Below are 71,673 nucleotides of genomic sequence, written 5' to 3' on the forward strand. Positions count from 1 at the left end.
TGTGAAGCTGAAATTTTGAGCATTAGCCCTCCAACAAAGTTCAGTGATAACCTCAAAGAGTTTTAATTACCAAGGACGAATTGATGAAAGGCTAACACCTCAAATGTCAGTTACAAAAGCTCACTACACTACTTAATCGACTTCAACTTCAAGTTGACAAACAGCTACATGAATACCTTTCATCTTGGCAAGATCCCAGTTTCTTACATGTACATGTAGTTATTGTGTCAATTATAGAGATATAGAAGACCTCAGCACATGTTCCATACCTTTTTCTACACAATCTTTTTTTTTTTGTGAAAGAAAATTCTACAATATGTGGTATCAGTATCAGTGAGAGAAGTGCATTATGTAAGGGTACATGTGTATTAAGGCTTTAATGTCAGAGTATTTACACCGACGACACTAGCATGAAAAGTTTCTCTGCTGAAGAAGGTTACATCCAAATGGTATTCACCTCAGATTTGCTGAGAATATTGCATACAGGCTTACATTTACATGTGTCTTTTGGACAGTTTGAAGCATAATATGCATAAGTCAATAACAAATGCTGCATGCAGTTGTAAGCTTACACCATGTTTAATGACTACAAGGCTAGTAGTGAAATGATCTACATGTACGTGCATGGCAGATAATCGTACAGGATAATGCCTATATATCGCTAAAAGTCTGTTCCACAATATATAGCTTCTGCTTGTTGGAGAAACATTTGCAATCAGAGCCAATTCCATAAATCTTAAGTAAACTTTACGACTGAATTTTACCCTGGAAACTTAAATACGTTGTTGAAGGTCGGGCACTCAGAATGCTGCTGTAAGTCGTTCCTCATTTTGTCACAAGTCGTTTTGATACACATTTAAAGTCGATTTCGTTTCAAAAGTAAACTCCCGGAAAAAATCCAATTAAAGTATTTTCGCCTTCGTAATATGTTTTGTGATTTCTTGTTCAAACGTGTAGCCCCTGAAGAAGGTTAGTCTTGTCTAACCGAAATATTGGGCATTAAATTTACCCTTTTCAGCCGTCCGGTCAGCCTTTCAATTGGTTTAATCGACTGAGGAAGCTACTGGGCCGTTACAGTAAGAGCACACCTGTAGGAGTTTCCTTGCTCTGCGGGCTCCAAGGTTAAACTCATCCCACAGAGAAAACATCTTTGTTTGAGGGTCTCGGGACTTTCTCCACTGAATACATCACAACTTCTCTGAAACGAGCTTTATTTCTCTTACTAATACAAACCAAACTGGTCAGGTTTTGAAAAAATTCTGACCAACAACTCGAATATGTCTTTCCGTTTTTTGGAAAGCATTTTTTCCCCTTTTTCCCCTCCAATAGACTTCTTCAAAGTCCATTTCCGTGGTGTTTTGCCGGTTTGTCACTTCTCGCGACTTCGTCGCGCCCGTTTAACGCAACTTTGTCGCTAATTTTATAGAGGTAGACTTGTGGCAAGCCTACTTGTCGAAAGGCACTTAAATCATTACATGTTAGTCTGGGAGCAAATGTAATCCCGTGGGAATTTCGTGCTGAAAGTAAGCCACCAGTCTAAAAGTGTTCATTAGGGCCTAGTAAACACGAAAAGTTTGGGTGGCAACTCTGCAACTTGCTAGGACGGGTTTTAAGGAGGGTTGAAAATCGGACGTATATGAGCCAACATGAAAACGAGGCTGGTACATTAAATTCTTTATAGCCTCATCAGTTACCATCAGTTAACCACCAAACTTGGCAGATATTCGTAAGTTGATTATTTAGTGATAACTGCTGATTATGAAGTGGTCACGTGATTTTCTAGCATGAAAACGAGGCTGGAATAGAATATTACATATTACTATATTTAATGTTTGCAAAAGCTTGTCAAACTTACCCAAAATGGGTAGAAATACGCAATTTGATCATTCAGTGACAGCTGCTAATTATGAGGTGGTTACGTGACCTAGCATGAAAGCGAGGCTGGACCAGAAAAACGCATGTAACCTTTTTTAAATGTTCACAACAGCTTGTCAAACTTTCTCAAAATTAATCCCTTGATGACGGTTGCACTGATGATATTCTCAATTGTCACGTGGTCAAATTTCCTGCACAGAAACGAGGCTCTATGCAACCATTCATTTTATGATAAATTTACACTGGTAGCAACCTACATAATTAAAAAAGACAAAAAAAAAAGCAACAACTTAAAAAACAGCAGCAGCAAAAATGAAAATGACCATATTTTTCACCTTTCTTTGGCGAAGTATTTGTGGAAGGACGCTTACCATATCTAATTTAACGCATCGTCATCATCCTCTTCTTCCTCAATATCGCTGTCATCATCGTCACATTCGCCTTGTTGATTCTCACATCCATCATCATTATCATCATCATCATCGGAACAGCTGCAGAGGTCAGTGCATAGCAGCCCTGCTTTGCGGCACTGACAGCGATTCATCGAGCATCGTTCCTTTGCACATCTGCACTTCACAAGCTGTATTATAGCCTCGGGAACGGGCGAAAGAGTTGTCATAACAGGGATCCACTCGTTATTTTCCATTGTCCAACCATACCCTCGTGGTGACGGTAAAACAGGATTAGGTACACAGTCATTGTTCCAAACCATCAACTGGTAGTGTGCTCGTAGTATGGCTTGGTGCAGAGCTGCCTTAGTTGGTGGTGATCTGTCAGATTCAGCTTATCTCTTATTAAACAACGACCACCTGAGCTCTTTGACAGTTTTAATTGTGACCTTTGGCTGGTACAGCTGGCAGACGAATTGCTCAATCCCATCAAGGGTTTCTTCGTCGGGTTTTTCATCTTACCCTGATTGGCTAAGGATCTAAGGATCGACTCATTGGCCTCTTCAAATTATTTCCAGCAAGTCGGTTTCCCTTTGCCTGAGAAACTACCCGTGTTATCAGCCCCTGTTAAGGCGTGGAATGCTGGTAGTGCGGCTGTCTTGACTGTCTTGGCTGATCCAAGTGCTTCTACAATTGATTGCAACTTGATTGTTCGGCGAGTTGTTGCTGATCTAGATGCAAAACTTGTATTTTGGACACGTCTCTGGATAGCGTCCGATAGCTAGCACTAAAACATCATTGTCTGGAGAATAGATTGAAAGTTCCGTGGCACCGTCAGCTGTAGCGTCTAGCGCATGGAGGACAATCTTTGTGTCCGCTTCTTCGTGGTCGCTCTGCAAATGGCTCACGTCCTTGTGTGCTGCTTTGCACTCTGTCGTCCACACCACAATGATCTACTTCCCTTTAGCCTCACCTCTCTCCATCACCTTCTGGGCCAGAAAAGCTGTTAGTTCTGGTTTGGTCCTGGTATGGGACATGAGTTTCTTCAAGGTAACTTAAGCGATATGAGTTGAATCCGTGATACGGTAGTAAATGGCATGGCAGAGGTGCAGTCGTTAGACAAGTCAGATTGAATCAAGACTTGCAAAGACGTCGCCTGTCTTTTCATCAAATACAATAACAGGCAGCAGATCCGTTTGATTTTTGACAACTACGATGTTCTGTCTTCGCTTAAGTCTGCTACTCAGAGCAAGCGACAAGGCACTCAAGAACCTATTTACTACCATATCACGGATGCAAGAAGCGGACACAAAGATTATCCTCCATGCGCTAGACGCTAAAGCTGACGGTGCGGAAATTTGACCACGTGACAAATGAGAATATCATCAGTGCAACCGTATCATCAAGGGATTAATTTTGAGAAAGTTTGACAAGCTATTGTGAACATTTAAAAAAGGTTACATGCGTTTTTCTGGTCCAGCCTCGCTTTCATGCTAGGTCACGTAACCGCCTCATAATTAGCAGCTGTCACTAAATGATCAAATTGAGTATTTCTGCCCATTTTGGGTAAGTTTGACAAGCTTTTGCAAACATTAAATATAGTAATATGTAGTATTCTATTCCAGCCTCGTTTTCATGCTAGAAAATCGCGTGACCACTTCATAATCAGCAGTTATTACTAAATAATCAACTTAGATAGTTCTGGCAATTGGCTAACTGTTGATTTTGGAACATCTCAGAGTGTCAATAAGATAAGACTGGAGAAGAAAAGCAGTGATGCGGGTTACGTTTTAACCTATACAGTCAAATACAGGAACGATGGAGGAGAATCATGGACAGATTATAACAACAGCCAGGTAATGGATTTAGTATTTGTTCGGTAACATAAGCTTCTTTTGACGTTCAATGTTGCATTACGATGTCATAACTGAGGAGATTCTGCTTGGCTGAATATATTTTTGAACGCTATTTATTTGTTCCACAAATAAATCATTGGTTTAATTACGGTGACCCTCAGCACAAAATCAGACAACAATGAATCCTAAAAATCAAATTAATTTACAATATAAGATTTCGCTTTGATGAACCACGCGATGTTTTTGAAGTTGACAAGGGCGCAGCCGTAGCATACGGGCGCACATTTTTTGAGTTCTCTTTCGACCTAACATGGAAAAAAATTGCGTAATAATGGCAAACATAAGATTAGGTATCCAATTCTTAGTCAAGCTCGTGATTTTTTGGTTTTACTTTGTAATTTGAACTGATACCGACCTATCATAGCTCGTTCATTTTCGTAAACACTTCGTAATAGCGAACAAAATTTCATAGGTTTATGTATTCATTTTAACAGGTGCTTGACGGGCAAAATCTTGCAGTGGTCAACATTTCTTCGGTGAGGTTCATTCGATTTTATCCCAAAACCTGGCACAACGAGATGTGTATGCGTGTTTAAGTCTACAAGGAAGTCGGCAGTGTTCTAACAGGTACGTTCCGTTTTTTAGGTTGTACACGTCTACATTAGGGGGGTGGAGGTCCTGCAAAGGGATATACCCATCACTACAAGACTAAAGGGGAAAAGAGGTTTTCTTTAAGGGTCAAATTATGAAGACTTTCATTTCCATTCCATGGCTACCTATGTTCCAAACAGGAGAAGCGTCCTCATTTCAATTTGCATCACCTGAGGCTAATGCATTGTTTCGTAATGAATTTGTGGCGGTAACCAAATCACCCCGGCATAGGTTTGAATCATGTAAATGCCTTTGCCCTCAGGCACTTTTTCAGTGGCTTTATCAACAAGTCTGTATTTCTTTAGACCTTGGAATCGACAATTCCTCAGTTATTCCAAATAGCAGCTTCACAGCGTCGTCTTGGAAATGTATGAGCACTCCTTCCTTAGCGTACCACAAAGCAAATCGAAAATGCTATGCAGCTTGGTGTGGAACGGGAGCGTCCACCTGGCTTCAAATTGATATGAAGAAAAACAAACTGCTGACACGTATCTTCACTAGAGGGCCAGCTCAAGGTAATCCGGTCACTTCCTTTTACTTGGCATATAGCTTCGATGGAACAACGTGGCAAGACTACGCCCAGGGGGAGAGACACAGGTAAGCTTCCTTTGTATTTCCTTTGCTTATAATTATTTACCTTCTCATTTGCTGCCTCACGATCGAGAACGCACCCACGCCGAACTATTGTAAACGTAACCAGTGGCGAATATAGAGGGGGGGGGGGGAGCCCCCCTTATTTTGTGTAAAAAAAAAAAGATCGCAGAAGGAAGAAAAGACAAAAAAATCGCCCCCACTCTCCCTCCACGCCTCCCCCCTCCCCTTAGCTCAAGGTCTGGATCCGCCACTGGTAACCGCAAGCTATTCAGAATAACGCAATGTCGACTCTCGAAGGGAAAGAAAAAAAAAATAGAGCAGGAAAATGCAATAATCCAGATGAAACAATGAGACTCATGAGGGGAGAAAACTCTCAGAAGAAGCCGCTTTATCAGTCAGCAACCATCCCCTTGTACTACATGTACTCATACGCCTTAAATTTTGCAAAAGTTTTGTAGGAACCACAAAATTGTTTGATAGATGATAAAGATGTGGCTGCCATATCGGTGGGAAAATTTTATGTCCGCAACTTGTAATTTTATCATGTGCAAAAAAATTCAGTAATAGTATGGGCGCTTCCCATTCGACCAACAATTCTGCAGGTTTGCATTTCCGGAAAATGTCACGGGCGAATGAAACAGCACTTACGACAACTTCGCGAGCTATACCGAAATTTCCGAAAATTTATTACAGCGCGGGAATTAACTTTCCATTTGATTTTCATACCGGAAAGTCCAAATTTTCGGTTGAATGGTTCTCATTTCGGAAATTTTGACAATTTCAGATTGTTTGGAATTGCCAAGGAGCTTTCTAAACAAGCCATTTGCCACTCTTTCGAAAGTCCCGGAATTTTTGGTTGAATGGAAAGCGAACATATTGAGTGTTTCCTATTTCATTCATTGCAGAAACTGTACGGAGACTGGACCAGTCAACAATGGACAAGACATGCCTTCCTTCCACCTCTGGAAACTCGGTTTCTTCGAATTTTACCACATGATTGTGTCTCCCCTTGTTGTATGAACGTAAGACTCTACAATCTTAGAGGAGGTAGGTCAGAAAGTTATTACATTGCTGCGCTGTTTCAAGTTGACAGTGTTTGATGAATTTATGACAACTTTTTCATATCCTTTTGACCGGTTTTAAATTGCAAAAATACATTCCTTAATTGTTACATTTTCGATAAGCTTCTAGGGAACTAGTGAAAAAACTAACAAGAAAACCAGCTTCTAAAATTTCGCACTAATGCGTCACACCATAAATGATCAAGCAGGTTCGAAACGATTTCCTACGGTTCACATTACCTGTGAAATGATTAAAGATTCAAATACTTTGGCTCTAATTTTGTGTGCAAGTTATTGATATTTCTGTTAACTTTTATAGAAGATGTTTTTGTTAGGCCTTTTGTTTCAAGGTAGCCTGCGAACGCAGACGTATTTCCGGCTGTCACTTGGTTCCGCCGAAAAATAACGTCTGCGAATCCGAGCCAGAAAACGATTTCTGTGACGTAGGAATTCTAAACCAATCACAGTTTAGCTCAAATAACCCCAGTCCTACCGCGCGAGGTGTTCGCTGTGAGGAGCACTCGAGTTTCATTCTATCATGAAATCTGATTGGCCAAGGAGGAACAAAAGTCATTACGTGACAGAAATCGTTTCCTGGCTCGGGTTCGCAGACGTTATTTTCGGCGGAACCAAGTGACAGCCGGAAATACGTCTGCGTTCGCAGGCTAAATCAAGGTTGTTTAGGTCAGCTTTTTGACCTTTTTTGTCGCCCTGGCAATTAAAGGCTTCTATGAAAAAATACTTTTAAGGTCATTTTTTCTCAAATACTCTACAAAACCTATTTGGTTAAGAATCATTTTCTTATTCATTTTTAAAGCTTACAATATTAGTAATAAAGAAGAAAGCCCTCAGAATTGATTTAAAGATGTGAAATGCGTTTATACGTTGTCCCAACCCTTCCTCCGACATGAACTTACACTCTAAAGTTTTCATAAAACCTTCTTTCTTTTGAGGGCAAACCGACTACATAATAGCATCAGGCGGTGAGCAATCAAACAGTGAGGGCTTTGCCATGGATCACACGTATAACATCCCACAGAACACATCTTCATATCACCTAACATTTGCAACAGAATCAAGGCGTTGGTCCATGCTACTTCCTGCTGTTCCTCTTCGTTGGTTGCACGTGACCATCACATGGAGCGCGATCTGGGGACTAAAGTATTACGAGGATGGGAGACTCGTCAAAGAGGAAGTGAACTTTAAGCTGACCGGAAGTAGTCATACGTTTGATGAAATAACGATTGGCAGACCTCCTTCTATCGATTCCGTAGATTACGCTCCACCCACTTTTCAAATGTCCGACCTCGTGTTTTGGTATGCTTTTTTGTCAGAAGCAGATGTGATGGAAGGGTTCAGCCTATCAGGTACTGAAATATAGCTTACAATAAACAGTGAGTTTTGTTTCCCAATGATCCCCAAACAAAACTCACTGTTTCCCGTGGGACCAGTCATATATTTTGTTGCTATACTTCCAACTCAAAACTAGAACAAACTGCGAAAAACTTCTGTCGTTGACGTCGGCTGGCAAAACAAATTCGCCGCGGTTTCAAGATGCATGACCCGATCACGTATGAGTCGAAAGTTCAAGTTGTTGATTCCCTAGGGAGTGTGTGAGTTTTAACCCATGACATGTGACACGTTCTCCTCCAATCGGAAAACGTATTTGAGTCGGGAGGTATAACAACGAGTTTTTAATTCTGCTGAGAAATTTAAATGATTTTATTTCTGCTGGTATCATCTCAATCTAGATACAACAAATTTTTTTTTTAATATAATTTATATTACTGCGCTTTTCAGTAACACGCGAATTCTGAAGTTCAAAACCTAACTTACGACTGTGTTTTCGTTGGCGTCGCGACAGCATTCAATGAACAAACAAAAACAACAACAAACAAAATGAATCGAGACCCGCTAATAATACGTCCAATACCACACCACAAAATACAGAATGAGTAAAAATGGATACAAGTTTTATTTTGGAATCTGACTTCTTTTGTTTTGCTTTCAGTTGTCAAATATTTCCTCAGCAATAACCACTTTACTATTAAACATCCGCTTTTATTTGTAGCTTCATTTATTTGCCTGGTGACTGAGCAAAACAGAGTCAAAGCAAAACTTGTATCCCGTCTATATGTTGCGGACATTTTTGTTTCGAACACTGTTTTCAAACAATTTGGTTACAAAAAGATCAAAAATATGAGTTTCGTTCTGATTTTCTTAGTTTCATATCAGTATCCATGATGACCATTCAAATTTCAGGTTATGCGTATTTTTCCCATTATAGACGCAAACAGAATCTGGTCATATGACCAGTCGATGATGGATTTTGCTTGGCAGTCAAAGACACACTGCGCTAATACTAATGACACAGGACCTTGTTCTGGAGGTAACTTAAATGAAATGATTAGAATGTCGATTCTCATTACACTCTGCCATATATTTCTTTTACTAATGGTTTTGAGTTTCTGGTGTTAGACCATTTATTTTTTTCGATTGCCGGGATGATACTGAAATTTATTTTGGGTTTGCTATTTTAACATCCACTTAACAGGAAATTATAAGAAAAGTTAAAGGTCAGTGAATATCACTTTAGCCGACGTTTCGATCGAATGTTCGGCCTGTCTAGGGCAAATTAGTGGAGTTACAGGGCACGTGGGTATTTTAGTGCGTTTGGTATAGGTGTTGTGATAAATGCATTGAAACGGTAGTTAAGTAGAAATTCCTTGAAATACTTATCAGTAATAACATAATCCACCGGATACGTAAACGAGCACATACTAAAGTACAGCTATCTCGGTACAAAACATACCACAGCTGTGACTAAAGTTTAACAAAATGTGTAGTCTCTCTGTAGCTCTCCGTGGCTCTCCGTAGTAATGGGTTCGAATCGTGACACTATAAACACTACTCTTTCCGAAATAATTTTCAGAGACGGAGAGATTTATGTACATCGAATCCTCATTCCCACGCGTGAAAGGCGACAAGGCTCGTCTCGAAAGTCGTCTAACAGTTACCACTAGAAACTGCCTCACATTCTGGTACCACATGCATGGAGAAACTACAGGAAGGCTTAATGTGTATTTACGTAGCCACAGCAACGATGCAGAAACACTCATCTGGAGACTCGCTGGCTCCCATGGCAACGTCTGGAAGAAAGGAGAGATACCTATAAGGGAAATATATGCGTATCAGGTAAAATATGTAGTATGTTGCGTGTTTAAGGTTTCAATATATTAGTTCGGCGTTTTTTAATATCTTAGATGGTTTGATATATGGTACGTCTTCGTTTCGTCCAAGCAAACCTCAGGGCAGTGCCAAACATGGCTACTCTGTCAAAAAAAGTTCAGAATCTCGTACAAAATGACGGATTGTACTGGGTTCTGCCCAAGTTAAAACGAGGTTCATTTTACATTATCCGTTATATTTTTGATATTTAGGTTATAATTGAAGGAGTGGTTGGTGGTTACCATGGAGACATTGCAATCAGGGATGTTGTTCTAGACGTGAATGATAGTTGCTCCTTTACGCCAAAGAAGGCTCTAGTTCTTCCAGCTGGTACGTGTTTGCAATTTTGATTTGTTTCGGCTCGCCGAAAATGAATTTTGACTTATTTGAACTGAGATTACTCAATAGAGTACCTGCATGCCATAGAGTTCCAGTAAAAAGGCCGTTTCGGTTGGCTTAATGGCTCGGGAGGGAGGTTGTAATTATTGGAAGACATTTTGTGTTTAAAAAGTGCATAATCGCGATAGTGCTAGTATTTATATGGTCATGCAAATAAAACATTTCGTTGTTATTGAACTGATTCATGGCGTGAGAGAATGATTCACCGTTTAAAACCAATTTTCCATTTGCTGTTAGACTGCAACAGACACACAGCTAATTGCAACGCAGCTAGCACGCAGCGTTTCAAAAGATTTCCAGTTTTGTAATTGAAACATATAGAACAGATGTCTTTGTTTGAAGCAATGTTTACGTTTGTGTTTACATTCAATTCAAGCTTCAGGATGTCGAGATTCTCTCGGAATGGCCAGCGGTGCAATACCAGACGAACGAATTAGTGCCTCTTCGCAAGCGTCTCTGAATAACCAACACGCGGCCAGTCTGGGCAGACTACACCTTGTACCAAGTGGAAGCAAGAGAGGAAGTTGGGCAGCTGGGACAAACGATACCAATCAATGGCTGCAAGTTGATTTAGGCAGTATATACACCAGAGTAACGGGCGTAGCCACCCAAGGAAGGAATGATTACCCACAGAGGGTAACTAGATACAAGTTGCAGTATGGTAATGATGGAACAAGCTTTCAATACTACAGGCAGAGAGGACAACATAGAGATAAGGTAGAATGCTTTTAAGCTGACTAGCAAAAGTTATCAGCAATTAACCGCCCGCCCGATATCAACAGTGTCGTGTACTTTAACGGATCAATACAAGCCATTACAAGACATCGGCGAGCTTGTGACTTCTTCAAATCACAATGTTAATATTCAATTACCAAAATTTATTATATCTTGCTTTGTTCTACTTTCAAATCAAAGCAATGTAATTTGATTGCTTTTGCAACGCTTTATGCATTTATGGTCATGCAAATAAAGCTAGTTGTTGTTGTTAATACCACCACTCTAACAAATGACGAACTGATCTGTTACATTAAATTTTCGTAAAAAAATTTGAGATGGCTCCAAACCCGCTGAATTTTAACATACTTATATCACAATTCGATGATAAAAATTAAATTATAAGCCTCATGTTGAAATCGTTGGGCTGTCACGTTTGATCGTGTATGTAGTCGCCATTTTCGATTATTTTGTGTACTGCCCATAGCTATCTCTCCTCTCACCAGATTTCTGTCATCAAATAGTCCAACAACAACAACAACATTTATTTACACCAAAAAAGGAGAGAAGAATACAATGATTTGAAGCTTATAAGATGGTAATCTTTTAGCTGTCTATAGCAACTATAAGGCTGAGAAAAATTAGATATAAGGCTAGAAAGGCTCTTAAAAGTGTCAAATATTCTCTGGTAATCTAAACATTTCTCGCTTAGTCCTTCTTCTGTAGGTGGAATGATTGAGCCACGCCATACAAAAAACTGTACGCGTACGCACGCACGGAAAGCGCGCGCATGAAGTACAAAGTAAACAAATAGGCAAACCATTGTTTTAGCGCGCGTGTGTGTAATACGTGCTAGAGCCACAGCCACAAGAAGTTAATGTTGAGTCCGTTCGGTCGAAGCGTGCCCAGCTTGAAGAGTAATTTCATTCATTATGTCTATCGGCGGGAGACATAATGGGCCCAACAGCGCATGTCCAAATTATGTTTCCTTTAAAGGATAAAAAAAATGCAGGGTATTTGAAGACAATTTTTCTGGGACGTAGATGAATAACGTGAATAAATCATCAAAGAAAGTCAAACACTTTGTGATATAACACGCTACGCTGAAAAATAATCGAGCTTATTTGCTGCGCACGGAGATTACCAAAAGTCGCCTAAATAACCGTATTTGTCAGCATTGTAGCTTGTAGCTAGCAAGTACGGTGTCCCCCCCCCCCCCCCCCCCTTTTTACTACGTTTTTAATATCTCCTTGTCCTGCAACAACAGCATACCAAGTTTCATCGGAAATCTATGGTGGGCTCTTTTACTAGGGAATCACCTTAAGTTTAATTGAGAGTGTCAACCACAACCGTTACAGGATACAAACCGGTTTTGAAATCGGTGCTTAATACTAAAGATACTGTAAATTATTGTAGATCAGCTCTCAGCTGACTTACACAAAAGCTTTTCTCTTCCCAAAAGAAGTGTCCTTCTCTATTTAGGCTGGGTGAAGTTATTCTATGTACAAGACGTGTCCCACCCAACTCCAGTCTCATTTAGTGTTTTGATATTATTGAGGTTTAAATGTGGTGAATTCGTAATAACTATTTCAATTTACTCTTATAGGAGTTTACTGGAAACAAAGACCAGAATACTGTGATGTCACACGACCTAAGTCCACCAATCATAACACGTTACGTCCGTTTCCGACCAGTAGCATGGGATGGTTGGATTTCAATGAGAGTAGAGCTCTATGGCTGTCAAGGTACTACAAGAAGTTTCATTTCGACGATTTTCACTTTTAGCGGTGGAATTACCTTCCAGTGAATGGGAAAATAAACACATGAAATGTCAAACATTTCTTTAACAAGTTTTTTTAAAACTGAAAATTGTAGTAAATTTAAACCAAAACCAACTGCGAACGTGGTGTTTCTGTAGGAAATAAAATACAGTTAGACTACTTTTAAGCGACCACCTATTAAGTGGCCACGCAAGTTCTCTATTTCCCTAGCCCTTTTAAGCGGCCACCCAAAATTTAACAAACGTAGTTTGGCTTTCTTTTGGAAAATACGATGACACAAATAGGATTGGTAGACCGTTAAAAACATACATTCAAACACACGTTTCTTTTGATTGTCTTAACGCCATTCTATGTTCACTAAGCAATTGACCCGATCTAAAAACTATTCAAAATACACGAACCCCTATTAAGCGACCACCTCCCATTCCGCTCATAGGTGTTCGACTGTATTATATTAAGTTTTGCGCAACATTTCCTATGAAATTAAATGTAGCGAGGAAATGACTTCTTTCATTACAAACAAGTATGTCTCTTGGGCATTGTAATGAAAGGTAACAAACAAACGAGATTTTAACTTTGATAACAATACTAAGATTAATACACGTGATGATGATGATGACGATGTTGATAATGAGAATTTGCAGTGGCGTTTCCACGAAGTGGCTTTTCGTCCACAGTTTCTAGATCGAATTGGAATTTAGAAGTGTTGAAAACTGTTCAGTCTAAACAGTTTTTTCAAAAGCCCGTACCAAAATCCGTGTCAATCTTTTTCTATTTTTGTCCATTCGTGCCTTGTTTTGTATTTGCTGTGTTATTGAAATGTTCCCTCACTGTTTTGAGTGGTTATTTTTATATTTCACTCCAATTGGTGGCCATTCAGTCATATGTCTAAATTAAATTTGGCCAAAATCCGTGACAAAGTTCCGTCAAGTATAGGTAAATTATGTTTTATATAAAACCACTTTCTGTAATGCACTGTTTGTAATCTATTATGCACCGTAACTTGTCTTTGCAATAAAGATAATTATTTTTTTTCGAAGGAATTGCTAGGAAGGTATATATGTCTTTATGTTGTCATATGTTTGTGTTATTTCTCTGCCATGTTTAGAATGTCAAGAAGCTCTTGGCATGCAGAGCAGTGTTATCTCAGACGGGCAAATCAGTGCGTCTTCAGAATGGGACGCCCATCATGCCGCCATACAGGGAAGACTGAACTTTAAAAAAACCGGAATTAAAAGCGGAGCTTGGTCATCTCGAACAGTCGATGCTAAACAATGGCTCCAGGTTGATCTTGGTAGTTACTACACCAGAGTATCACGTGTAGCAACGCAAGGAAGGAATTCACACGGCCAGTGGGTGACTGAGTACCAACTGCAGTATGGCAACAATGGAGTAAATTTCCAGTACTACAGGGAACGAGGACAAACCGTAAACAAGGTAAAAAAAATGAATCCGTTGTAAGGTTTATAAAAATCAGTTTTGAAGTTTAAAATTCGCTGTGGGAGACGCGGTTGTCTAGATGGTTAGACCGATGGACTTTTAGTATTAGGGGTTTGGGCTCAAGCCCTTAAGGACGTTTTTCTGTTGTGTTCTACGGCAAGATACTTCGTTCTCACAGTGCCTCTCAAGCCAAGAGCCAAATGTTTGTAAGGGAAAGGGGTTAGCTTGTCGATAGACTAACATTCCATCAAGGTCAAGCTACAGAATTTTTTTGCGCGGCAGCACCGAACGTTCATCTTTCGAGACCCATAGGGCTGAAATTAAGCTGAGTTCGCAAATTAAACGCTACCTAACATTCGAACCATTCATGCCGTTTTATTATTGAGCGGTTTAAACCGACTTGCTCACATTTTTACCAAAGTGTAGATACCTTTCATTCAGTTGATAAATCCCGAGCAAATGCGGCTTTATTTGGAATAAGAATTTTATAGTTTCATTGCGGGGCTTTTAATTATTAGCTGTGGAACTGGGGAAAACCACAAGTTTTAAATTGTTAAGCATTTTTTCTTTTTAAATTTTGCTGTCAAATATTGATGTAAAATTAATCTCCTAGCTGTTCTTAATAATTTAGTACCGAAAATGTTAAGTAAATTTTGAAAGCCAATTGTATGTTATTTGCCGGCTGAGAGGTCCGTATAGTGAACCATTATATGACCGAGGCCAAAATATGCTTCCCGGGGCCGCGGGCCGAGGACAGCATTTTCAAGTCCGAGGTCACAGTTATTCACTATACGGACTGCCTCTAAGCCGGTAGATAACTTATTTATTTATTTATCTACCTATTTATTTATTCCTCTATCCGTCAAATAATAAAAACTCAAGGGCAAAAACTTACGAAAGCGTTACCGTTGAATTGCAGGATTCGGTACCGTGCCCTCTTAGGAAAAAATAAATACATTTATTACAAGAAAAACGTCATATCCCTAACAACTTGTCATCTTACTCATTAAGGACTTTGCTGGAAACGAAGACCAAGACACCGTTGTTTATCACGATCTAAACCCACCAATCACAGCAAGGTATATTCGTTTCAGACCGATAGCTTGGTATAAACACATATCTATGAGGGTGGAACTGTACGGATGTCAAGGTAATCTCTAATACCGGTTGCTTGGGGACCGTTGAGGTTGCATCGTATTTTTATCTAGCTGGTGCCAATTTTTGAGTATAAACTTAAGAAACCAATTTTGTGGAAATCCTGCTTTTATTACTTGCACAAAAATACCATATTCTAGTTCAATGGAGCATATAAATTTGGATAGTCTATTTTGTATAGCCTATATTTAGCAAGTGCGCAGGTGCCACCAATCAATATAGTTCACAGTTCCATAAGGCCGTGATGAAAGGAGGTTCGTAATTTGAGACAAATGATGCCGACCAAGGAAAGTCTTTTCGCTGTAGACAGAGTGAAGAAGAACACTAATTATTGTCAGTTCCAATGTCCAAAAAGGGTAAAGACTTTTTGTTCTGTTACTAGTCCTTTTTTCATAACTGTAGTCATTATTACTCATTGCGTTCGACGAAGGAGAACGCTTCTAATCAGATAAGATCTTGGTTTAAGAATGTAAAATATATGAGAGTGAAAAATTCAAATTTAGCCCACGTTTAAAAAGACGATGACGTGACTTTCAATCAAAATATGCTTGTTAAATAATCTGGGCCTTGTTTCCTGAAAATTGACACCGTGATATGTAATCAATGTTGAATTTGTATCAATTCCACTAAAGCTTTAGAATGTCAAGACGCTTTCGGCATGGAAAGTGGTGTAATCACCGATGGACAGATCAGCGCCTCTTCAGAACACAGTGCTTTTCTGGCTACTATTCGAGGTAGACTGAACGTTGAACATTCTCCAGGTAAAGGAGGAAGTTGGTCTTCTAGAGACTTAGATCAGAATCAATGGCTCCAGATCGACATTGGTAGTCAGTACACTAAAGTGACACGTGTAGCCACACAAGGAAGGAGTGACCACGCGCAGTGGGTGACCAAATACATGCTACAGTTCAGTAACGGTGGAGGGGATTTTAAGGACTACAAGCAGCAATATCATACGACATATAAGGTAAATGCACCTAATCCATCAAAACGATGGTCAATTTGAAGTTGTTTTTTTCTGAGAACTTTATCAGTTTTAAAGACAGCCGATGAAAAGTATCCACTGGGGAAATTTCTTCTCGATCTCCAGTTAAACACAGAGAAATATTATCATTACTTTCTTTTGGCGAGTCCCTAGGGCTCAACAAAACACTCGTCAAAATATTGAGGGAATTAAACCTCCATTTCTTTGTCTTTTTACTTTGACAACGATCATAGATGTCTTCGAGATTACAAAAAGAGAACCCCTACAGGCGAAAGTTTAATCCCTGTTATGAAAATTCTACCGGATAACTAAGAAAAGAAGGACAGAGGAGAAGTTTGACACTCATTGCTAGCCGCTATAAAATATTTGTTCTTTATACCCTGATCAGTGAGAGTTTTCCATGAGAAAGATACCTTGACGAAAATCATGGCGATTTCGTAAACAACATTACTGTAAAAAGTCCTCAATAACAGTAATAATTATGGAATGGTCAACATAAGATTTAAGGGCCCAAAATAATTGGAACTCAATTGGTGAAAATTTGAAAACCTTCCCTGTTTCAAATTTCAAGGAATCAGTAAAAAGCGATCTTGTCAAAGATTATTAGTTACTTGTGTTCTTATTAGCAGTTGTGTTGTTTTCCAATTCACCTATAAATTAGTCTTTTGTTAATTTCTGTCAACTTTCCAAGTCTTTCTTTTATAGTTTAATATATAGCTGTTATTAATTGCCGTAGCTATTGTGTTTTCTTCTTATATTAATGTTTTGTATTCATATATAAATTTAACTATCTTAGACGTCCATCATAGCATAGAAATAGCGTTTTTCCTCTTCTTTGTTTCTTCTTATGTGTGCATTCATAGGCGTACGGGCGTCTTCGGACTTGGGTGCGCGGTGACCTTATTGCTCGAAAAAAATTACACAATGCCCGAAAGAATGTGTTGTACAAGCGCACTCAAATTGCAGTAAAAACAAAAACGTTCAAAATTCTCACGTCTAATGAAACTATTATCATTCTAAAATTACCGTGGAGACCCGATTTTTCGAACCTCCAAGGGAAACGAAAATTGGTTCGAAAAATCGGATAGTGCGAGAACTCGGGGGTAAAATTACAGTATTCGACTGAGGAGAGGGAAACGACTTTTGTTTCGAGTTATCGGAAAGTTCGAAAAACTGAGGGTTTGAGAAATCGGGATTCCACTGTAGGTATTTTGAAACCTCGGATACTCTATGACCTCGATCGACAGCCTAGTAAAATCAGAAACTTATAAAAGAAACGGTAAATTCTTCCTCGTACGAGAAGTTCAAGAAAATCTAAATCGGCTATTTGTGGAGCCATTCAAAACGGCTCTTTTCAGAGCAATCACAAAAACAAAAGTCTTAAGGTCTTAGTTTGCTTTGATTCTGTCATTGTTTTGTTGATGGACTAAAATCCATCTTGTGGATTTCCACGATACACATTTAAACGATATATGGCTTTTTCAAAACAGATTTCCTGCTTCATTAGATCATTTGACCTTGACTCCGTTTTGACGAGGCAAACGTCAGAGAAAATAGCCTGCAAACCTGGCTTTGATTACCTTTTAGAATGTTTTTTCCCAAGTTCTTTTGCCTAAATCATCAGCGTTTTGCCCGAAAAATTTCAAAAATTTTTGTAACTGGGGGGGCTGCAGCCCCCCCTCCCCCGCACCCCCAGCCCGTACGCCTGTGTGTGCATTTGTGCTTCAGTTTTCTTGCTGACCTGTATCTTATTTCTATTTAATGCTGATGTTAACTGGCTGCCTGGCTCCACTAACCCCTATGGTTATTCTAGGCAGCTAGTACTCTAATTTTTACTTTTAATATTTTCATTGTTGTATTTTTTTTATTTTGAGCAAGAGTGATTGTAAATAAAGATTGATTGATTAATTGATGCTGATGCTGAATAACCTTGTCTCCAACGTAATGATGATCTAAAGCAGTAAATTAAAGTTTGAAATAGTCGTAAACATTTTTCACATTACTCATTTAGGAATTTGCTGGAAACACAGACCAGGACACTGTTGTGTCACATGATCTAAACCCACCAATCATAGCACGTTACGTCCGTTTTCGACCAATAGTATGGCATGGCTACATATCTATGAGGGCGGAGCTATACGGATGTCAAGGTACTTAACAAGGTCTACTCTACTAGACCATCAATCTAGAGGTTTTTTTCTGGAATTTTACAGCAAACCATAATGCAACAAAAATGGAACGTAGACAGGCATTATACCGTGAGGCACGCGAACATACAATAACGACAATCGAAACGTGAAAAGATAGAGTTCGGGGCAGCTGGTATGATTCCATAACTTACGGTCATCATCTTTCTCTTCTCTCCTCATGGACAATGGGGCCATCAATCAGCCTCCTCCAAACAACACGGTCTTTTGCCGCCACCGCTGCCTCCCTCCATGTCTTGAATTCGAGATGTTTTCTCTCCTTGTTGACCATTCTTCGCCACGTATAACTTACGGTGGAGACCAGAAATGGAAGCAACCATGGTGCCCAAAATTGCTTAGGTTTACACTGAACATCTTATTGAAGTCAGCGGCTTGGCTCGGTCCGCTCAATAATCTATGTATCCTTATTTCTATTTGGTGCAGAACTTCTGGTGCAAAACGCTGCTCTCGAATAATAACAATAACTCAATAGAACTTCATCGTCCATATTTCAAAGTTTTTGATACGCCATACTTCTTCCTTATTCTAGTAAGACACCCTATAGTTATTCCAGAGTGTGTTATTAATTCCATAGATATCGTGTGCGAACTGCCATGCTTGCCGGGACAATATTGTGATGAGGTCACGGGACAGTGCGTTTGCGACTCAAGCCTTCGAGACGAGGAATGGTGCTGGAAAAGACAAAGTAATTAGTTTCAACTTCATATGAATAGGATTCACTAAACAAAACTAATCAAGAAATATCGTTTGACTGTTGTAACTCATATATAAGGGTTGTTTCAACAATTGAATTCAAAGTCTGGCTTTTACAACTTTAAGTTCTCACATTACAACCTCCCACCTTTCCCATGTTCAAGACTTCGTATAATGTACTGTATCAACTTAGTTTAGCATCATTGTATTTCAGGATATGTGCCTTTATCAATAGACAAGCTTCAAGAATCAGCTGCTTTTTATTGGACGATGGATGACGAAAAAACGATCAACAACATGGTAGGTTCTGACTTTGGTGTTGCACCGAGTGATATCAACACAGTGAAAGGAATAAGAGACAAGGCTATGAACGTCGAACACGGTGTCAGTGGGAAGTTTACTCTAACCGAAGGACTTAATCCCAGTGAGTGCCTCTTCAACACATCTCAATGCAATGAAGGATTCACATTAATGTTATGGATGTGGTACAAGCACAAAAACGCTGGACAAGTCTTTCTTGCTACAAGCGAAGATAACTTCAGAGGCCATAGAATGTATCAGATCAACAGTGATACACCACAAGTAGCTTATCAAATTACAAGCTCCCACAAAAAGTGTCTCGTTGAGTTCTCGACTCCAAAAGAAGTATGGACGCATTACGCAATAACGTACAGATCTCTTGACAGTCTGGATAATATAAACGTGTTTGTGAATGGAGAGGAAGTTAAAAACTTTGTTTCTAAAGGTTGTAGTGATGGAAGTTTCCCTTTCAACGATGGCGCTCAACTCTCTGTCGGGGAATCTGACGTCGAACTTCCTGAAGCTGTATTTGACGAGGTGATCATTTGGTACAGGAACCTAGCTAGTGTTGAGATTTCTGCGGCTTATAGTTATTATAAAGGTAACGTGTTAAATATAGTTACGTTGACTTTAGTTAAATATAGTCAAATATAGTTACGTTGACCATTATTTAACTTCCGTAATTACTGGCAACTTGTAAAAAAGTAAAGCCTTTTTAGCCCAACTGACTAATAGTTCTCCGGTTTTCGTAGCATAAAATGGTTTTGAATGACTTAAGTGATATATCAAACACGACAGAACGTGATTGAACACATTTCCAAACACCGGAGAGTTGAAAATACGACGCGTAGTGGGAGTATTTTTGACGAACTTCGAGGTGTTTGGAATTGTGGTCAAACACTGTCTTGAGTGTTTGATTTATCTTTTCAATCGAAACCAAAACCAAGGAGAAAATGTAGAAATAAAATCGTAAAAATCTATGCTAATTAAGATATCCAAACACCGTCACGGCCATGATTTCCTTTGTTTAAACTTGATCAATTATTAATGAGTTTGAGAATCAGTAATGAACAACAGATAAGAAAGTATGCAAGAACAATTAAAAAAAGAAAGACTGCATTATATCAAGAAAGTTTGAAGTTCACTTTACTTGAGCTGCCCATGAAAACTAGTGGGATTTTCTATGGAGTAAATGTCTAGTCACGGTCTGTCTCTGTTTTATTGTATTCCCAAGGTAAAAAAAACAACAAGTATCATCCAGGAAAGATTAGATGGAAATTAAAACTCTGATATACTAGAACTTTGTTCGAAACTAACTTCATTTTTAATCGTTCTCTTTTAACATCTTTTTCCAGGACGTCCCGACCTACAACTGCATGTAAATTTAAATTTTACAGGCATCACGTGGGATGAAAGACTATTGGATCAAGAAACAGACGCGTTTAAGGATAGGAGTCAACAATTAACAAATCACTTAAGGAAAAGAGAACTAAAGAAAACATAGATATATCAATCCGTGCATGCTCTGCGGACCTATATAGTCCAGGATTCTTACAAGTACTGCTTACTCTCTCACATGTACGCCCGCCAGGTCTAATTGAATGGCAGCGATCCTTTTGGGCGTAATTATGTGGTGTGTCTGTTTTTAAAGTGGCTTCGCTCGATTTGTATGTAATGTATCAAACACAAGAGACAATGTTTCATCGGGATACCAAACACCGAGAAGAGACTTGAAAATACGACGCGCAGCGGAGTATTTTTTAACGAAATTCGAGGTGTTCGGATAACCAATGAAACACTGTCTCGAGTGTTTGACATATCTTCTCAATCAAAACAAAAACTAAGGAGTAAACGGAGAAGTAAAATCGTCAAAATCTATGCTAATTAAGACCGGGTATCCAAACCTCCTTCACACACAACAAACTTGATAAGGAGCCATAGGTTTTTTTGTTCGCGCATTTTCAATCCTTTTCCATCCTCGCGACTGTTAGTCACCCTCACATCTTAATAAGTTCTATCATTTTTCAACAACTGTTTCTTCAAAAACAGGCCATTATTGTTCGGGTTCCTGTGATCTTGGTAAGATTCTGAGCTTCTCGAAATCATCCTAAACACTCGATCATGATAATCCTTGTTTGGGAAAATTAAATGAATATCATATTAAGTAATACTTACAGCTTTTTCTTGAGAGCATCGTCTCTCTTTTCTTTCCATGCAGGTTCAATCATTGTATCATAATACGGCTGGCGATGTTGATGTTACAATTGAAAAATACTCGTAAGTCATATCTTTCGTTGTGTATCAAACACAATGGAATTTCTTCCTATCCTACTGACATACATCCCGAAGATATATCAAACATTCGAAACAGTGTCTTACCACATTTCTAAACGCCTCAAATGAGGACAAAAAATACTGTCGCGCGAGTCGTTTTTTTTTTTCTCGGTGTTGTGAAACACTATCTCTCGTGCTTGATACAGTTCTTCAAACACTTCTCTATGGTATTAACTAAATGTTGATTTGCTAGTTAACCTAGTGGGTTAGTATAGACTTCATGTTTGCTAACAAGAAGTATCTCCGGTTTGTCTCTTCAGGGACGCATCAGGCGCGGTGGGATGCGAGTTTACAGCAAAATTTACGGAAACCGGGTACAGCGCAGTTGAACCTGTCATACACTGGCTCACAGAAAGCACATACCAGATGAACAGCCTTGAGGCGAACGACAGTAAGATTACATACCATTTATTCCCTTTTTCAATTGCTAGTGCTAATCGTAGTAGGAAAGATAACATTTCGGATCACACATAAATTGCTATTCCTAAGACTGCATAGGGATCAAGTTTTTAAACAGGCCTATTGTATTTTCTTATTATTGTATCATGAAGAAAAATTATTAAGCCAAGATATCTTGTGAAGAGTACAATTTTTATGTTAATTGATGAGAACTGTGTTGATTTTTTCTTTTTGTTCGTTTTTGCTGGTTTTCTTGTTGAAGGGGGAACGTGAAACACTACTGGATACCTAGGAAGAGAATTAAATCATGACCCTTACCTCAGTCATAATTTTTTTTCTGGCTAGATACTGCTTTTAGAGATGGTGGATTCCTTCATTTAAGAATTAGATCTCTTAGCACTAATTGCGTGCCTATGTCCTTTCCTTTCTCAGTATTCATAACAGCTGTCAGTCTTCAAGCTCAGAATGCCCCAAAACAAACGTCCATCGAGTTGTCCATCACTTGGAACGGACCAACTGAACTGTTGCATGGAATACTTCAAGGTTACGAGATATTTTATCGCGACACTAATTCGGGTAAAGAATTTAATGTAACCCTGAGGACGAGTGATACGTTTTACGAGATATCTGACCTGCAGCATTACACGAAGTACATGATCACAGCCAAGAGCTTCACTTTGGAAGGTGAAGGAAGAATGAGCGAGCCCATTTATGTGTGGACAGCACCAACAGGTAATTTCAGTCGTAACTCACCACTACTGCCATTCCGTCATCACTGGGAAAGCATAGTGCGTTCACACCAATATTAATACTTGGCTTTGTTCCAAAAGTTCTGTGCTCTTTCCACCGATTGTTGTCATTGTAGATTTATCGCCATTTGCAAGTCTTAGGTTGGTTCCAGGGTACATTTCCCTTTCACGGCCGTGAACCTGGCTGTGTGGCGATGATGCTTCTGTTTTCCATTTTTGTAGGAAAGTGTCAGTGTTAAATGGAGGATTTACTGGCCCAACACACAGCCGTCCTTACTCTCTGAGCTGGCTCCCCGCGAAGAGCCTGTACGCTGGGTTAGCCCTCTTCTTTCTCCGGTCTTAGGACCGGCAAGGGTGTTCCACAGGAATGACCCGGAGTCAATTAAACCGTAATTTAAACTTATTCCATAAATCGTTTTAGGGAAGAGGTTTCATCGCATGCTGCACCAATACTGAAAAGTCCTTATTCAGTATAGTTGCTAACGACAAAGCCCCTACTCTTATTCTTCGCGACAATGAATTGCAGAATTTAAAAGGCGCCAGTGGACGTACGTGTAATTAACCCTATTATTAACTAGGCCTATCACCCTAGTTTAATTTGTTTCCAATCAAATGTAGTTTACTTCAGCAGGAGTTTCAAACGGATCTTTGTCTTTCATCTTTGTGGCAAAAAAAAAAAAAAGAAATCGCCATTGAGATATTTCTTCTTTTCGACCTGTAGCGCTTTTCGTAGAGGAAAGGCCAACCTCGTTCCCAGGGTCTCTCTTCTTCCCTCCCCAAAAGCAGATCTGGTGAACAAGTACGTCAATAAGTGGTCAGCACATGTTCAAATAACGGGCCAATGAATAAAGAGTTCAGGGGTTTAGCAACCTTTCTTTGTTACCTAGCTCTTTTCACTTCCTTGTCTTTGTTTTACTAAGTTGCCTTTACTTGTTGCTTTCAAAGCACCAACACACCCTCCCACTAACATCACTGCATTCAAGAAGAGCTCCACCAGCCTTCTCGTTACGTGGGTACCAATTCCTACCAAGCAGGGGATTGGAGAGGTAATGGGATATACCGTCATCTTTTTTGCTGTCAAAGACGGAAACAGAACTTCACAAAATGTCAGCGTGGAGTCTGGAAACCTTAACGAGACGAATCTTGACAATCTCCAGAAGTTCACAAACTACAGCATTCGAGTCCTGGGTTTTACAGAGAAGGACAAATTAGGTCCACTGAGCGATCCAATCTACGCCATGACAGACCAAGATGGTAAAAGCAAATAACGTTTTAAGACAATAAACATTTTATGTAATTGAACGAGCGTGAGGTCCGTCCTGGGGAAATATTGGTCGAGTGTTAAAATTTATGGATCGAGAACAGTGTTCCCCAATATGGACTGGATAAGCCAGCTCAAAAGAAGTCTATATTATAATGGCTCTTTTAAGATTCTGCTGATAAATTTAATGCATCCTGCCAGCCGCTCTCGGCAAACGCATGGGCAAAAATTTAACATCTGTTTTACTTTTTTCCCGCCAAACACGAAAAAGGAAAAAAATATGTTACTATTAGAATAACAAACTGCTTCCTTCTTTGCAATGCTTAGAAAAAAAAAAAAACAATTCGCCGAAATTAATTCGTGAGCGGTGCGTCTTAGTAGTCCATGCTAGAAAATTCGCACCACTAAGGATTCAGAGTTCTCCATGTCATTGTGGACAAGTATACCTTACGGTTAACACGTGTTATTCACTACTGATATTTGGTGTTAACATTGAACTTTTTGTATACCAAGTTTGCAGCTTGAACACACAGCAGATAAACACCATGTCGGTGTACAACAGAGGTACACCAACATGATGGCTCCATACTGGGCTCTGTAAATTTGTGCAAAATATTTCGACGAATATCCGAAGTTTGGGAAAACGCACAGACCTAAAACTTAGAAAAGTGTCTTCTTTTTCATCTCCTATAATATGAAAATTTCTTGACTTTATCCACTGAATGGTTTTTGAATTTTTTTGTTTATTGCGTGACAGTGCAAACAAAGAATTGGCAGAATTCTGATTCTTCCAAAAAATTTGGCGTCGTAAAATACTCTTTTACGCCATCATTCTACGTTTGATGTTAATAAATTAGTCCAATAGACTATTTTACAGTTGTTCGCTCAGTGACCTGGCCTTTGAGTGGCAGTGGGGCTGGAGTTGACCTTGTTTTGATACAGACCTCACTGCTTTTGTTGTGTAAATCAAGTTCTAATGCTAACTACTTTGCATTTAAATGAGAAAAGCAGAGAGGTTTGTATCAAAACAAGGTCACCTCCAGCCTCGCTTACATTCGTAGGGCAGGTCACTGAGGACACAACTGTAAAAAGGCCTATTACCAATGTTAATAAACACGTTACATTTATTTTGCTAGTTCCGAGTCTTGCTCCATCAAATGTAACCGCGTGGGCCATGAACTCCAGCAGCATTTTCGTCAGTTGGGGTCCAATCCCAAGTGAAGGCAGAAATGGTATCATTATTGGCTACGGTTTGTTCTACACAAAACACGACGCCTCAGGACCAGATTGGAAACAAAAATACTGTAACAACACGTACGGGTGTGCAATAACAAATCTTGATATGTACACCTGCTATGGCATCACAGTCACGGGTTTAACAGATAAAGGATTTGGAGTACCTGCACTTGTGGACGCTGTTACCGAAAAGGGTGGTAAGTTTTCTTAATTAAATTCAATGTGTAATTTCTCCATGCAGTCTTGATACATTGTCAGATTAATAACCTAATTAGAATAAACAAGCTTCAAATGGCGTTCCGGTTTAAAAGGGTTCTGGACTGACAGTCCGCCACCTTAGAAATGAGAGGAAATCTGGAGCAATCTCATTGCAGTCGCTTGTCAGACCGTTACTGAGAACAATATGGCGTCTTTTTTTACAATATGGCATCTTATCTTTTGTTACTGATATAACGTGCGCCATTTTTTTGTTAGAACGTTATGTCAAAAATTAACAAATGTTATGTTATCCGTATTTTATCAACGGTACATACATCTTTTGGTTTGATGAAATTTTGAAGCGTGTCTAGTTTACAGGAAGCTTGACTCTGCAAAATGCCGCGCATGCAAAAGTACAAATCCGCTTTTTTTGCTCGATGGTGAGGCACGTGGGTCTTAAGGCCTTACGACAGATGAAGATGTGGAATGTGGGAACTGCCATCCCCGTCTAGCGTTTAAATCTAACATTGATAGAAATATAAGGTAGCAAGTAAATAATTGATATTTTAAGTATTTAAATGAAAAGGTTTTTAAGTGCAAGTTAGGAATTGTCTCTAGACCTTGCAGTTTATATCCTGTTTTTAGAATATAATAGCAAATCTTTTCAAAGTCAGATGCATTAAGTTTGGACCAAACCTCATGTAGCGACGACTCCTCTCCGCTACGGAATACTTCTGAGCCTCCCAATTGTTAGTCGGTAATCTCGCGACTTGTGACTTGTGATTTGTCCAGTTTCAGACCAGCCACCAGCAAACCTTACAGCTCACAGCACAAGTTCTACAAGTATTGAGATCACATGGGATCTAATTCCTCCACATGAGAAGTATATAGCTACAAGGGCGTATCACGTGACCATGGTACGAGCAGACCATTTCAGTGACACGGAACAGCTTAATGCCATATTAGGCGCTTGTGTAAACGCTACTAATATGACACTGCACCGAACGAACCTGCGCAAATACACGGCGTACAGGATCACAGTAGCAGGTGTCACTGATAGAGGAATTGGGAAAGCTAGCGACGAGATCACTGTTTTGACTGACGAGGATGGTAAGTCTACCACGACAAAGTGTGTTATTGGCCATAACATAAAAACACAAGTCACCCTTTATACTAAAAAGGTAAAGTATGCATACGAGCCAAGTGGCCCATCAGGCCAGAGCTTATCCCGGTTTCTGTAGCAAGAAGCGACTAGGAGTATTTCTACTCCCCCCTGGATGGGATACTAGTCCATCGCAGGGCTACCCCCAGCATTAAATTCGCTGGTACCCATTTATACACCTGGGTGGAGAGAGCTGGCACCGTGAGAGTAAAGTGTCTTGCCCAAGAACATAACACAATGTCCCTGGCCAAGGCTTGAACCCAGACCGCTCGCTCCGGAATCCAGAGCACTAACCGTGAGGCCACCACGCCTAGCCTCCCACATACCTTTAAGTCACGTGTTCTGACTTTATACATAACGTGTAAGAGCCTGCTTCCTATCACTATTTAATTAACTACTATTTCATGGCATCAGCAAAACTAACTCTCCTTTTTGGTTTTAGTTCCTGAAGGAAGCCCGCAAAATATTACTCCAGCGGCTGCGTCGGCGACAAGTCTGACGTTTTCGTGGAAACCGCTGACCAAAGACTTCGCAAACGGACTTATTTTGGGATACCACGTTATATTGCTCGACAAACTAAGGAATGAGACTCGGATTATAACTGTGCAGTCTTTAGACCAGGCAAACATTGAAAACCTCTTCCCCTACACTGAATATGAAGCGCGTATTGTGCCATTCAACAGTAAAGGCCAAGGTAACGCCAGTGACGTCATGCTGGGCAGAACCCAGGAGGCTGGTAAGTATAGGGGCTATGTCATCTAATTTCATGATGAATTAAAGGTGGTCCACAGACCACCCAACAATAATGATCAGAACTCAAAAACTGACAGATATATCAAACACGAAAGAACGTGCTTGACCACATTTCCAATCACCGAGAAGAGAGTTGAAAATATGACGCGTAGGGGAGTATTTTTGACGAACTTCGAGGTGTTTGAAAATGAGGTCAAACTCTGTCTTCTCATTCCAAACTAAAACTAAGAAGAAAGTCGAGAAATAGACCCTTTTCATAAATGGCTGCCAATTTAAAATTCTTTTGTATACATTTAAATTAGCCTCACTAAACTCGTTCGGGAGTAAAAATTCTTTCGAATTATCAACTCAAAAACGAGGTTAGTCAGGCTAATTTTAATACTTACAAAAGAATTTATAATTGGCAGCCATTTATGAAAAGGGTCTATGAAATCGTAAAAAAGCTATGTTAATAAAGATCAGATATCTAAACAACGCCACAGTCCTGATTTCCTTTGTTGAAACTTGATGAATTATTAATAAGTTTGAGGCGTCCATGGTTAGTTTTCCAAAATCGAATAAGACTTTTTTGCTTTATAACAAGAAGTCAAATAGAAATAAAAGCTACCTCTTTATATCGTAAAATTCTTGAAGTCTAATAACTTAAGAAAGGAGCTGTTATAAATTGCATGTTTGGACAAAAATGTCTCCTGAACAGTCACAAGTGTTTCAGCATTGATTACAGAATAGGGAGTGAGTACGCGATTGTAGGCCTTCTTTTGCAATGAATGGAACTTTTTTTTCGTCCAGTTATTCCCAATTGGATGAAAATTCTCGACACGTTTTGCAAAGCCCAACTCGCACTCAGTCCCATCTTTCTTTCTCTTTCTTTCTTTTTCAGCTCCAAGTCGCCCACCCTCAAATTTCACAGGCCAAGCTCCAAGTTCAACAAAACTAACATTGGAATGGAAACCAGTCGACGAGCTGCACATAAATGGCGTACTACGCGCTTACGTCATTGTCTACTTCATCACGCATTCGTCACATGTCATGCGTCACAACATCACGATACCTGTAACGACTGCTCGAAAACGGCGTGCTATAACCGATCCTTCTTCACCGAGTTATGAGTTGAGAGGATTAAGAAAGTACACCACTTACACTGTTCAGGTGATGGCTTACACTGTTGACTATGGAGTGCCAAGCCTTGAAATCAACATCACCACAGCACAAGATGGTTATCTCTTAAACAAATACTAGTACTTGTCCTTATTAGCTTTTGTTTTCGTTGCATCATGATTTCAACACCATTTCCCCCAGGATGTCTAGGGTATAAATCAAGGATTCTGGTCTCGCTTAGGGTGTTCATGACGAAACGACACTATTTTTTAGCTGCCAAAGTATCTTTTAGGGTGCACTCAGAGAAGTCATTTTAGGTTTGATTTCCGCCGCTTTTTCAAATCCGGTCTACTAGCCCAGGCTCCTGTCCTGAGCACCAGCCGGTAATCAAGCCTATTCGGTTTTAAGTGGTATCTTTTAGGGGTCAAATAGCTCGAGCCACACCCAGTTTGGTCTGCGTTGAGGGTTAAATTCAAATTTTCCGACTAGCATCCCTCACCTATTCAGATGGGAGTCCCCCCGGACCTTTTCATGTCAAGATAAGCCACGTCTCTCTAATTTATCGTCTCTCAGCATAATGATCAACAGTCCGTCTATTTGTTTATTTTTTTTCATTTTAAATGTGACTTGCTAGAATTTTATTGCAATGACATTCAGTCTTTACCCACTTTACGTCAGAGCTCTTCAGCAAGTCACCTTTACTATCTTTATTCTATGGCATTTCATTTTTTTTTCAGTTCCAAGCCGCTCGCCAATAAATGTGACCGCGTTCAAAACCAGCTCCACAAGTATCAATGTCACGTGGGAGCCCGTACCTGATGATCACGTGAACGGCATTGTTTTGGGATATCGCTTATTCTACAAACAGGCTGATAAAGCAATTAACGACTTCAGTAATCTTACAGTGAATTCAAGTATCTTTGATATAGAAATAAATGGCTTGAAATTCTACACAAAGTACGAGTTACGGCTCTTGGCATTTACAATGGTTGGAGACGGAAATAGTTCCGAGCCTGTTTACTGCATGACAGATGAGGACGGTAAATTGCTTTTACATTAAGTACATAATGTAGAGATGTTCAGGAACACACTTGCAAACATGTCTTGTCCCCTGGCTCCGTTACATTTAGCGGTGACAGGGAGCGCAGTACTTCATGGTGAGGTGGGGGAACGTGGAAAGGCCCATAATTCCTCGCGCACCACACGAGGCAGCCCTCGAACAGCTCCTGAAATCAGATGCACCCAGATGTGGTCGACGTAATCGTTTTTTATTTATTCCCTCTGGTGAACATACTGCTCAACGATAGTAAACGGCTCCAAATTTGTATAATCAGAACGAAAACAATAGATGCATGGAGAAATTAAGTGTCATATTCAAACCCCGACCTATCTCTTCATATTTGGTCGTAAGTCTTGTTACCTTACGTATGATCCAGACAACAAACATTTAAACGTCTCACAGTGGTCATAAACTGCTTGAATTACGTAATGACCCACTTCCCCACCACCTCACATACACAAACCTAACTATTATCCTGCCCATATATTCATGATCCCTTCAATACATAAATTATTTCATACGTAGCCGTTGACAAGGAGGTTACCTAGTCGGTTTTTAAGGTGCGTCTTCAACTAAGCGAAAGCATTACAACTTCACGACACTTTAAGTGTGTATTTTTTCCGTACTACAGTTGACGTTTTTGTGTCATGAACTGACTTAGTTCAACGTCTATTTTCTAACAGTTCCGGAAGGTGCTCCTGTCAACCTTTTATCACTTCCTGCCAACGAAACAGCTTTAACAGTTACTTGGCTTCCGGTCATCGAAGAGGACAGAAATGGCATTATCCTGGGTTACCGCGTCGCTCTTAGCAACAGCACGGGCGAATTTCTGAGAAATATCAGCGTCCTTGGCTCTGAGATTGTGACTATTGGTGGATTAGAAGTCTGGACAAATTATACCATGCAAGTTTCCGCGTTCACTGTGAAAGGAAATGGACCTTGGAGTCCAATTGTGCGGGGAATAACTGACGAGGAAGGTAAATGTTAACAACAAACAAAAATGATATTTTTCGGCGACGTGAAACAAAACCCAGAAATTCGTCTGTGTTCTCAGGCTATGACAAAGCAGGCTATAACTCCAAGCAGCTAGCTGCCAAAACAGTTCCCTGTTCTTTTAAATTGGTACATTTGTTCTTTATTTTACTTTATTTGCTTTTTTTTGCACACTTTCTTTTCGCATATATTTTCATTTACCATGAGAGGGGTTGCCCTAACATCTACCGCTTATCATTCTTTTTCAGCTCCACCAGTTGCCCCAACAAACATCACCGCGTTCAACACAAGCTCAACGAGTCTTCATGTCACCTGGCAGCCAATCAGCACACAGGGCTTGAGAGCTATTTTCAGGGCTTACCGCGTGTATTATATTGAACAGGAAACCTACTTCACTCGCTCGCTCAAGAATGTAACAGTGGACTCCACCACATTGGAAGTCGAGTTAGTTGATCTGTACAAGTTCACCATTTACACTGTGTATGTCGTGGCAAGAACAAACAAGGATGGAGTGAGCAGCGAAAAAGTGAACGTTTTCACAGATGAAGACAGTAAGTAAACGATATTCTAAACTCGGCGAAAATGTCAATCAGATATAAGATTTTCAAAGCATTGAGTCAAAAATAATTATGATTATGCGTTGTTCAGTAGATAGCTTTCGAGCAAAGTTCCTTTTTCTTTGTTTTTGTTGTTGTTGTTCTAAGTAATATTCAATGGACTAGTCGCAGATCGAATTTTCTTGTCTCTAAAGAACCTGACCAAGCGCCAGCTGACTTGGAGGTCTGGACACCACATTCAACAGGCCTAGATGTAAGTTGGAATGAGGTACCAAATGGTTACAAAAATGGAGTCATTAGAGGGTACAAAGTTCAATACACAGAAATGACGGACAACGGGTCAATCGAGATCGAGGACCTAGAGCCATGGAAACGATCACTGAGTATCACTGGACTAAAGAAATTTACCCTGTATAATATCACTGTTTTGGCGTACACGAGCAAAGGTGATGGAGTGTCATGTACCGAAGTCATCATGACAGATCAAGATGGTATGTTTGATAAGAAATTAAGGTCTAGGTACCCTATGAAGCATTTCGCGCGTTGTCTTCTTTAGTGTGTTTGGTTGATGGTTGATCGCGTTGCTCGAGAAGTAAAATCGTTACCTACTGCTGCGACATTCTAGACATTACTAACCAGAGCACGGCAATCTGTTTCTCTCTTTTTTGTAGAAACGAAAGTCTTAAACAGTACACTTTATGTATAATATCAAACACGAGAGACCTTGTTTTACCACATTTTCAAACACCTAGGAGAGAGTTGAAAATACGACGTGATGGGGATTTTTTTTTGACACAATTCAAGGTGTTTGGAAATTTGATAAACCGCGTTCTCTCGTGTTTGATATAACTTTTCGATCGAAACTAAAACTAAGAAGAATGCTGAGAAATAAAATCTTAAAAATATATTCTGGTTTAGACCAGTTATCCAAACACCGTCACGGTTATGATATCCCTAGTATAAACTTGATGAATTATTAACGAGTTCTGGAACAATAATTTTTTTGGCTTTTCTGTTCTTCATAGTTCCTGACACTCCACCACTTGATATAAAAGCTGAAAACACTTGGACAACACACAGTATTCCACTGACGTGGACACACATTCCTCCCTATTTACTGAACGGAATACTCACCGGCTACAGGATAACATATCAAGCTATAGAGATAGGGGAATGCCCTCATGAAGAAACCCCCAGGGAAGTGATCCTACCGCCAGAAAATACGTCTACCGTTCTACGAGGTCTAGAAAGCTTTGCTGTGTATCGTATCGAGGTGACAGGACTTACAATTATAGGCGATGGTCCTAGTAAAGAAATTTTTGCAGGTAATCAAAGGTAAAATATTATGATGAAATGCGATTCTGAGAAGATAGGAATTAGTCCAATACATGTACTTCATAAATCAAGTGAGAGGTCCGTATAAACGAATATCGGCCCGTCTTGACAAGCCTGGTTATAAATACGAAATTTATAACACGACTGAAAATGCGTCGGAAAGAAATGTCACTATACCGGGTTCAAAAGACACCACGAGCCTTAAGCGCACGAGTTTGATTGAGAGCTGACTTATTTCTGAAGTTTTCAAAGAAAGAAAAGGAAAAAAAAATGAAAAAAAGAGACAAAAGTACAACCTCAGTCTACGTTAATTATTTTAGAAACGTTATTCAGAAAACTGTAAGAAATCTTACAAGAGGTCACGCGGGATCATTCGGGACCCTGCCCGGTCCGATACTTACCAATCTGATTGATTGGTTTTATTTCTTGCCTCTCTGAACTTCCTTGTCTTGTAATAAAATGCAATAACACCTCATAGTTTTTGATGATCACATCTTAGAACAAGAAAGCTCGACTCGATACTTATAAGTATCGACCGTTATCCTTTTCTTGGAGTAGATTAAACGGAACAATTTCTCCACAAATAGACAAGCGTGGTTTTGACATGCAGAATAACTTTTGTCGCTCCCTCTTGTCAGAAACGTGCCGATGTGTGAAGCGTTTAACAACAAACTGGATGTTACTCGATCCTTACGTCACCAAGGATAACTCAACAAAGCATGGACTCGGCGGTCTAATGACGCCCTTTGTAAGCGACATGGCCGTGACATGTTGTCAGTCCTGCAGAACACACGGCAAGTCATATGTCGACTTTGATTTTAACGGTAAAGGTGAACCCTCCGGTCAGCCAACAGAAAATGCACATCGTCTGAACATAAACCACGATACAGACTTGAGCTTTCCCGTGTACGGGTACAAGTTACAAGACAAATTCAGACATGAGTTTGGATACACGGGCATGATCGAGTCCCCAGGAACTGCGTACATTATAAACACGAAATTTGGTAAAGAGCTTCCCACATCGCTGCTGGATTCAATTTTGGCGTGCTGGCCATTGGCATTAATGAGTATCTTGCTGGCCTACATATCAGGATTTACTATATGGGCTGTGGTACGTCATACATTGAGTTCTGCGACTTATTTAAGTGGCTCTTTACGGGGTTTATATAAAGCTGTATTGACCTGAGTTCTTATTCATCCATTTAATGCATGCGCAGTAGACGTACTTTTTCAAGACGTAGACGCTGTTAATGTGTTTGCAATTGCATTTAGTTTGCCAATATTTGCACGTAAAATTTTCTGAAGCAAACCAAATGTTAGCTTGTTAGAATGCTCTGTTGTTATTTCCTTCTCATACCTAAAGCGATTTCCAATCCATTTCCTTAGTGTTTTTCTTTGCTCTTGTGTTTTTTTAGACTAGTTCTCACGTACTGCCATGCCCCACCTTTGCTCTTTTAACTTATGGGAGCGATGGATAATGAACGACGAGGCGGAAACCTCGTTTCGAAACTACGAAACAGAGGCGGGGGAGGGAGGGAAGAACTAAAAGATATGGGAAACGGACTGCATTGTGTTCGGTCGTTCGTTTTTTTGCACTCGTCTGGCTGTTTATTTCTCTGCCGTTCATTCAGGTTTTATTGTTTGTGTAGGGGAAATCTGTCTCATATTTAAATTCCTCTTAAAGTTTCGAAATGTGTCAAAACATAGCGATGGCCGAAGTTCCTTTGCTTCTTTGATATTAAAATATCAAAACAGACGTCCCCACAGCGTTGGAGGTTTTCCTTTGTTAAAACGAAACGAAACATAAACGAATCCACCACAAAACATCCACGCATCGCGAGAGTAACATGTCCACAACTAACTTAAGAGGGACTACCTTGGGTATAAGGCCCATATGAGGGATTCACTCTCTTACCTTGATCTCCTCTACTAGAAGTGAAACTGGAGACCGAGGTCTGACCCAAAAGGTTAAGATCTCCCAATGGACTACCAGATTTTTCATTCGTGAAGTAGTAATGAGAAAATGTTCTTTATCTTCTGAACATTCTAGGATCAAGTCCAAAATTCTGAACACTTCCCTCGATCATTCTTTCCCGGAATGTGGGAAGGATTCTGGTGGGCCTTTGTTTCCATGACAACAGTCGGGTAAGTACGATAATAAAGGGTTAGTGATGTAGAAATATTTTAGTCCTTACAAGGTCCAGACAAAAAAGATTCCATCGAAAATGACTTATATCCTCTCTCATTGCATACCAGAACAGTTAAAAATATATAATATTAAGTTCAAGAGGTTAAGTACCTAAGATTAAGAACCACCCTCTAATTTCTGTCCTCACAATTTTAAAAGAAATATCCAGAAATAGAAACATCGCCACATTAATTGAAACAAACGTAAAACTACTTTTCAACTTCTTCGTGTAGATATACTGTTGACGGGAGATGCAGCCGCTAGTAAGGGGGTTCCGTTGCTGCTTTCCAGCTGTACCACATCAGAAGCAGTGCATGTATATTAGAGAAAAAAAAAAAGCAGTAGAAGTGAAGAGGAAGTGATGTAGTTCTCTGCTTTGTAGGTATGGTGATCGCACGCCGTTTTCAAACCCAGCCAGGTTAATAGCTGTATTGTGGACACTGGCCGGTGTTATCATCATTGGTATATTGGTTGGTGTCATCGCTGTGTCGCTTACGAGTGTGTCAGTTGGTGTGGATTACAAACTTTACGGAGCAAAGGTTCGTTGACGCTCTTCGAAGTCTAAAAAGTTCTAAACTTGATCAGAACGGCATTTATTATATGGATAGCTCCGTGAGCGGGCAAGCTAAACCGAATCCTGCACCGTGATTGGCTACCCGAGCGGGCAAGATGGTGCTGTCTTGCCTGTTAGGGATTACCCGCAGTGTCCCGGAAGAAAATAGTGTTCTTTTTTCATACAATGAATCCTCTATTGACCAAGCTTGTTCTGTCAAGATGGCTGGATGTTAGCCTCGTTCTTTCTCTTGCATAAACACGCAAAAAAAGAACTTGGCCAATATCCAGCCATCTTGAACTCACGCTTGGCCAAAAACCCTTATATCATGCTGAAAATTTGGCAGGCTGACCAGTTTGATTCACCGCGGCATTGCCCAGGCATGCGAAGCTGAGCTTACCAATCCGTGCAACCCAGCTGTTCACCTTATTCTTAGTATGTGCTTCATGTATTTGTATTGTGAAGCTTCCAGCTTCTTTGCTTCTGCAAGTTTCCAGGCCTCAAAGCCATAATTTGATCTTATAAAAGTTTTGAGCAACTGAACTTTCGTTTTCATGTCAATCTCACTGATGTGCAAATTCTTCGCATCCTGTAGAAAGACTGTTTGGCTTTACTTTAATCTCTGCTGTATGTCGTTGGCCACTCCGCCTTCTTCGTCCAACAATACGCCTAGGTACACAAACTCTTCCACCTCACCAGAGCTAGTACATGCCCTTGTAGAGGGATGCATTAACACAGTTTGACTCGTATAAGGATATCGGCCTACTTTGCCAAAGCCTTCCTTGCCAGCGTTCCTGAGCTTTTCCCCTCTCAGAGTCCTCTCTCAGAGTCTTCTCTTGGAAGCGGTTGCGGATCTAGAGGTGGGGCCAGGAGGGCCCGCTGCCCCCTTATTTTGGGTTAAAATAATCACAGAAGGAAGAAAAGCCGGCAGGGCAAGCACCCCCCCTTGACTGGACATCCCCCTGACTCTAGATCCACTGAAGTGTACCTGCTAGGGTTAGAGCTAAGACGTTTAGTAGTGTTTGGGGATTTATGAGAAGGTAAACTTTTCATTTCAACTCAAGCTAAACAGTTTTCAGAACAGGATGATTTAATAAAAGCACATTTTACGGAGAATGTTGTTTATTTCAGGTTGCAGCCATCTTTGGTTCCGCACAATATAACATGGGCGTGAGAAAGAACGCTAAGTTTCACAAAGGTACTTGATTTTACACTTAACCCCAATAGAAAGAAAGATTAAGGAAACGTAAATGCTGTGAGATCAATCAGTTCGATTGCATGGGAGAAAAAGGAAAACTGGACTGACCGGTTCGTGTCGCTGGATAATCAGCAATGTGCTCGTTTATCAGACTGCTTACGTTGATTGACATGTAATAAGACGGAAGGATTCAATACAAGACATGTACGATTTATTTGGTGTTTGGTCCAATGAAAATCATTACCTTATAATTTATTGTAGCCTCAGAGTTTACGCGGTTAACTTGACGAATAACGTAACTCTAGGGTGTAACGTGCGTTACGTGGTACGAGACTGTGAAACATGAATGACGAGTTTACTGTCGAATGTTTACTGGTGGCCTTGACAGTCGGTCAAGCTGGCTGTAAAATCAAGAATTCGCTGCTAAAACTGAAAATTCGAAATTCCTTACATTTGGTCAGGAGAGACCCTTTGGTGGATTATTTACAAAAATCACAATAAAAGTTTCCGGAAGGGTTTTCGTTTTTCAGGAATCTAGCCAAACGTGAAAATGCCGTGCTCGCGATAAAGCCGCCATTGTACTCTGTCGAAAATTGAACCAATTTTTAGCAACGGCTGTTCTTGATTTTTACAGCTAGCGGCTCTTAAGAACTGCTATTGTAGTTTTACTGAAACAGCTTATGTTTTCTCGGATTTCACGGTGTTACTTTTCAGACCAGATACATCGCAGTTTCGAAGAAATATACGAGGTAATTTCATCAAACCAAGTTGGTGGAGTTCTCGTCGACGCCTACATGGTGGGAAGCAAAAAACATCTCTTCGAAAAACCATTCCTTCGAATATACAGAATTTATGATTACTCCGCAGTTTATGGAGTGGTAACCGGTGGGGACTCGAGAAAACTTGGCAAATGTTTCCACAACTACATACACAAAAATATAGCCAGCATTTACGAACATGTAGCAGACAATGTCAAAGCAATACAGGTAAATTATCTTCCTTGATTTTCCTTTAAAGTACGTTGCAAAGCAGTCTCAAACTTCATTCATCTATGAGTAAGTTTACGAAAATTCGTTAGGAATGTCATTAATGAGTGATTAAGGAGTTTAGTTCCAGGCCTTGCGCCAATTTGTTTCGTGCGCGTGGCACCTCCTCGTGCCAGCTCGCTTTCAGGTTCTTCGAGTAAATTCTGGTAAATGGAAGAATATAATTCAAATTCGGGGTTTTACGCGCCATTTTCACAAGTAAGGGCTACTTAATGGTTTTCCTTACGGAAAAATAGAACAACTATTGGTTGATCTACGAAGAGCGAAAAATAGGAATTTATGCACTTAACACATCGGGCATAAATGAAATAACAAACGCTGTGCGCAAAAGTTATCTGTTGAAGCGTACAGGAAAACACATGATCTCTTGGTAGATGCTCTCCCTCTCTTATAATGCCTCCAAACTGACTACAGGATTACTTCGCTCCACATAAGGTGCCATATACAGGGGACCATATAGTGCGCTTTTTGGCGGTCCTTTTTAATGGCTACACGCATGCGCGCACACATTTTACCTTGCTTCCAGATACGCGCACTGCAAATTTCTTTTCTCCATTGCAGGAGTCCCCTGAACCGTTAGAGGTGGAACGTTCCACTGGTTTGTTTGACAGCGAGAGCGAGCTATTCAGAAATAACCTGATGATATTAACTGTACTGCTGTGTTGCGCTTTCCTGGGCGGTATTCTGTGGGAAGTAATGCATCGCTTGCGACACAAAATGAAAATACAACCTCAAGGTATGTCAATTATGTTAATTAGTCAAAAATTGTATAATTCAACTTTTTATTATGCAGTGTAGCAATAAACTTGTTCCTTTCAAATGCACACAATTTATCATGTCGCTGAATGTGCTTCATGAATTTGACCATGGAAAATAAACATAATGTGTTAAAATAGGCCAGAACTGCGCAACCAGAAACATGAAAGCTTTGTTAAGCACTCTCCTCCCAATTAGCGCCCCTCTCAAATTAGCCCCGTATAGAACTTCAGTTGCTAAGTAAGGTCCCTATCTCTATGAACTTCAAAGGCCACTATTCCCAAGATACTAACCAAGAGATTAGAAGCAAGAGTAGAAATCACCATCACCTCATTTCTGTGATAAGCTCTCCCTTCTCTATTTATCTGCCCCCAACTCCCCGCTTTAAGGGTCTTGCAATAGTTCACCCTCCTCTGGTTGAGCCCCCCCCCCCCCCCTCCCCCCCGGGTGACTCCAGGGTGACTTCAAGGCGCAACTGAACTTGGCGACCATACAAACGTGCTTCATTTCTCAAGTCTGGAAAAGGAAGAGGTTCTAGTCAATTCATGAATACCCTAACATCTGTGATCTCCTTGCATTTCAGATAACAAACCTACAACTCTGCCGTCTTTTGAGATGAGAAAAATGCTACAAGACTATAAAACTCAAACGTACAACTTGATCATGGAACTGAAAGAAAAGCACCGAATTGAAAGAAAATCTGTTTTAAGAACAATGAATAACAGTCGCAAGTTTCTCTATGAACAACGAGACATAGTGTCGGCGAATTCACAAAGGACAAGCCACGAAGAGGAAGATTTAACACATGGGCTAGTCGTGCTGCCCACTTCGAGAAAAGCTATGATCTTGACTGAGAACCAACAAGAGAGGCCTAATTACAACCTAGTGAGAGTTTCCTTTCATATTCCTGACGAAACAAGTAAGGAGGAAACCAAATTTTAGGCAACAGAGACGTTGAAACATCTGTTGGATTCAGCATATTCAGTCAAGATATAATTTCAGCTTCACTACGCAACAGACAGAACACAATTATGAGCCATTAGGAACATTTTGCATGTTTCTGGCGAGCACCAAAGTACAGGAAATAAGGAATCTATTATATAATAGCCATGTAAAGCAAAACACTATCTTCTAAATTCCTCCAATAATCACCATAACAGTGTAATTAAGCTAAATAAATAACGAGAGCCGCGGGCAACCACTAACAAGACATTGTGGTTAGAGGGGGCAAGAAAAAACCTGCCAGGAAAAGACCCTGTAAGGAAAAAAATGACAGGAAATCTGGGCAGGAACCAGGCCCAAGCTCTTGCAGTCCATCCTACAGGGCGAAACACATTCAGAAAGACACAAATCAGAATGATAGGCCTAGAATGATTGCCTAGGAGCAATCCCAAGCTTAAATAATCACACGACATTACCCATGATGCAACTGCACTAACGGACCCAGGCCCACGGATTGTTGCTCCCGTGTCGCAGAAGTATTTAATTTCAGGCTACTTCGTAGCGACTCAAAAATTGCATTTCTTCTGGTGTCGACTAAACTACTAAGCAGGAGCCGGGAACGAGATCAGATGAACATGCTAGCGATGACATATTTCATTGCAGGAATTACCAACAACAAGAAACAATCACATGTATAGCATTCTACACATGTGAAAAATATAATCACCGCCCGGAGCAAAATCACTTAGCCAATCAGAGCAAAGCACTCAAATGGCTTCCGAGAAGCGTGATCTTGAAATCAGCGCCCGCTTGAAGTTTGTGTTTCGAATCTTCCCGGTTTAGTTCAGTTCACTTTCGGAAAACCAGCAGCGAAATATTTCCAACACCTTGACCACTTAAGTTTCAGCCAACAATCGCGTCAGCAAGTCTTATCTCTGTTTCAAGGAGCGAACAATCAAGGAGGAAAATTCAACATTTTTAACATGGAAAATATTTCAATATAATTTCCAAGTTGTAATGGTGGAACGATTTCACTCAATCATTCCCTCACTTCCGGTTAGACGTTTGAAACCCGGGGGGGGGGGGGGAGGAACTCCCATATGAGAAGGTCAGGGATGCTTGTCGGGAAATTTGAATTTAACTCCTAAAAAAGACTAATATGGGAGTTGCTCAAGCTTCATTAGACCCTAAAAGATACCACTTAAAACGGAATAGGTTCGATTACTAGCCACTGTTCAAGAAAGGATCGCGCGCGCACCTGTAGACCCGACTCGCGTACTCGAGAGATCAGCGGAAATCAAGCCTAAAAACAGAAATTAGATGAGCGCGTTTCTTTTATAATTATTTCTTCGAGTGCATCCTAAAGGATACTTTGACAGCTAAGAATGGCGATGTTCGCACTTTCGCACGAACGTTTTTGTAAATAGAATAAGGATTATTATATAAATAGTTCATTTCCCGAAGGAAAACCAAAACTACAAAAAAAAAAGTAATAGACTCACACCAATTAACTTTGAACAACCCCATCACAAAAGGATCTCAGAATGACGTCAAAATCAAACAAGTTTTGGGTAATCCACGCTTTCAAGATTGATAATGTAGCATATATTGCCAACAGTTTTGTTTGGATATGCTGGTGAATTAATAATCCGTTACCAATTTCTAATTAATTAGCAGAAAACTTAACAGCTGCCGCCCTGTTTCCCAGTTCACTGTTTTAAAAATGGCTTTCAGATCAAACAATCACAAAATACATCCAAATGTAGCACCACTGAACTGGCTATTAATCATCACAACACAGCTTGCAGACTGAAAATCATTGAATTATATAAATAGCACATCGAAAGATAATCCTAGCTTTAATGCATAAAAACAAGTTATGACAAGGTCATGTAAATCCCATTGTTATATAGCTGGGGTTCGTTGGCGTTTTTCCCGCTACAGCGCGCCCATTCATTGCAAAATGCACTATAAACTCCCTAAGGATCGAAACAACAACATGACCTTTCCACTCGCACGTGATCAGATCTTGCTTCTTGAAACGCGTGGCAAATTTCTGAGGCAGCCGGCGTAAAGCAAACGATTGCTTCGCAGTTTCTTTTTTTTTCTTTCTTTTTTTCTTTACTTTTGAGTTGGGAGGTATAACAAAACACTTAAAGGAGGTCTTATACTCTCAGATATAAATTTTTCTCAAAAAAAACCATTTTTTCGGAACATGAAGATTCAACATCCCTGTCCATTTGAAAATCTTATATTGAAACGATTTTCCTCTAATTACTTCTTGATTTACGTTTGAATAAAGAAATCTGCACACTGGTAACTATATTTCAACATAGCAACATCCATAGCAACCATTGTTTACAGTCTAAAAGTACTCACAAAATGGAATCAATTCAGTACATTTTAATGATACTTCACAGAAACGCTTTAAAGTGTACTTATGAGAATTTTGCAGCATTTTCCTGAACATTGTTTCCTCTATCATCTTGTACGTTCCTTATACTTGGTTAACATTTCTATGACAGGTGTTTATCCGGGTATTCAATGGAACATTTATCTAAAAGCTTTCGATATACCCCCTCCCCTTGCCTCTAACCCCTCCCCCCGTTCACAGGGCTAATTTGGGCTCTCGGAGACAAAAGCCTCATTTCTTAAAATGACAAAATAGACGTATCGCCAATTTCTCGCACACAATATCTCCACTGGGTTTTAACCGAATGTTGTCAAATTTTCAACATTGGTAAAGGACACAATTATCTAGGTCTTAAATCTCCAAAATTTGCAATTTATGAAATTTCTTTCCCTGTTATTTAGTTAATATAGTTAATATTAATTAATATTAGTATACTTTTTCAAAATTTCACGAGAAAAACCCCCTCAAAACACTGTTTTCAGAGGTTTGTCTCCTGGAAAACTTGCTTATGGACAGGATGAACTTAATTCCATGCTTCTCCAACTATTCATTATTACGTTATCGCGTTTATAATGAACACCACTCTTTACCACTTAGAAGCTAGTTATTCATTAACTATCGTGGCATGTGAAAAGGAGTCCTTTAAAAAAAGTCCTTTAATTTAACGTGGTACCAAAACTGTTCCACAGAGTTTTTTTTGCAAAAAAAAAAATTAAGGTATAAGACCCCCTTAATGACCGGCCGCCGCAAGAAACAGTTCGCCGAGGGGGAACATTGAGGGTCTCGGGGAAACAAAACTCACTGTTGCCCATGGGGCCATTCATTAACTGCTTATTATAAAACCTCTAAGTGAATTACCTTTTTAAGCAAGTTAGTTGCATGGTTAAGCGAGAGACTATTATCTAAGGCCCCGACCACATGTATCCGGATAATTTTGAATCCTCAACTTCTTCTTTCCGGATTCAAAAATATCCCCGTCCACACGTAGCGTATTCAAATCGAATTCGCTTGTCCACACGCATTCGGTCGTATCCGGATTCACTCTAGAGAAACTAGGCCTACATACTGTGCCGCCATATTGGTTTATTGTTCGGTAAGAGACTGGACACGATTTTACTACGTCATCGGATTCGAAAATATCCGGATTCACCGTCCACACGTTATCGGATTCGTTGCGGATTTATTTTTTTCCACTCTGGAGAGCGGATTAAAAAATTTCCGGATTCGCAGCCTAATTCGCCGTATGCGTGTGGACGGAAGCCGTATCCGGAAAGAAAAAGTTGCAGATTCAAAAATATTCGGATAGCTGTGGACAAGGCCCAAGAGAACACACACCACAATGGGCCTCTTCCAATGATAATCGTTTTCAATCTAATTTTAGTGCGTGGTGAAACTGCGAGGTTATTTCAGGAAAGATATGTGATTGCTCAATTTAAATGGCGTCGTAACATTAAAGGTTTGGTTTTAATATTGTAATATTCTGCCCTGGGTATTGATATTCATGACATGTAGATAAGGTGTGGCGAATCGCTCTGGCCTGGGACAAGCCCAAACCAGGTTCAGAAGATCTCCGAGTAGGTGGCCCAGGCTTCAAACCCGGCTTCCTCGCAGGGAGGGCGGGTGGGGTGCCAACTGTTCGCTGCCACGGACTAGAGTAGAGTGCACAACGGGGAGTAATTGTTTCCGTTTTATATTAATATTTTCATATCATTAATTCACCCCTAGGGCATTTTTTACCGATTCAAATTGACTTTGAATAGGTAATCGAATATGCAAAATACGTGCGCCTGGATTTTCTGAACGCAATTCGTAAGGAAAGAGGAAGAAAATTCGAACTGTTCTACGCTTTGATAAAGCTTTCTACAGAGATGTTTTTTGCTTTAATCCGTTCAGCACTTTCCGAGAAATGACTTTCGAAAGTGTTAGAATGCAGTTATTGTCAGCAGCCATATTGACCCCTCATGTGAATCAGTCATGCAGAGAAATGACAAGACTTATTTTCATGAAAACTTAGGATAAGCACACAGAAGTCAATTTCATGCATGCCCAACGCTTTGAAATTGCCTTCCAAAGAGACCTCACTTGATCCAAACGTACGGTGCGGTAGTTCCGGAGCAGCAGCAGCTTCTTTCGCCGTGGACCTACAAACCTTAGTAAGTATTACACAGCATTTTCGGGGTTAAATATGCAGACAATTGCACCGGAATTTTCGGAGTAGAAGTTCCAACAAACTGGAGACAAATATTTTAGCTGTTATGCGCTTTGCAAAGCTTTTCGAAAGAGATATATTTGCTCCGTACTTTTCGAGAGACGACCTTAGGCCATTAGACGTTGTACTTCTGCCGTGGTTCGATAGTAGCACGGCGGGTGGGGGAACTCTGATTCAGACTTCGTGACAGAGTCGAAGCATATTCAGCATTTACTGATGCCTCGTAACAATTCTCCTCCTAACTCCCCGTGGGAACGCAATCTCGCCAAAATACATTGATATAATTTATGAATTTTGTTTGTCTCGACAGGAGCACGACGTTTGAATCGCTGCCGTGCCATAGTCGTGTAGCACGGCAGAGCTTGTCGATCTTAATCGCTTGCCGAATTTATTGCAAAAGTTTGATTCAGGCGCCGCACTTCTGCCGTGCTTTAGACGAACTTAATTCCTGAATTAAGTGCGGCACAGCAAAAGCACGACGTCTGAACTGGGCCTAGAATCGAGCCTAGAATGCGAATTCTTGTCGGCAGACATGGCGCCTCATGTGAATCAGTCATGCAGAGAAAAGACAAGACTTAAGGTGCGTTTCTTTAAGAATATCCGAGATTGGATTCTTACCAAGAAAACTTAGGATAATAACATAGAAGATAATTTTCCTGCTCAGCGCATTGAAAATTCTTTCCAAAGAGACCTCTCTTGATCCAAACAGTACCCTAGTTCTGGAGATGCAGCTTTTTTCGCCGTGGGCGTGAATGCAAACTGTTGTAAACATTACACAGCACTTACGAAAATATGAATGTGCAAAAATATGCACCGGGAGTTCCAACGAACGGGAAACAAATATTTCAGCTGTGTTTGATAAACCTTTTGAAAGAAACGCATTTCGTTTCAACCCGTTCAGTACCTTCCGAGAAACGACTTTCGAGCGGGTTAGAATGCACTTCTTGTCAGCAGCGAAATTTGCGCGTCAATTCTCGACGCTTGGTCCAATGATGCGACACCTATTTAAGTTAACTTCGGAGAAAGACGTAATATTTGCTACTAACCCGTTTTATTAGTAGTACTATTATTTATTATTAATCGTGTCCGCGTAATTGAGATGTAATTTTCCGACCGTTTACGGATGGAAAACGGCCTTTTCCATCCGTACAAAGTGTACGGATCGACAAGCCGTGCCACCCCGTCGACTCCGGTAAGTGAGTAAGTGATTTATTTTCTAATAAGTCTCCTTAAATGAGATGCAATTTTCCGAACGTATACGGATCGAAAACAGTCTTTTACTATCTGTCAAACTGTGCAGATCGAAAAGTTGTTTTGTCTGAACGTATCAGATTGTGTGTACTGGACAACCGTTCTTTCTTTTGAAGTTCCGAAAGTTTCTGCACGTTGCTGTTGTTCGGCTCGCAGACACTCGATCTCATTTGCAAACGTTTGCTTGGCTATTTTTAGTTCCAAGGCTAACTTCTCGGCCAGCGGTTTCTTTCTTAAAACGGAACGTTTACTTGAAGTAGTAGACTCACTTGGCGTAAAGAGTCGAGGTGTTTCACCTTCTCCTCTGTTTGAGGCACTCATCTTGGCGCGGCTTGAATGACTCTTTCACAATAATATAATAATAATAATAATAATAATAATAATAATAATAATAATGGCATTTCGGGCAGTATATCCACAGGGTGGCTCTTCGCCTGCCCGATGCTAACTAAATTTACAATTGTAAAATGGTTAAGAGATATCTAAAAATTTATATCTATGTGTAAACGAGATAAAATTGTGTTTTAAGATATGCTAAAATAAATAAATGAATAAATAAGTAATTAAAATTATGCCAGATGTTCTAAAGCTCTCTTAAAAATAATGTTTTTGGTGTCTTTACAAAATTTGATATAGTCTTGGTAGCACCTCACGTTGCTGGGCAACGTGTTAAATAACCCTGCAGTCTGGTCCTGTAGAGTATTATTAATTAAAGATCTCTCTAACTGAATACTGTTACTAGATCTTAAGCATCTTTCGTGTTGAAATACATTAACCACAGGGTTCGATGATAATTACACGCAGTTACACGGCTGACTTACAGCTTGGCTCGGCGATTTCGATCAATATCTGGCTGGGTGAACCAAATTTCGCTGCTGGACGACGATTAAACTTGGCTGGTTCGTTTAAGACAACTTTATTCGCGGGTTTTACACTCAGAACAACATCGCTTTCACCGCTCACGTTTTACAAACTCAACTCATGATCTAACACGCGCGCACGTGACCCCTAGCAACGAGCTGGCCTGTCATTTGTAACATGGCAACACGACGGGAAAGCGGGAGGCACGGATAGCACTTGACGCTGGGTGTCCCAACTGGACGAATTTGTGTATGCTCTCTGTAAAAGGAGAAAAGGCTGATGAGCACATACCTATGGGGCGCCGTTTGTAACGAAAATGATATAGCTTAATTTTATGGTTTTTTTTCGTTATTTACTAAATAAAGTTTTGTGATATGATATCATGCGTTAAGGATTTGATATATTAAATCCTGATTTCAAATCATGCGCTTATGATTTGATATAATAAACTATTATTTCAAATCATGCGCTAATGATTTGATATATGCTGATTTCAAATCATAAGTTTATGATTTGATATAATAAATCCTGATTTCAAATCTTGCGGTTATTATTTCAAATCACGACTTACTGATTTGAAATCATAGCTCATTCGTAAACTATTTGACGTCCGGCGGATGATGGTTAATTTAATCGCTTATTTAAAACCAAGAAAAGCCTTATTTCAAATAATAAATCATTATTTGATATCAGTAAAACCATGATTTAATTTAATAAGTAATAAGTAACTGCAGCGCGTCCTTGTGACTTGGCACGTGAGTTACTAATGCGGGAGTATATCGCAAAGATGACACACAACCTGAGAGAGTCTAGACAGCTAATCCGGTGACCAAAGATTTACTCACGCGGGCAGCCCAAGGCCCCAAGCGGCTTTACAGTTTCACCTTCCAAGAAAACATCCACGCACAACATTATCCTTGGGATAACTTGATGCTATATCTAAAAATAACTTGAGCGGGATTTTCCTTATCCTTTCTTGCTCGCAAGTAGTTTACGGGACGTCTTATAAAAAGAAACTGATAAAAATTACAGTTGTCTGCGACAAAAAAATGAGAGAACCCCAATGAAAAACCTTAACCAAATCTTTCATCCAAATAAAGACACTACGAAAATTTATAACCGCGTCAAGTCGACAGTTCCTAAGTATCAAACCCAGAATAGGTTTTTGCACCTTCCCGTCACTTAAGTGAGTAAGCCCTCCCGCTCACGGAGGTTTTCATTGTCTTTCCAGGCGTTCGGTAGTTGAGGAACAGCGCAAGCACAACTAATTGAACGCCTGTGAGGGGCTCACTATCTAATACGAAAAAAAAAAAAAAAAAAAAAAAAAATATATATATATATATATATATACATATACATACGCGACCCAACTGGGACAAGAATCTTAGCTATGCGAAAGATGTACGCAGACTGTACACTGTTAAGCCCACACTGGCCAGTGGATCCTGCGAGTCCATGGACTGCTATCAGAGAAGGAACAGTGCACCGTGTTTTTTTGCACAGCCAACGAATTCCAAACAAGTTGCGATGACGGGGACATACCGTAATTGTTAAATGAGACTCTTCAACTTCAAAAATGCCTAAAATATTGCACAAATTGAAGGATGATTACTTTGCGGAACGACAAAGATCAAACAGCTTGACCAAATAAGGTTGGCAATTGATGAATTTTTAAGAACGATTCATTCAAATCATTTGTATTACTTGCAGCAATAGGATCTGCACAACCGGAATAGGACATATTTCTAGCTCATAAACGTAATAAGGGGGAGGACCAGAATACGGAGGAGGGGGAAATGGCTCAACAAAAAGTTGGGACGAGGGAGGAATTGGTGAAAAAAGAAGGCAGGAGGGAGAAAAGGAAATGCTGGGAGTAGGAAGAACTGGATGGACCTGGATGGGGAAATAGTTTTATGGAATATTTAAAGTAGGGAGGAGAGAAAAATTGGTTTAAAATCTGGGGAGAAGGGAGATTTACCCTCCTGTTCCTCCCCCTTCCCCTCCCGTATAACGTAAAAATCGGCTTGTAAATACAGCCGGCTATAATCGTATATTTCGGAAAAGGGTTGAGGCCGCCAGGCCTCACCACTAAGAACTCTTTAAGGGATGCTCGCATAGATTTCATTTAGGTAAGAGTGTCGGAACTGCAAGGAGTTGTTCTTCTTCGAACAGATAAAGAATAACAATATTTAACTGCCTTAGCGGTAGTTCGCCTTGACAATAACCGTGACTTTTGAAGGTAACCTTGAATTTTCAGCAAGTTTTCAATTACAAATTAATTCCCGTCCAAACTAAACTAAACTCACACCCGCTTATTTAAAATTTGGTGCTTTTTAGGGCCTACACAGTGATCGAAAATGCTTAGTTAGGCCTGCAATACTAAACACTCTACCTGCACGAGCAAGCAGCAGTTTGAATTCACTGTCCACGCCAACATCGTCGTTTACTTTACAAAATGTCAGATGGCCATTGTGCGCTGGCCGATCGTTATGCACTCCACATTTGCAGGACTTTCTAAACTGGAGCCGGAATTACCACCGACCAAAGTCGAGTACTTACAAAACGCCATGGCAACGCGCGTAAGCGTGTTTCTCGGGAAACAAGTAGTTATTCCAATCCGGACAGCGTATTATCTCTTGGTGCGATTGACCAGAAAACCTTTTTTGGTAAAATTCTATTAGAATACACCGGTGGGGAGAAGTCCCCAGGACTATTCGCTGTGAAAAGTCCCTTTCAGAGTTTACATGAGGGGACTGGTTGCGGAGGATTGTTCCCTCGTGTGCAACTACGTACGTTTTGCAAATGGCGTAATACATTAGAACACTTTAAGGCCCGGTTTAAACGTTGCATTTTACATGGGCCGAATCTAATAATAATATGAGTCGGCTCGAATTTAAAAGTTCGGCATTTGATTTAAAATTGCTGAGCGTGAGCGACGTGTTCATTCCCTGACTCCGTTTCAACTTTCCCATCAATACGGCTGACAATGATAAGGAGCACATTTTCCGTTTAGATCGTTAATACTTTTCAAACACCATTTATTCGCGCAAACAGGATGAAGCGATTTACCATGCAGATGGCAGTGCATTACCTCTTAAATTCTGATTTTCGTTTCACTTTCAAGTTCATAGACTTCACTCTCCATCTTCTATGTAACTTTGCTGAAGAGAAGTAAGACCCACCGCATACACTAGTATCCTCAACAGTCGCTTCCCTACTCCGCATGTCATGTAGCATAGAGCGGTTGCTTGATGGCAGAAACATAATTGGTTTTGCAGGACTACGTTACACGATTGGAGCAAAGCAAGAACCACACATACTGGTATCTTCAACAGCCTTCCTTCTACATCTCCTACTGCAATTGCCGCCGAAAATTCCCTTCATCTTGTTGTGCGCATGTCATAAAGCACAAAACTGTGGAGTTATGGGTATAATATAACTTAACATTTATGAATTAGATTCGGCACATGTAAAATGCGGCGTTTAAATCAGCTGTCGAGCTTCAGTCAGAATATTCGACTGAACTCGCATTTAATTCAAATATGTCGCATTTAATTGATTTAAACGTTGCATTTTAGATGCACTTAATTCGGCAATTAGATTCTGCCACTACTCCGTAGGCCTTATTGCTGGAATCTCCGAAAACGTGTAAATGAGCTCCGCTCCATCCTAATGGAAAGTACGATCAGGGAATTTGAATAAGCGGGACGGTTTCCAACTCCTCAAACCATGTCCACCACTGAGGTTTAAGCTCCTCTAGCAATTGGCTGTCCCAGCTTACCTTCTGTTTCCACAATCCTTTCAATATCATTTTGACTCTCCCTGTGAATGGCTCATATCATTGTAATCTAAGTGGATCAAACACTTTTGCAGCAATACTCAAAACGCTTCTCTTTGTGATCTGGTCATGAAGCGCCTTAGTCTCTGATACGACTTTCATTAAAGGGAAACTGATTGTGTCGGCATTTGAATCCCACTCCAGGCCCAGAACTTTCGACTTTTTCAGTAGCAATGGTATTTTCAGCCACCAACTTCTCCTTCAGTTCACTTGAGTTAGTGAGGTTCATTCCTGCACTAACCAAGCGATGTCGTGAATGACGGTAATAGTGCTCCGCGTCGTCATCGTCACTAACTCCAGAGAGGACATTGTCCACGTACATGGAGTTCTTCAGGTCCTCTGCGACCCAATCATCCTTTTGCTTGTGTAGGTGATGCCTCAGGGTTGCTTCAAGGAGAACTGGTGAGGGGGATGCTCCAAACAACACTCGATGAAATCTATAGCATTCAATGTTCCTTTCTACATCGATTGGCTCTTGAAGGTTCTTAATCCATAGGAACCTTGTTGCACCTCGGTCGACTTTCATTAATTCAACTTGGAGAAAGACCTTTTCGATGTCTGCTGTCATGGCTATCTGAGGAACTCGAAACTTCATCAACAACGCACTCAGGTCTGGTAGAAGTGACGGTCCACCGTGAAGACAATCATTTAGACTGGGAGCATCAGATGAGGCTCTTGCAGAGGCATCGTAGACGATTATTATCTTGGTTGTGACTCTTTCTTCGTTAATAACAGGGTGATGAGGGATTTAGTGCAGGGTTCCAGTGTGACGGTAAGGGTTTCCCACCTTTTTAATGAGTCGTTCTCTTAACTGGCTGTGGATGATTTGATCATAATTCACGAGCTGCTCTGGATTTCTTCCCAGACGATCCACTAATGTACGCAGTCCCTTCTCATTAAGTCCCAGATTAAATGGCAGTGGCGGCCTATCTTGTTTTCATGGTAACTCACTGACCGTAAACAAATTCAGCAAATACCGCAACATCGCAAAACAACTTCACCAAATACCGCAATACTTCAATACCGAGTGGAAACTCGATGTCACACCGAAACCATAATACTCTGTGTGTTAAGTTTAGAGTAACTGATAGCAATGAAGAATTTGTTAGTAAACGTTAAGTTAGGTAATTTCCGATTTAGAGATTATAATCAAAATTCGTAATATCTATCGGCGTATTGGCTGATAATTAACTAACATTAACTTACTCTTTTCCGATTAAGGGAATGTTCAATTGGAGACTAGAAAAGACTCGGAAAACGTTGGAGAACTTTGAGGATAATTTATATATGTCTGAATTTATGAAACCGTGCTAATTTCAACACAACCACCCTGACATTTTCCAAGAAAATACACAGGCTTTTTCACTCAATCAAGCACAGGCACTCTGTCAACACACAGCCTACTCACCCACCTTGCTTGTGTCTGGCTGGCTGGCTGCCGGCCCCTAAGGCTGCAGGGCATTGCTGGCCAAGGCTGTCCTGCAAAGAAAATGAGCAGTTTTAACTGAGGAAAGTGCCTCTCTCTATGACCCTCCCCCCCTCCCCGCTGGGGTTAGGTCCTGGCAGCCCCGCTTGGTATCAGCTGGTAGCCAGGTCCCAGGGCTGTCTTCTCCCACCATCCTTGACGGAAGCCCACCTGGCTTTTCAAGCACCGCAAAGGCCTCCCCGCCAGCTATCGCCTGCAGGCAGGCGTGAACGTTTTGCCTTAAATTTGACACGGTTTTCATAAATTCACACATATATATACTGTCCAAAATGCCAAAACACCGCATCATGCAGGTTCAAAATACCGCAAAAAATTGTCTAATACCGCAATACCACAGCCTGTGAACGCAGACGTATTTCCGGCTGTCACTTGGTTCGGCGGAACCAAGTGACAGCCGGAAATACGCCTGCAATACCACAAACCCCAATGTCTCTCCTCAAGGACGAAAACAATGTGTTCATATTGTTCACGATCAACCTCAAAGCTAATTGGTTTTCTTCAACCATTATGTTTCCAAAATAAAAGTCCGCCTTTCGTCAGGCGCACCATTTCGTAGCTGAATTTTGAAGACAAAAAACAACAAAGTTTTCAAGATTGTTGTATACCAAACAAAATTTAATTTTTTTGACGATGGCGTTCAACAACAATTCTGATATTGCAGCAGCGTTAAACGAGTGTTCTTCCGTTCAGGAGTAGGAAAATTTGATTGGTTCCGTCAGGATTACTGAAGAGTAAGCCGTCTTCTCTCTCCGATGTAAGGTCCCTGCTGGACCTTACACTGGAGCGTGACTGGAGGGAAAAGTGTCTGCCTCCCTTACAAGTCCTTCTAATTTCTAGCGCCCATTAAAAAAAATCTGTCTTAAAGGATATAAACCTAAAATCCTATATGTAAGCAAATTTGTTTTATGTTCTTTCCACGTCTGATAACATCGTGCATTGCCAATGACTGTTCAGTGTGTTCTTGAAAAGCACGTCACGTGGCCAGCTGTAGCAAAAGGCATACCGTAAATCCTCGAATTAGCTCCCCCTGGAATAAGCGCCTCCTTCAAATAAACGCCCCTCCTATCAGCCAAAATTTAACATAACCGCCCCCCACCCTCGAATAAGCGCCCCCCTCCCCTCCCCCCATTTCGTGGACGAGTAATGAGACAACAAAGGATGTATAGTTTTCGTCATGTAGTATTAGCTTTGTACATTGTTTCAGTTTGTCAACACGTTTCGTTTGGAAAAAAATTACAAGTACTAACGGTGCCGCGATTTAAACTTTAGGATCAGCGTTTTATGTCGATAAACAGCTAATGTTGCTGTTTATGCGGATATGCTGTATTAAAAAATGAACATGTCAGGCCACGATTTGGGAAAAATTTAATAAGCGCCCACCCACCCCATCAAGTTAATGACAGAGTTTTGAGGGTCACCTGCTCTTCAAACGCCCTCGTGAATCCTAATTAAACCACAACAGCCAGGCTTCACGCTCACAACCGTGCACCTGTCATTATAGTCTTCTTATATTCAGTCTTCTAAGCAGGGAAATGCGTCTAGCTCACGTTCAGTATGGATCGCTAGAAAACACTGCAAAAATGCGCGTGCTGAAAGCCTATTTCTATGTGTCCCGTTCCTGCAATTAATGTTCCTGTGTTCATTTATATATTCTTCTCCGTTGCAGTTCAAGAACACCAACCAATTCTAAGTATGCGTTGCAGATTTAAGCGCAGGTCTCATACAAAGTTTGCCTTTATGGTCTTCACGGTTTTCGCCATCGGGGTTCTCTTTGGAAACGTGTTCACTCCATTACCACTGGATCATCCGGATCAAGAGGATGGACTGCCAAATATCGTGACGGAAACCTCAAAATGGAATCGGTTTCTGGGTGAGTAAACTAAAAGTTCCATAAACCTAAACGCTCTAAGGGCCGATCCGCACTAGCAGACAAAATTGTAAAATTAAGAATCGTAAATATAAACGCAGTGGTTGCGTCTATCGCCAGCAGGTCAGATCGATTGAAAGAAATTTATTTTTCTTGAAACTAAAGCTGCTCATTTTTAGGCGATGATGACAACTGTGAATGAAGTCAACAACGATAAAACAAAGGTACCGGATGAATTTATTTTTCGTAGTGTTTCGCCCGTTTTTTTTTTACTGCAATCTGCCGAACTCGATAAGTAAATTGATTGACAATCGATGTACCTGTAAGCTTATTATTAAAACTACGGGTGCATACGTTTATGCAGAAGAAGAATTGCGTCTGTGTTTTTATGTTTTAGTCCATTATTTTGTAGTCCTTATTATTCACCTCTGAAAATTATACTAAAACAATTATTCGCCTCAGCTCAGTGAACATTGGTGAATATCCACCAATGTTCACTTCGCCTTTGGCGAATAATTGTTAAGAGGCCCGGCGCCTAAGAAACGACCGATGATTTCCAGCTAAAAAATAAAATCGGCCGATTTTTATCTCCCAAGCAGAGGTTACCGAATACTATCTAAAAATGAATTTCTTTTGTTTCAGTTTCGCTTTAAACCAAAAATATCGAGCCACAAACTTTTTCCGTCTGATAGCAGCAAAATCAGGCCGAAAATAAGCCCCCGCAAAAAACTGTTCAGAAATTACTATCGCAACGCAAAATAATGAGAAAACTACACAGTGTTGAAGAAAAAGGCCTTTTAATGCAATAACATTCGATAAACATCAAAAAACTGCCGAAGCGATTAAAAAATAGAGTTTCAAATGATGCATACTAAATTAGATGGAGCGTTGGAGCTGATTTTAAAATAATTATTTCTCAAAAGTTCAAGGCTTTTGAAAGCAATCACAGTGATGAATTAGACATTGGAGGGATATACATCACGTTTCTGGAAAAACATTTTTCGGCCAAGGTATATTGACTTTGTACAAAGCGTTCAAAGTTACCGTGTTTACCGTTATCCTGCTACTTCGGCGAAACACTTCTCTTTTGCCAATACAGCCGTGGATAGCGTGGTAAACGCCACTTTAAACCTTGCTAGGCATTCAAAGACCATCCTAAGTAGAAGGACGTAGAATTAAAAGAGAAAGGAATATGAAAATACGCAGAAAAAGAAAATAAAAACTCGAAATTACCATCTGCTAACGAAAGTTGAATCTGGAAAATGTCGTGGCGTGACAGCGGCCTAAGCACTAGGCGAAGAGAAATCTCAAACTCTCATCAGTTTAAACATTGATATTGGCAGTGGCAATGTCTGAGGCAAAGTCATTTGTAGACCTTTTACTTTAAACACATTCAAGGAAGTTAAACAAGACCAAAATCGTGTTGTCGTGTTGTCCCATTGTCTACAAAATAGATCCACACAGTACATATTTAATCTTTGATTTGTAAGTTGAACAAGAATTTGCCGGTATCGTGTCAACTTAGGAGTTTCTGCATGTGAACAACGATTAAATCATCGGAAAAAATCTGATTTTGATAATTTCATATTGTTTCTGCTTATTTGGCGAATTTCCAGAAGTTCTTGAAAGAAAAGTCTTTGTACGCCCTTGCATACGGTGGGAAAAACTGTCCTGTCCTGACAAAGTCCTGAAATAAATGTACGTTAGCAGGAAAGGCACTAAAGTCGGACAACTTTTCTCACTGGAGACGGCATTGAATATTCACGAAACGGAATTTATAATGTCAAAAACCGTATCAGATTGTAGAAAGTGGAAAATATGAAGCTTTTTTTTGTCTCCAACGGTTTTAATTTGGCCAGAAATTAAATGTGTCGCCCGTGTTCGGCAACTCGCTCGTCACTCGTGGAGTATCGCTAAGTAGGAAAATAGTTATATGATTTTGAACAAAATATGTTGTTCCTCGTCAAATCAAACCCAGAGTGCTCGAGCTTAGTATTAGGAGAGGCCAGAGCAACTTGGGCATTTTCTTTCTTTTTGTTTCTTGCCGTGAGAAAAAGACTATTATCGTGTCGTTTCGGCGACACAGGTCGGTTTTGACTTTCGATCGCACTGCAGGGGCAGCCTGACCGTATGCGAGGATGTGACGTGTTCAAGTAACCTATTCGCCTAAAACAGCGCGCGCAATTTCTAGTCACCCCTTTCTGATTCCCAAGTCACTTCCAGACCTAAGTCAAGGCACACGAAAGTCACTTAAGTACTTTTCTTGATCTTCACAGGAAAACAGCCTTCTATTTGCTTGGAAAGAAAGATCATAAACAGTTCCACAATAACTAGACTGGGAAGCTACCCTAAAGGAAAAGGTGAGATTAGAATATTACATTTCAAATGCTATGTAGCTACGGTGCTGTGCAATGAACATTAGTCAAGACAATATGAAGGGTAAGAGAGTTAATTACCCTTTTATGCTCTAATTGGATCCAGTCCTCCCGTGGATAATCTTGTTGCTCAAACTTCGTAGCTGTTTTCGTGGATCTAGAAAATGCGTGTAGGGACACTTTGGCTGATCACGTGCTTGTTTTTGGCCGTCAATCTTTAAAGCTATACTTCTTTTAAAAAACATCCCTTCCATAAGAAAGTCTTGGAAGTGTAAATGCAACCTGTTTTGTTTCCACTTTAGGCTTTCTTACTATTGGAATCTCATCAATTGCTCGTCCTAGTGGAGATAACTACCTTATTAGAACGATCCAAGGCTTGATAAACCAGACGAGTGACGAGGACAGGCGCGAAATCTTCGTAGTGATATTCCTCGCCGACTTTGATGAAGCATCTAAATCTGCCACTTTGGTGGGGTTGTCGAATCATTTCAGGAAATTCATTGACCAAGGTTTTATCCGTGTAATTTTTGCACCAAATGAGTTTTACCCAGCGCTCTCGAATATGAAAACCAAATTTGGCGATAATCCGCAGAGGATCTTTTGGCGCTCAAAGCAGAACGTGGATTTTGCATTTTTAATGTGCTATTGCCACGGTCTCTCGCAGTACTATCTTCATTTAGAAGACGATGTATTCCCAGCGCCAAGCTTTTATCCCAAGCTCCGTGATTTTATCTCATCGGTTAAGACAACTTGGCCCAGTCTGGACGCTTCCGCCATGGGACACGTAGCCAAAATTTATCACGCCAACGACCTGGAGAATCTTGCCACCTATTTTTACCTCATGTACGACGAAATGCCCGTAGATTGGTTGATTATATTTTGGCGACAGATTAAACATGATGGACATTACCTCAGTTTTCCTCCAGCTTCCCTGTTTCAACATATTGGAAGTCATTCTTCTTTTGCGGAAAACAAGGGCCGTGATACCACCGTATCAAGGGAAAAATATTTTGACCAGTACGATCTCAAATACAAGGGTTTGAATCCTTTGGCTAACGTCAGCAGCCAAATGACGTCTAGTTATGGACATCCTCAAGATGCTTACAACAGGGGTTATGGCTATTTCAGGACCAAGAAAGTCAAGAAAGATGACTTTATTATTGTCCAGTTTACTCGAGCAGTGTCTATACGTAAAGTGTTCGTTGATACAGGCTCTTATATTGCTCCTGATGATCACCTTCGGTCGGCTGTTTTGCAAGCAAGTTTTAACAATAAAAACGAACTGCAGACAAATGCAAATGAAATTAAAACTTGTACAGTATTTGAGACAATTGGAAATTTCCAACACGGGAAAGTCGAAGTCACTTTCAATGAAAGTAATAAAATGACATCTTGTTTACGGGTGTTGGTGACACAAGACCAGACTAACTGGGTTTTCTTCAGGGAGATTGATGTTTGGCAAGTTTAAACTCAAGTCTTTGTACTCAGGCCCTAGTTCAGTTTCAAATTTGCAGAGAGGATTATTATAGGCAAGAGACTATCTCGTTTTCCTCATTAATAATAACAATAACAACCACGACAACAATAGAGGTAGTCATACATATTAACAGGATTGTTTTTAAAGTTTTGCGTAGAGATCAAGATAGAGTTGTAAGAACAGCAATGATTAATTCTTATGGAAATGGAGGGTTAAGGGTGTTAGACCTTGAGACTCTGATAAAATCTCTCAGATTGTCGGCTAAAAAGGTTGCATGCCAGTGAAAACGCTGGCTGGAACTGTTACCTCACTCATATGCTTTAATCATTTAGAGGTGTCTTTCTTTTTCACTGTGACTATGATCCTGAGGATTATAATATATCAAATCAATTCTATGCCGAGTTGATTAAGTTCTGGGCTGAGTTTAGGAACGCCGTCTCTGATAAGGACAATAAAAGCTCAATTATGTGGAATAAAAACATAAGGATAGATGGCAAACCTGCTTTTTCTATAACAAAAAAATTATTTGAAAAAAACATAACGTTAATCAGTCAACTAGGTTTATCAGTCAAAGAACAATTTGGATTGATTGGATGTTATTAGACAAGAAACGAATATTAGTTGTAATTTCTTAGAGTGGTCTGGTTTAAGATCGGCAATACCCTATTTCTTGAGGAAGGATGATGGTGACAGTAATATAACAAAGTTGGGTTTTTTTCGTAATTCTCTATTTTCCAATTGCCCATAATTCACTCTGTCTGCCCCCCAAATTTTGCATAAACTATTGTTGTGAAATACTCTTGGAAGGTCTGCATATTCCCGAGAGCATTTCACAACAATAGTTTATGTAAAATTTGGGGGGCAGACAGAGTGAATTATGGGCAATTGGAAAATAGAGAATGATGCTTTGTACGACGTAAGTTTGGCCAAAAGCAAACAGTAATATAATTTGTTAATCCAATTAAAAGCTACCTTACCAAACGCTGCAAAAAAGCTAGCTGAAGGATAAATTTAACATCAGATATGAGGATTATCTCAGGTATACCTTCTACCAATAAAAGTTTGCATAGAAACGTCTTTAAGAAATTTTCAGTTTAAGGTGACTCAAAACAGTTTCCAGCCCTTAGATTTTGATAAGTTGTTATATTCACTCTTTATCACTTGGTGCTACAATCATGGTATCACAAAACTGTCCAATCATTGGTGGACACGTTGTTATCATTTTCGTGAGACAAAACGTTACCATAGCAACAGTATGATCTGCTAAAAATACCCTTAATTACAGCTCTAGGGGCTTGTAATTCAAAAACTACACGGTGAATTTTTTATATTATCAAATTTTAGTAAGCATGATAAGACGCAACTTTTGGCAAAGTTTAAAAAAATTCCGTACATAGGGTTCAGAGCTTCCTTAAAATTTTGAAAATTTAAGGTGGCTCTGAACCACATGTACAGAATTTTTTTAAACTTAACCAAAAGTTGCGTCTTATCATGCTTACTAAAATTTGATAATATAAAAAAGTTTCAACATGCAGTTTTTGAATTATAAGCCCCTAGAGCTGTAATTAAGGGTGTTTTAAGCGGGTCATACTGTTACTATGGTAACGTATTGTGTCACGAAAATGATAACAACGTGTTTACCAATGATTGAGCAGTTTTTTGATACCATGATTGTGGCATCCAGTGATAAAGATCAAGAGTGGTTGTAAGGACCCATCAAAATCTAACCGCTAGAAACTGTTTTTAGCCACCTTACGGTACTTAACTATACAACTTGTACAAATGTTCTTTTGAAAAAATGGGAGTAGTAGACTCAGACATTTGTTCTTTCTGTGGATTAAGTAGAGTAGATAGAACATATAATAAAATGACTCATTACAAATTTTATTTATGTGGGAGTTCATGGACAGCTTGTCATCGATATAAGAGCGTAGGTCCCTAACAACTGACGATCTCATAACATCAATGTTTCCCACGATAATCGAAGAAATATTAACTTAAGATAGCTGTTGTCGGGTTCCTATCATAAGAAATTCCGTTTTTTCATCATTGAGAAGGAGTTTGTCGTGGTCCATCCATAAGCGAATGGCCTTAATGTAATTTTGGGCGGCAGTTATAGCACCTTGTTGTCTTGACAACTCATTCGGCCTGAAGGAGAGATATAACATTGCACAGGAGAATAATATTCTTCACACTTTTCATAAGAAATAGAAGTTTAAGCCTTTGACGCTTTGATATATAATTAGACTAGCATTAATTTTCAGCGTCTTACATTAACCATGTGACCCAGGTTTTTTCTTAAAAGTATATACAGTGTATTGTGTGTGCGTGTTCAACACGCACGCACAATTCACTGTATCTACACAAAAAGTTTTTGTGTAAATATGTGTGTGGTGACCGTAAATTCCTGTATACTTAAATTTTTGTAAATTTACACGAAGCAATGCATAAATAAAGACAGGAGGGAAAAAAATCATCATCAAACCTAACAACAACAACAACAACAACAACAGTGACAAGAAAACAATAGCAACAGTAACAACATTAAAAACAACAACATCATTATCATCAACAAATCAACAACAGCAGGAGTGACAAGAATAATAATACCAACAGCAATAACATCAACATCGTCTTTAACAGCAACAACAGACCGCAATTATTTGGTCCTTTCTATTATACAGAGGAAATATTTCGCAGTTATGAAACGGCGACGTTTTTGGCCCTTTCTTTTATGCAGAGGAAATATTTCTTAGTTATTAAACGGCGAAGTTTTTGTCCTTTCTGCTATACAGGAGAAGTAGTTCGCTGTTATAGGCCCTTTGCAGGATCCGGTCACATGGTACGGAATTAATTACGCTGGGACGCAAGTTACACAGTGGGACTTTCAAAACAAAAGAACTCGTACCACTCCAGCCCGACTTTGCTTTGTTATGAAAGTCCCACTGTGTAACTTGCGTCCCAGCATAATTAATTCCGTACCATGTGACCGGATCCTGCAAAGGGCCTATTAAACAGCGAACCGTTTGGCCCTTTCTATTACACAGAGATAATATTTCGCAGTTAATTAACGGCGAAGTTTGATCGGTCATAAATTAAAAAATAATTTTTACTATTTTTAAAGAGAGAAATAGGAATCGAGAGTGAACAATCTAATTGTTCTAGTAGAATTCTAACTGAAATTAAAGCAAATAAGGAGTTTCCAAATATTTTTCTACGCATTATTGAACTTTACGCTCTAACAAAATCGCACTTGTCCAGTTGTCCTTGGTAAATTTTCAGTTGTTTACGTGCGCGCACCCGTTTTTCAATAATTTCAAGTCTTTGAAGTCAAGAAATCGTTGATGTCCTTCTTCTAGTCTTTTCAGGAATTAAGTTATCCACTTACATCTAAACATTCTTCCAAAACTTCGGAAAAACGATAAAAATGTCGCATTTCGTGGACGACCGACAGCCACTGCAGTTTAATTAAACAATAGAGTGTTTCTGTCGAGGAACTATCGGTTGATAGTTGCCCCGCGGAAATTTGATGTTCTTAAAACAAATATTTGCCCGAGAAGCGAAGCTTCGAGGGCAAATATGCTAGTTTTAAGAACATCAAATTTCCGCGGAGCATTTGCATTACCACACTAAGTGTTCATCTCGCTTGTCCAAAGGAGACTCAGTCGTGGAAATGATAAATCAGGTCTGTTTTTGTTTCGATTATTAGAGTTTGCAGGCCGCACAACACTTGTGTCCAACTCTTTTCCTTTTCTTTACCGCATTTGCTCCAGACAAGTAGCTCTAACTAACCTACATACATTCGAATTTTTTCGTTCTTCCCCAACATTTCGTCCGCCATTTTGAAAGCTCGTGGGCTATTAAGCCTGGCTTGCATGCAACTACCGGTTTTTTTTTTCTGGAATCGGTGTGTTGAACGCCTCATCAGGCATGGTTTAGCTCAGTAACCGACGGCAACGATAGGGTGTAAAAGTACTCACGAGTGACCAAGAGTGACCAAGAATGACCACGAGTGACCACGAGTGAGATTACATCAAAAAATGTCAGTGATGTAATTATGACGTCAGTAAGAAGTCATTGTGAGGTCTTATCATTAAATAATGACCTTACCACCAAACTAAGGCTCTTTGCAGGTGTAGTAATCAAATATTAGAGCAATGGCTGTGCTTCACAATTTGATTTTTTTCCTTTTCAAATATTAGCTGCTTTTTTATTTGTGCAAGGGAAGAAAAATTCGCCCGATTTTACTAAAAACTGCGCGCGGACTTTGCATGCTTTTTTTGATCGAAATAACAGATAAACCATTCTAGCCGGAAAACACAGCCTTTTGGCAACCTCCAAAACTAGGTGGAAAAGCTGGTACAGACTGGACTGCGTTACACCGCACGAACGTAACTAGTGATCACTAGTGTAACTAGAACATGTCCGATAATTTTTAGCGACGACTCAAGATAAAGGAGGTGTCTCCTCTATGTCCTTCCCTTCCCTTCCGGAGATGTTTAAAATCGTGGTATGTGGACTATAGATTTCAGATTGCATGCCATAAAATGAAATTGAAAAAAAATTGAAAACAAGTTGAAAGATAAATTTTGCGAGTTGCAGCTAGGCAAATGGCCACGATTTGTTGTCAGAAAACTAACTTACCCCCGAATTGTACAGCTTACCAAAACGCCGTGATTTGTGGTCAGCATGGTTTATTCGACGTTTCAAGGTTAACATTTTTCAATTGTGAAAACAAGACGTAAACTCGCGCAATTCAAACAAATACAAACGCAGGGTAAAAATGTTTGGTGACGCGCTATCTAGTGCTATTAGAGTTATAACGTGGCCTACCATATCAGGTCCCCCATATCAGACCCCAACATACAATACGAGACCCCGACCTACCATATCAGACCCAAACGTACCATATCAGACCATGGACTACCCCGATGGACCTGGTCCATGGACTACTTGAATGGACTACCCATGGACTACCCTAAATGGACCACCCTGAAATCTGTGGCAAACATAAATTTAACAAAGCTAGAACCCGAACAAAAGATGTGATCGATCGACAAACACAATTACGGAACTCTTGCGATGTAACAGATTTAATCCCCAACTGGACCTTTGTCACAAAATATTACAACCGAAATAAAGGAAATGAGTTGCTTTTCTCGTTCCCTGTCATGCCGTAAAGAATTGGCTCACAAGTCAGAGATGAATGCGATTATATATGCCAAATTTCCACTTACCATCTAGCGTCCTTTTCATGTTATGAGCGACCGTGAGCGACTCGTGAGCGACGTCTGCGCCTGCTAGCTACACTCATTTGGCCAGGGGGAAGAAATACAAGATGGTGGTGTATGGGTGTATGGGGTTATGTGAATGTCGTGTCTTATCATATAGGTAACAAAAGGAAAACTCGCTCGAATCCAATATTTTGTGACAAAGGTCCAGATGTTAAGGTAGGAAACGTTTGAGGATTAAATCGCAACTGTTCTGATCTGATTTTGTTCGGGATCGTTGAATCTGGTAAATCGCAAGTGTTCCGTAATGTGTTTGTCGATTGATCGCATCTTTTGTTCGGGTTCTAGCTTTGTTAAATTTATGTTTGCCACAAATTTCAGGGTGGTCCATTTAGGGTAGTCCACGGGTAGTCCATTCAAGTAGTCCATGGACCAGGTCCATCGGGGTAGTCCATGGACTAGGGGTCAGCGAAATGTACCGACCCTAAATAAACCCCTTCAGGCGGCTGGTATGTCGGCTCATAAATGTGCGCGGCTGAGTGATTGCCCGAAAAATGAATCTTTGGCGAAGGTTCGAGGGTTTCTGATCATTGTTGTAGTCGCGCACGAAAAGCGTGGGGTCTGAGATTGTAGGTGTCATGTTCGGGGCCTGATATTGTAGTCTTGCCGCAAAACGTAATAACTAACATTGTCGGGGCCTGATATTGTAGTCTTACACGAAAAGCGTGCGGTCTGAGATTGTAGGTGTCATGTTCGGGGACTGATATTGTAGTCTCGCGCGAAAAGCGTGGGGTCTGACATTGTCGGGGCCTGATATTGTAGTCTTGCACGAAAAGCGTAATAACTGACATTGTCGGGGCCTGATATTGCAGTCTTGCACGAAAAACGTAATAACTGACATTGTCGGGGCCTGATATTGTAGTCTTACACGAAAAGCGCGGGGTCTGAGATTCTAGGTGTCATGTTCGGGGACTGATATTGTAGTCTTGCGCGAAAAACGTAACTGACATTGTCGGGGGCCTGATATTGTAGTGTCACACGAAAAGCGTGGGGTATGAGGTGGAGAGTCTGAGATGGGGGGTCTGAGGTGCGGGGTCTAAGGTGGGGGACTTGGGAACTGAGATGGGGGGGGGGGGTCTGAGATGGAGGGTCTGAGGTGGGGGGCCTGAGATGGTGGCTTGAGATGGGGGCCTGAGATGGGGGTCTGAGATGGGAGGTCTGAAATGGGGGGCCTGAGATGGGGAGAACGTTCCAAACCCTGATCGTCTGGTGGGTCGGCTGGCCGAAATCACGAGACTTTGTTTTCTCAAGAAATATTTATTATAAGTTTTGGCGTTCTGAAATTGAACGCTCACTTGCGGAAACAAATCTTAGCAATAAAGAAATGCTTTTACTGGGAGTTTATAGTTCCCTACAAAGCTTATAGTTTGACAAGTTTAATTCATTCATTAGCAGTTAACCTCACATGCAGATCGTTATCTGTTATTCGATCAAACAAAATTGGCAAAGTCAGCGAGTGAAGTTTTGAGCCTTTATACTTCATTTAATAAGATCGCTCGGATTTTCTTACCTTTCACAACTGAAAAAAGATCGCAAATGAAGCATGAAAGAACAGGAGGTCAACAGTCAATATTTGGAAGAAAAAAAATCGAATTGTGAACGCACAGGCAGTGCTCTCAACACTATTAAATAGCCTAAGTTTGGCCACTGGTCAGGTCATTATTTGATGAAATGACCTCACAATGACTTCTTAATGACGTCATGATAATTTTTTGACTTAATCTTAACCGTGGTTACTCGTGGTCACTCGTGGTCACTCGTGGTCATTCGTGGTCACTCGTGGTGACTGGTGGTCACTCTTAAGTACTTTTAGACCCTACCGACGGCAACCGACGAAAAGCAGACGTTGTCGCGACATCTTGGGAGCAAGTGTGCACGCATTCAGCGCGTAAAGAAAAGAAAAATAGACAAAGATTCCTCCTAAAGTAAGTAGGTTTCAAGTCAACGGGCAAAAAAGCTAAATAAACTCATGTTTAGGCAAAGAAATCCCGGACTGCTGTTTCCCGTTCATCGTCAAGTGCCGTAAGCGTTTCCTTTCTATTAGAAGCTCAGTAGCTTAGTAGCAGCATATAGACAGGCCTAACTAGAGGAGGACCTACCACAAATAGAGAGCAAAAAAGTCATAATTGAGGTCCATGGAGAAGAAAAGCAAATGTTAGAATTTAAGAGTGCCTGCCTGTAAAAATCAGACAAATTCTTAATTTTGCGGCAAGGGTCGAAAATTCGATTTCGCTCATATTCTTATGGTAGACAGCCTAGGGCATGACAAAAACTACTGGATAGTTTTTTTTGGCAAAATATCCTTTTATTTCAAAGAAATATGCAAACTGTCAACTTATTTAATGGTTGAATCCCATGAATCTGTGACCCTCTTTCGACACATCTGATCTCCACTGCATCTAAGTCAAAAACGGCTGAGTCATTTGCAATCCAAAATAGGAAAATAGGAAGGGTAGTAATCCTGTAAACACAAATGAGAAATCGGCCTCTCAACGTCTGCATGCGCTTCGATATGGAGGCTTTTTGGAAGGTTTCTTGATCCCATCTTTTGATTTTCTTCCATTGTGTTTTCTATGAAAAACGGACGGCTGATAACGGGAAAGGAAAAGTGAATTGTAGGTCCATGTCTGCTTCCTCCGCCCTCATGTATTAGCAACTCCTTATATTTTCCGAGGAAAGGTAGATAAAAATTAAAAAAGTGCAATGATTGTCGTCGTTCGGTCATACTGAAAAGATTGCACTAGTCCAAAAAATTAATGGGTGGGTTTTTCATTATCAATATTGAAATGAGAAATCTTGCCAAATCTAATGGTCGGCGCGCGCGGGATGGGGGATTTGCCCTCGGCCCCTGGTAATTGGCCCAGCGGGGGGGGGGGGGGGTGGGGGAGGGCGGGGCGGGCGGTACTTTCAGGAAAGTTGAGTGGGGGTGTGCAGCCCACTTCCCAAAACCGTTACCCTCTTTATGACCGAAATCTGCGTTTTTTGCTACCCTATTTATGACCAGACTAAAAATTCGATAGCCTATTTATGACCATTGCGGCTGACACAGTTGCCCCAAACATACGTTATGAAGGGCTTTTGTTGAAGGTCTTATTGATAATGATGAAAAAGTAGCTTCTGCTAAGAAACATACCCAATTCAAGACTAGAGCGCTAAAACCATACCCAATTTATAACCAAAATGGCCAAAATCGATACCCTATTTATGACCCAAACGGCTGAAAAACCCTACCCTTAGGGGCCTCACATTACAGATACCTGTATAGCCCATATAAGGGAGTACCCCCCTTCCGGGTAATTGGTCACGTTACAACTTGTGTGACATTTTGACGAAGCTGGTGCAGCTTTCGTTGTATAAACGGCCCGATAAACGGATCCCGAAGTTTATTTTATACGCTGTGCAAGATACTAAAAGACAAGCATCAAGCTTAAAACAGAATTAAAGTTCATCATTCATCGCAAAACATAGTTCCATTCAAGCGCGTCGTGTTCATTCACGTTCATTTCCCAGCGATGTAACCGGCAAGTGTTCATTGTTGTTGTTGTTCAAATTCGGGCATATAGCCCTCAAGCTCCCAGTAGTGTTGGCAGTAGTACAGGATTCAGTTGTCATTAAACGGTAAATGAAAACTTACCATTTTCTTCTTCTCCTAGTGCTACCTCTGCGGCAGAATTTATTGAAGGGTCAGGACGACGGCTACGGTTAATTTCTGCAGACCGGCGCCATTATTTACTTTTGGAGTCTCGCAAGTCTTGAGAATTGATCAACTTTAACGCAACCTTCACCTCAAAACTGGATCTAGAGTGTACACAAGTATTAAAGGAAGCTATCTGCCACTACTCAGAAGGTCAACAAACGAACCTGAACGGAAGAAGATGTATTTTCACCGGGTGCTAGGGTTATGCAAATGAGCTTTGACACGAGCGATAGCTATGTAAACACATTGACTGTGGCAGATTTTAATCTGTTCTCGCGTGTAATCCAAGGAGATACCCACCGGTTTGAACTTATAGAACGGTTTATTAAGGTATGAAATTTACTGTGATGTGCATTTTAGGCTTCATTTAGACCCAACTTTTGAGATTTTCCTCGTCAAATTTGGCTAAATTTTAGTAGGTGATCAAAGGCCTCGGAGTAGGGTGTCTTCCAGCCTCGCTGGTAAGCTTAGAATTTTTCGAAAAGTTTCCATATTTCGTCAGTCAAAGTAATAAATGTGACTTAAAATTCGCATGAAAACGAAATTCCGTGAGCTGCATTTTAGGGGACGTAACACGCTTCACAAAATCGGTGAATTTTACCTTTCTGACCACGGTCGGCAACCTCAGTTCGGCCAAAATTCAATTTTGGCTCGTAGCAAAGCAAAAATAAGGAATTGGAAAATAATAAATTGCTCTTTTATATATATGTGTCAAACCCTTTTCACTGACAAAAAATGAAGGAAATTATTTTTGGTCCCGAAGTCGAGTGGACCGCTTTTAGCGGGACTGCCACTTAACATTCCAAAGCCATGACGATCCAAAGTCGTGTTCGTTAACATATAAAAAAATAGGTGTTCGATGAGCACATGAATCCACGGCCGTAGATAAGTTACCCTACGAGCAGGCTCACGTTGAAGCACAATCGCGCGCCGAGTAGCCGCACGCGCGAAATCGAGCGGCGAAGCCGCGAGAGAGACGAGAAAGTGAGCCTGCCTACCCCGGAAACCGCAGAAAAATTTCACAGATTTCTCGGAATTTCATAAAATCATGCAGGCGCGATATACGTTGTTGACAAAGTTTTGCCGAAGAAAAACCGTCAATGTTTATGTCTAGTGATCTTGCTTTGGCAGTCTGGTCTTTGATGATGCTGGTAGACGGGCAAACGCCTCCGATCCGTGCTGTTTCCTTCCCCGCTTGCAATCACGTACGTTTGTAATATTTAACTCTACCCATATGCAGTCGGTGACTCGACAAGTACGTCTTGAATCATTAACATACTTTCAACTGCTATTTTCTGCTCCCTCTTTAGTTTGAAATTTAACCAGAACTAGACTGGAACTTTGTTAGAACATCAGTAATACGCGCACTCAACTCTTCATTTGACTCCAAATGTGGGTGACTTATTTTTTTTTTGTTCTGAGAACGTGCGGTAAATATCGTAAATTACCGACTCCATGAGGATCTAATCGCTCCTCATCAAAAAATGATAGATTGACAGTTTTCTCGCCTTTCCCGCTTTTCGGCCAATGGTATTTCACTTTGCTCAACCGAAGCAGAAATGAAAAAAATACAGAGATCAAGGCCAATCTCGTTCCCAGAGCCCACGTGTCTTTTGGTCAGCGCCAAGACACGGAGCTCTAGAATAATCAATTTCCACACTCCAAGATGTTACGAGTTCCGGTTTCATGGCGCGTGCGTGCCTTGGTTTAAAACATGGCAATTTCATTCCCAGAGCCCACGTGTCTTTCGGTTAGCGCTGACCAAAACATACGTGGGCTCTGGGAACGAGATAGCCATGTTTTAAACCAAGGCGCGCATGCGCCGTGAAACCGCAACTCCTAAAATCTTGGAGTCTGGAATTGATTATTCCAGAGCTCCGTGTCTTGGCGCTGACCAAAAGTCACGTGGGCTCTGGGAACGAGTTTAGATCAAGGCAGGCTTACTTTCTTGGCGCCTCTTCAGCACACTCCTTCTCGCCGAATTGCTCTTCGCCGCTCAACTCGTGACTCAACTGAAGTGAGCCTGCTCGCAGTTTTTAGGTAAGTGGATTAGGAATCTCTGCAGGGCCTGGGTTTAATTTAATGTCTCCAAATAACAAAAGCTTCTCTTTTGACAAGAGGTAGTTCTTATTATGAAACTGAACTCGCTAGCCGGACAAAAATTCTGGATAACATTTATAATTCCTACCAGAAAACCAACACTTTTCTTGTTCAAATTTTGTTTTAAAAAATCGAGTAAAAAAAGACCCTTCTTCATGAGCAAACTTGACAATCCATAGTTCATCCCTTGAAATAACTCGAAAGGGCTGAATAATCCTTCGAAAGGGATTCGAGTTTCCTTGAGAGGAATGAATTACCGCGAACAGTGAATTCGTGATTTCTGTGCCATTTGAGTCGCCCAGTGATGTAACCGGCCGGATTGCAGATTCTGCTCTACATTGCGAAATATTGTTTTAAAATTTGAGTGCATGGCATTAATGTCCTCTGCATCACAAGCAACATTAGGAACCTTTATACGATGCAAGGACGGGAAGGCCAAGACGGGAACGGCAGTAGACGCGGGAAACTTTCGGGTGCCGTGTCGCCAATTTTCGTATAGGACGGCGTCGTCAATAACTCTAGCTTCATAAAAGCTTTTCATGAAACCATATAAAACAATGACATCTCTTTGAGATAGTATAGAAATATTATCCAGTTAAGCTTAAACGATGGTAAACAGACGACACGGAACTTATTTTTGTTCATATATGTAAAGCAAACCTACCTGATCTGTCGGTATTTAATATTAGGGGTATCGAATGGTCTTTGCGAGCATTTGCGAGCATGCGAGCAGTGCGTTTATTTTTGCCAGCACGAGCAGTAATCAAATTTGCCTTGCGAGCAGCGAGCACATCAGAAAATACCCGATGACGAGCAGCGAGCACTTAAATTTAAACTTTTAAGTTTTAAGTTAAAAATTTAACACACGCAACCGATAATAACTGTATTGCCAAAACCTATTTTCACTTTTTCAGTTCCACTCAAATCGTTTCAATTTCTATGCTCAATTTAAATCCCAGACAGTTATATTTCTTTAGTTTGGGATTAATTTGGCAGCAAAACTATAAACAATTCCGCAATAAATATTTTAGCGACAGTTGACGCAGTAGCGACTAACATTATTGCAAAAATTGCGGTCGCAAAAAGACGTTATTTGAAACATTTTCAATCCAAAGCAAAACTAAAACAAAATGTGAATAAATAAGTAGGATGTTTCTTGAGTCACAATATGCTTGTTTTGGTGGTATCTTATCATATTTCGCGTCTTGAAGCGTTTATAAGGCAGGTCGGGTTACCCTAGCCCTTAGGGAGCCCTAGCCCTAGGCTACCCTAGAGCCATGATAACCCTACCTGCCTTATAAACACGTATCTGAAAAGAGAAATGAGAAATGCGGGAGTGCTAGGGTAACCTTCTTACTAGGGTAACCATAGCACGTAGTGAGGTAGGAGGTAGGGTTACCCTAGCACTAGGATTACCCTACCTCCTGACGTGGTGAACACACCACGAGAGGAAGTTACAAGCTCCCAGACTCTGCGGAGTTGTTATATAAAAAATATGTTTTTTGGTTACAAAATTTCTAGGAAATGTACACAACGTGGCATTTAGTCTACCAAGCGTTTCGAGCTTCGGTCTCGATGATCGGCAAACCGTGTTTCCCACTGATTGACTGAAAAAGATTTAACGCAATGAAGCTTTATTTGGAGGCTTCGATGATCTAATCAATTGCAGCCATACAGCTCTGACAGGCTCTGAAGTTCAAATAGTAATAGTAATATTCTTCATGTCATCATGACTCTAGATTACTTTTTTCCCTTTGCGGGTGCTTTTCACGAATAATTCTTACGCCAGTAGGTTTCAATAAAACAAGGAAACATGATTCCAGAAACATTCATGTAGCGCGTGCATGTTTCCCCAACTTTTCTTAGTATGTTCTTTTATTGTGTTATTTTATTTTACCGTATGCTTATCTTTAATTTACACTGTCGATTACTTTTACGTATTTCCGGTATTACGAAAATATCGCCTACATAAAAACACGTCCGATGTAAAATTCTCATTGTACCTGTAGAAAGCTGGTTTGGCCAGCCGAAATGTAGTACACCTTCAAAAAATCATCCTACGTTGTGTCGGTTTTTGCTTTTGTATTCTTCATTTTAAACCAAGGCACGCGTGCGCATGCGCCATGAAACCGGAGCTCCTAAAATCTTGGAGTCTGGAATTGATTATTCCAGAGCTCCGTGTCTTGGCGCTGACCAAAAGTCACGTGGGCTCTGGGAACCAGATTAGATCAAGGCAGGCTTACTTTCTTGGCGCCTCTTCAGCACACTCCTTCTCGCCGAATTGCTCTTCGCCGCTCGCGCTCGTGACTCAACTGAAGTGTGCCTGCTCGCAGTCTATAGGTAAGTGGATTAGGAATCTCTGCAGGACCTGGGTTTAATTCGATGTCTCCAGATAACAAAAGCTTCCCTTCTGACAAGAGGTAGTTCTTATTATGAAACTGAACTCGCTAGCCGGACAAAAATTCTGGATAACATTTAATTTATAATTCCTACCAGAAGACCAACACTTTTCTTGTTCAATTTTTGTTTAAAAAAAAATTGCGTAAAAAAAAAACTTTTCTTCACGAGCAAACTTGACAATCCATAGTTCATCCCTTGAAATAACTCGAAAGGGCTGAATAATCCTTCGAAAGGGATTCGAGTTTCCTTGAGAGGAATGAATTACCGCGAACAGTGAATTCGTGATTTCTGTGCCATTTGAGTCGCCCAGTGATGTAACCGGCCGGATTGCAGATTCTGCTCTACATTGCGAAATATTGTTTTAAAATTTGAGTGCATGGCATTAATGTCCTCTGCATCACAAGCAACATTAGGAACCTTTATACGATGCAAGGACGGGAAGGCCAAGACGGGAACGGCAGTAGACGCGGGAAACTTTCGGGTGCCGTGTCGCCAATTTTCGTATAGGACGGCGTCGTCAATAACTCTAGCTTCATAAAAGCTTTTCATGAAACCATATAAAACAATGACATCTCTTTGAGATAGTATAGAAATATTATCCAGTTAAGCTTAAACGATGGTAAACAGACGACACGGAACTTATTTTTGTTCATATATGTAAAGCAAACCTACCTGATCTGTCGGTATTTAATATTAGGGGTATCGAATGGTCTTTGCGAGCATTTGCGAGCATGCGAGCAGTGCGTTTATTTTTGCCAGCACGAGCAGTAATCAAATTTGCCTTGCGAGCAGCGAGCACATCAGAAAATACCCGATGACGAGCAGCGAGCACTTAAATTTAAACTTTTAAGTTTTAAGTTAAAAATTTAACACACGCAACCGATAATAACTGTATTGCCAAAACCTATTTTCACTTTTTCAGTTCCACTCAAATCGTTTCAATTTCTATGCTCAATTTAAATCCCAGACAGTTATATTTCTTTAGTTTGGGATTAATTTGGCAGCAAAACTATAAACAATTCCGCAATAAATATTTTAGCGACAGTTGACGCAGTAGCGACTAACATTATTGCAAAAATTGCGGTCGCAAAAAGACGTTATTTGAAACATTTTCAATCCAAAGCAAAACTAAAACAAAATGTGAATAAATAAGTAGGATGTTTCTTGAGTCACAATATGCTTGTTTTGGTGGTATCTTATCATATTTCGCGTCTTGAAGCGTTTATAAGGCAGGTCGGGTTACCCTAGCCCTTAGGGAGCCC

At 40.3% G+C, this 71,673-nt stretch overlaps 4 protein-coding genes across 6 annotated transcripts; 3 read left to right on the forward strand and 1 right to left on the reverse strand.

Annotated features, from left to right (window-relative positions):
- Positions 1-1,753: 1,753 nt before the first annotated feature.
- Positions 1,754-3,881, reverse strand: LOC149113442 (uncharacterized). The gene has a single exon (XM_089288321.1). It carries the CDS (start codon positions 2,585-2,587, stop codon positions 2,252-2,254), a length of 336 nt encoding a protein of 111 aa, XP_089144447.1. The 5' UTR covers positions 2,588-3,881; the 3' UTR covers positions 1,754-2,251.
- On the forward strand, positions 3,213-18,688 carry LOC149113443 (uncharacterized). The gene is made up of 14 exons (XM_089288470.1): positions 3,213-3,314; positions 4,004-4,120; positions 4,615-4,656; positions 6,271-6,412; positions 7,380-7,793; positions 8,714-8,815; positions 9,359-9,621; positions 9,867-9,984; positions 10,430-10,770; positions 12,374-12,512; positions 13,657-13,985; positions 15,000-15,138; positions 15,782-16,110; positions 18,140-18,688. The coding sequence occupies exons 1-14, from the start codon at positions 3,213-3,215 to the stop codon at positions 18,284-18,286; spliced, it is 2,724 nt and encodes a 907-aa protein (XP_089144596.1). The 3' UTR covers positions 18,287-18,688.
- A 263-nt stretch (positions 18,689-18,951) lies between these two features.
- On the forward strand, positions 18,952-39,406 carry LOC110060685 (protein sidekick-1-like). Its single transcript, XM_089288471.1, has 23 exons — positions 18,952-19,020; positions 19,227-19,929; positions 20,684-20,802; positions 21,547-21,605; positions 21,923-22,053; positions 22,494-22,793; positions 23,756-24,064; positions 25,208-25,504; positions 26,298-26,615; positions 27,110-27,403; positions 28,301-28,636; positions 29,256-29,558; positions 30,262-30,555; positions 30,820-31,122; positions 31,323-31,619; positions 32,154-32,453; positions 33,102-33,574; positions 34,514-34,608; positions 35,034-35,190; positions 36,336-36,402; positions 37,117-37,388; positions 38,010-38,184; positions 38,788-39,406. Exons 1-23 carry the CDS (start codon positions 18,952-18,954, stop codon positions 39,144-39,146), a joined length of 6,030 nt encoding a protein of 2,009 aa, XP_089144597.1. The 3' UTR covers positions 39,147-39,406.
- A 4,209-nt stretch (positions 39,407-43,615) lies between these two features.
- LOC149113444 (alpha-1,6-mannosyl-glycoprotein 4-beta-N-acetylglucosaminyltransferase-like) lies at positions 43,616-57,421 on the forward strand. 3 transcript variants are annotated; one of them, XM_089288313.1, is made up of 4 exons: positions 43,616-43,712; positions 52,871-53,074; positions 55,348-55,431; positions 55,749-57,421. In XM_089288313.1, the coding sequence occupies exons 2-4, from the start codon at positions 52,897-52,899 to the stop codon at positions 56,912-56,914; spliced, it is 1,428 nt and encodes a 475-aa protein (XP_089144439.1). In that variant the 5' UTR covers positions 43,616-43,712; positions 52,871-52,896; the 3' UTR covers positions 56,915-57,421. The 3 variants fall into 3 exon arrangements, with proteins under 3 accessions (XP_089144439.1, XP_089144440.1, XP_089144438.1); XM_089288314.1 differs by lacking the exon at positions 43,616-43,712 and adding an exon at positions 44,314-44,348; XM_089288312.1 differs by lacking the exon at positions 43,616-43,712 and having other exon boundaries at positions 52,596-53,074.
- The last annotated feature ends 14,252 nt before the right edge of the window (positions 57,422-71,673 follow it).

Source organism: Orbicella faveolata, unplaced genomic scaffold, assembly GCF_042242905.1.
Source record: "Orbicella faveolata isolate gen_17 unplaced genomic scaffold, um_ofav_v1 contig_15, whole genome shotgun sequence".
NCBI classification, from domain to species: domain Eukaryota; kingdom Metazoa; phylum Cnidaria; class Anthozoa; order Scleractinia; family Merulinidae; genus Orbicella; species Orbicella faveolata.

What these genes read in the sequence shown, in the direction of transcription:
- LOC149113442 (XM_089288321.1), bottom strand. Translation starts at nt 2,587, where the DNA reads ATGGTTTGGAACAATGACTGTGTACCTAATCCTGTTTTACCGTCACCA.
- LOC149113443 (XM_089288470.1), top strand. Translation starts at nt 3,213, where the DNA reads ATGATCTACTTCCCTTTAGCCTCACCTCTCTCCATCACCTTCTGGGCC. An exon ending in GGGAAATATATGCGTATCAG is followed by an intron (nt 9,622 to 9,866) that starts GTAAAATATGTA and finishes TTTGATATTTAG; the next exon opens with GTTATAATTGAAGGAGTGGT. An exon ending in AGAGCTCTATGGCTGTCAAG is followed by an intron (nt 12,513 to 13,656) that starts GTACTACAAGAA and finishes TGCCATGTTTAG; the next exon opens with AATGTCAAGAAGCTCTTGGC.
- LOC110060685 (XM_089288471.1), top strand. Translation starts at nt 18,952, where the DNA reads ATGAGGTCACGGGACAGTGCGTTTGCGACTCAAGCCTTCGAGACGAGG. An exon ending in CGCCATGACAGACCAAGATG is followed by an intron (nt 24,065 to 25,207) that starts GTAAAAGCAAAT and finishes TTATTTTGCTAG; the next exon opens with TTCCGAGTCTTGCTCCATCA. An exon ending in GATTTACTATATGGGCTGTG is followed by an intron (nt 33,575 to 34,513) that starts GTACGTCATACA and finishes TGAACATTCTAG; the next exon opens with GATCAAGTCCAAAATTCTGA.
- LOC149113444 (XM_089288312.1), top strand. Translation starts at nt 52,810, where the DNA reads ATGTGTCCCGTTCCTGCAATTAATGTTCCTGTGTTCATTTATATATTC. An exon ending in AAAATGGAATCGGTTTCTGG is followed by an intron (nt 53,075 to 55,347) that starts GTGAGTAAACTA and finishes TGATCTTCACAG; the next exon opens with GAAAACAGCCTTCTATTTGC. An exon ending in AAGCTACCCTAAAGGAAAAG is followed by an intron (nt 55,432 to 55,748) that starts GTGAGATTAGAA and finishes TTTCCACTTTAG; the next exon opens with GCTTTCTTACTATTGGAATC.